Below are 72,089 nucleotides of genomic sequence, written 5' to 3'. Positions count from 1 at the left end.
TTTAACTTTGGTAGTCTCATTTCTCTTGGTATGTGAGGCTTGTAATGACTCTGTTAGGAAGAAGACTCCTTCAGAGAGTTAGTAATAAAGGTTATCTGCTAAGTGGGGCAAATAGGTGCTGAGCTCCTTGAATTCGGTGAAGGTGGTCTACTTCTAAAAACATCTGTCTTAGGCACATATGTTAAAATGTGCAGAGGGAAATAAAATAATCCAAAAAGCTATAGAGCATTGGAAGCAGCTGCATTCTCATTTTGGTGCACAGGGTCATGGATGCAGAAACAAGTGAAGGCTAGGGATCCATATGGTTGACGGCAGAATTTTGTGTATGTCCCAGGTCAGACGCACAGAAAATTTTCCACAGTGAGTACAGAGCTGGTTCCCATCTGTGCTGCTGCCAGCTGCCTGGCACTGTGTACTGTGACCCTTCTGATCGGAATAACAGAGCGCCTGATCCAGTTCCTATTAAAGTGAATTGAAAGGCTCCCCTTAACTTCAATGGGAATTGGGTCAGACCCATAGTGCAGAGGCATAGTTAGTACTGCAAATAAAGCAGCATTAACTGATCCCCGTTTTGACAAGTAGGGAAGGGGGAACATGTTGCACAGAGTGGTTGTTCCCCAGCTCTTCCTATTCCAGGATAATCCCCCCTCTCTCTATGCAACCTGTTGGCCATGTAGATTTACTTCAAGAAGGAAAGCAGTGAGTGACTAAAGAAGTAGGAATTAGGACAGCATATGTAACTGCTTCCCCCTGCCTGCCTTCCCCTTCCCTCTCCCCCGGCACTGGTGTCTACGCTGTGTTTTCTCCTTGTCTTACTCCCCTGTGTACCACACTGTATGGGGAGCATAAGGGTCTTGGATACTGGCTTCTAGTTAGCTGGAACACTTTCTAGTTGTCTAATTTTGAAAAATAAAATCCCTCCAAGTATTCCTTCTGTCATGTTGAAAAAAAGTCACTAGTTTTGATGTGTATATGTGTAGCAGTACACTTAACTTGTTCAAATATATCTGGCTGGCTCATTATCAACTTCCTTTGTTTACTGAGAGTACATCTGCACCTTTAGCTTGCCAAGTAGCTGCAAGTGCTGTGGGAGCTAAAGGTTGTGAATTCAATACCTCATGCTACAACTGTCATATGTTGCTGGCTGACAATTATATATGTGAGGTTATGGGCTATTACAAAGGCCATATATTATGGATGTGTCCAGGAACCAGATTTTTCTAAAATGGCATTTACTCGGTATTCTAGATTTAAACAATGGGAGCTTAAACAATAGATCTTAATAGTTTCAACTCTGTCATCGAGCAACTTTGTTTTTTTTAAACTTTTGGCTATTTTTAAAGTGCTTCCTGAGCTATGAAGGAGTCTCTGTAATATGTTCACAATTTCACCTGAAAACTACTTCAAATAACAAGTGGAGTTGATACTTACTGTACTAAATTTGAATACTGCATTCCTTCAGTATGGTCTATATTTGTGATTCTTTAGTTCTAAACCTATATGTTGCGTGCAGGGTCTATCTGTTAGTTTCTTTCAGGCAGAAAGTATGATAATTTGAAGTGTCTGGAAGCTTTCTTGTTGAGGCTGATTAAGGTGTTACTATCTGATGGCTGTTATGATGACCTATTGCCCTATTGTATGTGAAAGGAGTCATTATCTCTGTCCATTGCATGGTGGAGAGCACGCATTATGAAAGTCACCATCAGAAATAGTATTGTTTTGGACAGTCTGAGGGCAGAGGCCAAGAACTTGGATGACCATGAAGACTCAGCTATTTCAGCCTTCGTGGTGACCCTTCTAGGAAAAGGTTAAGGCACTTTTATTGTGGGGTAATTCATACTGTTGTTGCCTGTGTTCAGTGAGCTTTGGTCCAAGGCCCAAAGTAAACAGAAGTCAGTGGAAAGACTGTCATTGACTTTAGTATGCCTTGGATGAGACCTTGCATAAATCAACTGAGCGCTGCATGGTGTCTAGTACCTTTCATAAGCACTAAACTCACTTTTTTACAAATATTGCTAGGTGTAAAAATTGCCATAGGCTATGTTTGCTCTATAATGGCTGTAATGTTATGTTTTTATCCATTCCTGTTCTTATATTCTTTAATAATGAATTGATCATTTTCCTTTTTTAATTTTTAATATATGGATGTACCTTTTCAGTCTCTTCAAAGCAAAGACAAAAAAATGGTAAGGCACTGAGCATTACATCTAAGCCTGGTGTGCACCTGTGCCATCATTTCCCTTTCTTTTTGAGGGATTTCTCTTCATTCCTTTTCGCTTTATTATCTTCTCTCTCAGTCCTCACTTCCTAGCAACCTCTCTACTTGTCATTGAGGGTGGGACCAACTCACTTTGGTGCCTGTCATTTAATATTACCTAGATGAGTAAACCAGGGTCAGTCTTCTCAGCAGGTTGAGCTTATTGCCTCTGCAGAGCTGCTATGTCCTGCTGGACTAGGAATAAAAGATCAAGTTCATGATCCAAACTCAGTTCTCCTGCATGCAGCAAAGATTAGATGCTGAGCTCACTGAACTGAAACAAATATTAATGCCTTAGACAGAATTTTGACAGAAGACGGAGATTATCAAGTTTGACCCAGGATCAGAAAGGAAGATATTTCTTAAAATGGCTTCTCAAGTCAAGGCTACTCATGATCTGTAGTGACTTCAAAATACCTGCTATGAGAAGGTCCGATTATGGCTGAAAGGGACCATCCTGCCTTGAAGGGCTTTTCAGAATTCCCCAGCACACAGAGTGTACCTACTGATCCATCCTCCAAAGGGGTACAGCATATTACAGAGGGGTATGCCTAGCCAGCTCTGATTGTTATTGCATGGAGGATAGGAGGGTTTCCATAGCCCCGTTGCCTCCTCAATTCTTCCTAGCTGCTGACCACACTGCTTGTCAATGCCAATGTCACTTTAAAATACTATTAATTAAACTTTAGAATTTGAGAGGTATATACTTGGGTGTGCGAGTTTATCGTTGTGTGATGGCTCTCTTAATACTGTACAAATTTAAATTTTAGCTCAACAAGAGTAAGATTTTTTTTTTCTAAAAGCGGGTAATGTATTTGTGCATTATACCTATCTGTCTTTGGGGTAGACAAGCAGACACAAGAATTGTCTTGTAAAATTGTAGTTTCTCTTTAACAAGCCACATTGACAGGCAATTATTCATGGAGGCTGTTCTGTGCTAAATGTTTTTTCATGCTGTGCATCCCTGTCTCTTGATTACAGGAATGTGCTCCTGTGAATTATAATTATAAGTAAATATGAACTGATATGTTTGAAATAACTTACTAGAACTTCTGCTTCTCTGTAATATTGATTATATTCTCCTGCATCATAGAGATATATGAGCTCTGAAAAAGAGTATTTAAAAGGAAATTAATTCTTAGGAAACAGTTTGTTTATTGTAAAACCGTTTCATTATATTCTTTCACTGGCATAAATTTTGGCATAAACTTTCAGGGCAAACTCAAGTGGCCAAATTCTGCCCTGAAAAGTCAGTGGCATTACATGGATATAACAGAAGGTGAAAATAATCTAATTCTCCTCTCTCACGTATAAATCAGGAGGTTCCACAGAGGTTCTCACACAAAGAGTGAAATCCTGACCCTCTTGAGGTTAATGAGAGTTTTGGATTGAAGTCCTGGCCCCACTGAAGTCAAAGTGTTTTATCATTTACATTTAAATACTGTATTCTGAAGAGTTATGGTATGTCTGCTATAAGTCAGGCTTCCATATGAGAAGAGATTAGTAAGAGTGGGACTTTTCAGCTTTGAAAAGAGACAACTAAGGGGGGATATGATTGAGGTCTATAAAATCATGACCGGTGTGGAGAAAGTAAATAAGGGAGTGTTATTTACTCCTTCTCATAACACAAGAACTAGGTGTCATCAAATGAAATTAATAGGCAGCAGGTTTAAAATAAGACAGAAAATATCATATTGCCTCTCTATAAATCCATGGTACGGTCACATCTTGAACACTGCATGCAGACGTGGTTGACTTGCCCCATCTCAAAAAAGATATATTGGACTTGGAAAAGGTTCAGAAAAGGGCAACAAAAATGATTAGGGGTATGGAATGGCTCCCATATGCGGAGAGATTAATAAGACTGGGACTTTTCAGCTTGGAAAAGAGATGACTACGAGGGGATATGATAGAAGTCTATAAAATCATGCCTGGTGTGGAGAAAGTAAATAAGGAAGTGTTATTTACTCCTTCTCATAACACAAGAACTAAAGGTCAACAAATGAAAATTAATAGGCAGCAGGTTTAAAACAAACAAAAGAAAGTATTTCTTCACACAACGCACAGTCAAGCTGTGGAACTCTTTGCCAGAGGATGTTGTGAAGGCCAAGATTATAAGACGGTTCAAATAAGAACTAGATAAGTTCATGGAGGATAGGTCCATCAATGGCTGTTAGCCAAGATGGGCAGGGATGGTGTCACTAACCTCTGTTTGCCAGAGGCTGGGAGTGGACTGCAGGGGATGGATCACTTGGTAGTTGCCTGTTCTGTTCATTCCCTCTGGGGCATCTGGCATTGGCTGCTGCCGGAAGACAGGATACTGGGCTAGATGGATCTTTGGTCTGACCCAGTATGGCCTTTATGTTTCTTATATATTAAAAATTGGTACTCGATACAGAGTGAGAAGCTCAAACTGCAAAAGTTAGATCTGGTTCTGGAAAATCTGAAGTGTTTGGCTTTAAAGGTTTGATTTGGCCCATTGTGCCAGTATTTAACCTTTGAATCTGGGTCTGGATTTATAACGTCCCCAAAGCTGAGGGACATTTGGATCTGGAATTTTGTTTCAGATCCAAACTGATGTGCACTACAGTGGTAGATGAAGTTATCTGTGTATATTCAGTAGGTTCTATCACAACTTAAAGCAGCACCTTGGGATTCTTTGCCATTGAAGGCACTATATAATGTAAACTAATGGGCCAGATTCACACCAATGGGCTCAGGCGATGAAAACTGCTCCCACACTTTCCCCTGAAGACAGCTGTACCTGGCAGGAATTTACCCTTGAAAGTTAATCCCTGCTGTCCCTTCTTTGGTAGGTTCAGCCAAGGAAAGCCGCTCTAATGACATCTGGAACCCTGTCAGTGGAGGCTGCCCTGGAGAAGAGCACATCTTTTGAATAGCCTACCCCCACCCTTTCCTGGGTCAACCCCGCTCAGTTTATGGGCTGCATCTGCAAGTTCAGCAAAGCTAATTTATAAATTAAATTAACAAGGCAATGTGTACATAGTGACAGGAATGTACCATTTAAGAGAAAACCTTCCAAATCAATGATGCACGTCCGCTAGGAAGAGTGTGTGTGTGACAAATAATTTTGAAATGTAACTAACATGTGTAGTATTAATTATGTTTAATTTAGGAAAATGTTTACTCACGGAGAAACAACTGTTTTAGATCAGATTCTATGTTTAATTCTACGCCTTATTATGGAAATAAACATTTGCACTTTACAGCCATACTAAATTAGGTTAAAACATTTTAAAAAATGTAATTATGCTGTTTTGTTGTTAGTGTCAGCTTATCCTCTCAAGTACAAAAACAAACTGCATGATAAAGAAGCACAAGGAAAGCATGTCAGTAAAAATATTATAAAATGCTTCTTTCTTGCAGGAGAAAAGCTAAGTGCTGAAATGTCATTCTTCCTCAGTAAATATAGCTCTATACGGTCATATAGCAGACAGAAGTGGCCAATAGGGGTACATCTCAACATTTTATTTAATTTAAAAACTAATCTTGCATTGATTTATAAAGAAGAAATCCTACCAGACAAAATTTTTTTTTTAAATGAATTATACAATTAGTGGACGAAGGGAATGGACTGCATGTAAAGTATCTCCACTTCAGTAAAGCATTTGACATGGTGTTTCACAAAATCTTGCTTGACAAATTACTTCAAAATGGATTGGATACAAACACTGTTACAAGGATTAATAAATGATTTAAATAATGTAATAAGCAACCAGGGTGAAATCCTGGCCCCATTGAAGGATTTTGCACCAAGAAAGGAGGTGGGGTAGGTTTCTAGTAGGATGCGACAACAGTCAAACCTTGCTTTGTTTATATCATATGGAAAAAGGGATTAAGAGCACATTGTGGGTGAAATATAACTTTATGACCCAGGCCAGGACAAGGGTTATTCACTCTGCATTTGATATAGTGACCACATAAATTAATCTCTATGGGATGTGCCAGGGAAGCATCTACTAGTTTTCCACTAATTTTCTTTTTCTAATATGACTGAGTCACTGCACTGTGTCTCAGCATAGAATCAACACTTGATGGGGAATCGGACCACATGTGTTGAATGTCAGCTTTCCTTCTTCAAAAATTGCATAGTTTCAAAAGCTTCTGAGGCCATATAGAATTTGCATCTTGTGTTCCTCTTACTATGTATGTCTGGTAATGTGTCGCACTGCAGAAATAACACAAAACTTCTGACGATGTTGCATCATGAGATGGGAAGATACTGCACATCTTAGACAGATCTACTTTTGATCTCATTGTTGCTGGTGTACGTCAGGAGTAATTCCTTCGAATCAGCCTCATTTGTATGTTAACTAGATCTTGTGAATAGTGATGAAGGTCATTCATCTATACAGCAAATTAAGCAGAATTACCATATGACACCAAGTGAGATATATTGTTCTTCTTCAGGTGCTTGCTCATGTCCATTCCATTGGAGGTGTGTGCGCTCACCACATTCACTGGTGCTGGAAGTTTTTCCCTCAGTTGTATCTGTAGGGGACCAGCTCTGGCACTCTCTGGAGTGGCGCACATATGCGCCGGGATAAGGGACGCTGACACCTCCCCTTTCAGTTCCTTCTTATCGCCAGTGATGGTGCTGGAATGTTCCCTTGCCTCAGCAAGCTTTACCTTTTTCCAGTGGTGTTCTTGTATTTTCTACTGTATATATTTGTTAGAGTAATTTTTGTATAGTTCTTCCTAGTTCCCTTAGTGTTAAGTGTAGAAATAGTTTTAGTCCCCTATTGAATTTAGCACAGGGATGGGGCCTGGCATGATCCCCATGCTTCAAGACTTGTGACCACTGCAAAAAACCTATGCCCATCAGTGATCCCCACCAAAACTGTCTGAAGTGCTTGGGGGAAACCCACATAAGCGACAAGTGTCGCATTTTTAAAAGTTTAAAGCCGCAGTACAAAAAGGAGCAATACATTTGGCTTTGAGCGCGCCTTATGGAGTCCACCAGCCTCCAAGCCAGCCAGATTGGACTCTGCTCTGTGCACCTCTGTGTCGGAGCAGAGTGCGCCGCTGGCACTGACCTCCGACCGGGGTTCATCCCCGTCCCCGGTGCCTGCAAAGAAGCAGAGGAAATCTGGGAATGGGTGGTCTCCTACATCCCGTAAGGGGAAGGAGAAAGCTGGAAGTAAGCAAAGACTCGCGTGTGGCAGCTCATCTTCTCTGGATCATAGCCAGCATCCACAGATCTGTTGAGCCCCCTCCAAGACCTGCCTGACACCCCACGAAGCGGCAAGAGCATCTGGCACCTGGCAGTGCCGTCCACACCGGAGGCCTTCCAGGCTGTTAGGGACATATTGTTCCTTCCGTGCTGCTGACACCTACCAGAGAGGTTGCCAGTTTTAGAGGCAAACCCCCCTGTGGCCCTTTCAGCGCTCCCCATCTCTGCAGCACTGCTCCCCGGCACCGCGGCAGATGGCATCCTGACAGTGGTCTCCAGAGCAGCCCCACCGGCCCTCCGATACAAGCCATCTTACCTGCCAGAGTTCCCGGCTCCACTCCCCAGACTCTAGGCATCACTCTCCGGGATGCCAGCATTGATCGCCAGCTATCTAGCGCAGACCTACCGAGGCACGTCACCAGTCCCCAGAGATCAGGCACTAGTCCCCTGAGCATCCGCGTCGCTCTCCAGACTCACGGCATTGATCCCTTAAGTCGTGACGCCAGTCCCCGGAGTCACATCACCGGTCTCCAGATCATCTAGACTGGTCTCCAGAGTCGAGATGAAGGTCTCCACGCTCCCCGTCAACAGAGCGGCACCGTTCTCAGAGCGCGAGGCATCAATCGCTGAGTTACCATCGCCAATCTGCTGAGCACTGTCACCGGAGATGTGGCACCAAGCTCCACCATCCCGGCACTGGTCCCCAAGAGAAGAATACGGGGACAATCAGCATGGAAACGGCAAGGAGGAGGCCATAGTACCACCCTGGTCCCCGAGACAAGTTTTTTCCTCCTCAGGCTTGGAAAGTGAGGAGGGCGCATTGCCTGTGGGCCAAGGTCATCTGCCTGTGGCATCAGGATTTCCCCTGGTACCGACAGCAAGTGCGTGGCCACAGAGCCAGTATCTGGCTCCGTGGCAGTTCTGGAACCCCTGAGAGTTCCATCAGATGTTGGAGCATGTGCACTGGTTGGTCTTGGGACATCTGAGAAATGGTCAGCGACAGTCTCCTGCCCATCTCCTGACTGAGAGGAGGAGTTGGAGCAGGGTGCCCAAGGTCAGTCAGCCTCAGCCTCAGGGTGCTCAAGGCTCCCCTAGCAGGGGAAATGGAGTTGACTGACCACCTGTACCCACCTCATCATCCTCTTCACCTGATGAGGCAGTAGTGGGGCCTTCCCATGTGGTTTTCCAGGATGATGTGAAAGCTCACCAGGATCTACTGAAAAGGGTGGCAACAAACCTGGGGCTAGAGGCGAGAAGTTATCAGAACCCTCTAACATCCTATTTGACATTTTGAGCATGGCCCTCCCGTCTAAGGTGGCCTTACCTATCCCCAAGGGAGTGCTAAAGCTAATCAAGGCCTTGTGGCAAACTCCCTCCTCCCTGCCCCCTGTCTCCTAGCGGTCGGAGAGGAAATATTATGTCCCGGCCAAGGGCTTTGAATATCTTTATACCCATCCCGCCCTGAGCTCACTGGTTGTATCTGTGGCCAATGAGCACGACAGACAGGTGCAATCAAGTTCGACCCCTAAGAACAAAGAGGCTCGATCTCTTTGGCAGAAAAATTTGTTCAACTGCCAGCCTCCAATTGAGAGTGGCCAATCACCATGCCCTGCTTGGTCGCTATGACTATAACATTTGGCACTCTATGGTCAAGTTTGTGGATTTGCTGCCAGAGGACTCCAAGCGGGAGTTCCTGGCTGTTCTTGATGAGGGCAAGACAGTGGCGAGGGCTGCCCTCCAAGCAGCCTCGGACACAGTGGACTACGCAGCCAGGACCATGGCTTCAGCCATTTCCATGAGGAGCGTGTCTTGGCTGCAATCGTCCATGCTGTCAGTGGAAGTTCAGCAGTTGATCCAGGACCTCCCCTTCAATGGCCTGGAACTGTTCTTGTACCAGATAGACAGCAGATTACATGGCCTGAAAGATTCTAGGGCTACTTTGCGCTCCCTGGGCCTTTACACACCAGCACCAGCAAGAAAGTGGTTCAAACTGCAGCAGACCCAGATATTCAGGAGTCAGACCCAGTTGGAGCCCTTCCGCAAAAAGGGAAAGGGCTATAAGCACTGACCAGGCCAACCACCGGCCTTCGCAGCTCACTCGAGCTCTACCCACCACCAGCTGGGTAACAAACAGGCATTTTGAGAGTGTGCTCGAGGGTGACCTCCCAGCCTGCATCCTGGATCCAACACTCCTTTTGTTTTCCAACCGTTTATTGCCCAAGCCGGGCTTGGACTTCAGAAACATCAGACCAGTGAGTGCTCAGCAATGTGGCAGGGGGGTATACCCTCCAACTCCTTTCTATCCCTCTCTCCCACCCCATTCCTCTCAGTGATCCTTCTCATGAGCATCTGCTCGCTCATGAGTTGCAAGGCCTCCTGCAGGTGGAAGCCATAGAGGAAGTTCCACAGCATTTGAGAGGGAAAGGGTTTTATTCCTGCTATTTTTTTTTTATTCCAAAGGCCAAGGGGGGGTCTACACCCCATCCTCGACCTGCAGAACCTCTACAAATATCTCAAGAAGTTGAAGTTCCTCATGGTCTCCCTGGCCTCTATCATCCCCTCCCTGAATGCAGGAGACTGGTATGCCGTTCTTGATCTAATATTTTGATATATCTCATATTTTGATATTTCATGGCCACAGAAGGTTTCTGTGATTCATAGGAACACCCACTACCAGTTCACAGTGCTCCCGTTCAGCCTACCGACCGTGCCCAAAATGTTTACAAAGTGCATGGCAGTAGTCACAGCCTGCCTCAGATGTCAGGGTATCCAGATCTATCCGTATCTCGACGACTGACTCATCAAGGGCTGCTCCAGAGAGTGCCATATCACAATGCTGAGAGCCACCTGTCAAGCGCAGGGCCTGTTGATAAATGAACAAAAATCAACATTGGTCCCGGTGCAGAGGATAGAGTTTATTAGAGCGGTCCTCTACCCGAGCCAGAGCGTTCCTGCCAGAAGCCAGGTTCAGGGGCTATGCTCTTGAGAGGAGCTGTCATTGCACATAAACGTCAGAGAGCTCAGAGCCATCTGCCTGGCTTGCAAAGTGTTTCTTTATCATCTGTCTGGTCGTGTGTTGACAGACAACATGGCCTTCATGTTTTATGTCAACAGACAGGGAGTAGCTCGATCATCGGCCCTTTGTCAGAAAGCCCTTCGCCTGTGGGACTTCTGCATCCAGCACGCTATCAACCTGGAAGTCTCGCACCTCCCTGGCATCCGTAACACGCTGGCGGATCGCTTCAGCAGGTCCTTCTTCTCTCACCATGAGTGGTCCTGATAGTGACGGCTCATTCCACAGGAGCTCAGGCATCATCGGCTGCTTTCCTGACTCAGCTCCCAATCCAGGACATCTGCAGAGCCACAATGTGATCATTGGTACATACCTTCACGACGCGCTATTCCATCACCCAGTAGGCCAGAGATGATGCTGGCTTTGGTAGAGCTGTGTTGCAATCGACACGTCCATTAACTCCTACCCGCCTCCAGAGGTGGTACTTGGGAGTCACCTACAATAGAATGGACGTGAGCAAGTGTTTGAAGAAGAAAAAATGGTTACTCACCTTTTTTAACTGTTCTTCGAGATGTGTTACTAGTGTCCATTCCATGACCCACTCTCCTTCCCCTCTGTTGGAGTTCTGGCAAGAAGGAACTGAAGGGGGCAGGGCGATGGCAGCCCTTATATCAGCACATATGCATGTAGAGGGCACCAGAGCCAGTCCACAATGGATGCCACTGCTGGAAAAACTTCCAGCACCGGTGCATGTGGTGAGCACACACACCTCCAATGGAATAGACATGAGAAACACATCTCAAAGAACAACAGTTACGAATGGTGAGTAATCTTTTTCTTTTTTCACAGTGACAATAAGAAACAAATATAAACACCCCCAAAACAAACAGTTAATGAAATGGTCAATTTGTTGAAAAATGTATTGTGACATGTTGAGCCCCAAATCTGTAAAATGGAAAACTTGGTAAATATTAGCTTTTTAAAACAAAGGGAAAAAACATGTTGAAAAAATGTTCTGCTTAACCCCAGGAATCTACAATATTGCCCTGATATTACCAAACATGAAAACTTGCTTCCTTTAGTTTTTGTAGAAACCCACTCACTTTAACTCTTTGCAGGATTGAGTTCAAAGAGTGATAGCACATCCTCAGCTTTCCTAAGAAGCTTAGCACTTTGCAAAATTTGTTTATCTAAGGGCACATGTACACCCTCAGCATTGAGCCTCCGAGCCTGACTCAACTGATTTGGGCTTTTACTGTGGACCTAAAAGAGCAATTTAGCTCTTCAAGCTCAGGCTGGAGTCCGGGCTCTGAAACCTGGTGATGGGGAAGGGTCTCCGAGCCTGGGGTCCAGCCTGAGACCCAACATCTACACTGCTATTTTTAGCCCACAGTTCAAGTCCTGCAATCCCGAGTCTGACTCTGAGACTTGCTGCTTTTGTAATTTTGTTCGTTTGTTTTTGCTGTGTAGACATACCCTAAGATCCCATTTAAAAAAATCCTTTCTATATCTTCTATATTCATGGAGATATTTAAAACCCAAATATAGGAAGAATTTCTCTTCTGACTATTAAGTCTTATTTCTTATTTCATAGCAATGAAAGGTCTGATATCCTACTTCCCACAGTATACAATTGGAATTATCAGAGTTCATAAGACTTAGAGAATGTTGATAATTAGTTTTGGTTTATTAGATAAACCTTTTGCAAAGTTAAAATACAATTGTGAAATATTAGAAGATAAATGTATTTAGGTGTCATGGTAAAAATAAGTTTAGTGCATATCTCCCCAGTCATCTATCTGTAAAGAAACACTCCTTAAAATTCATTATCTGTCTTTCACAAATTCTAGATCTTAAAGATGCAACATTTCAGAAGCAACTGGGAGATTTGCCCACCGTAATTCTGTATAAACAATATACTTTTGGGACTCAGTAAAATCCAACTAAAATCAATTATGCATTGTTTTCTTTATCAGCACTGTAAATTATGATGTTGCTAAAGACCTACTTTCCATGAATTATCTAGGTGTGATTTTCCCAACTGAATGAGTATATGAAAACAGAACATAGTTTTAGTTCATTGATACTTACGTTTTATGGTCGCACTTAGTTTTTGCAGATAGGTGTGTCAGCACCGATCCTGAAGACTTACATATTCTGCCCTTTGTATTGCATACTACTTTGTGGGCGAGGGGTGGAGATTTTGGTGCACTCACAGAGGACTAGGATTTTCAAATATAAAATGGGAAATTAATGTTTTCATCATACACATGAATTTTTTAATGTAAGACGATCTCTTGTAAGCCACATGTGGGAATGGACTTAGCATTATGCTATGTTTTGTACCTACAGTTTTGGAGAACTATAAAATTCCACCCATCCTGCAAGGGACTTCCATTAAATAACATTGAGTTACTGTACAAAAGTCAAACCTTGCTTGGAATTTTAAGGTGTACCCTATCTTTAGGCTTAGAATCATAGAATATCAGGGTTGGAAGGGACCTCAGGAGGTCATCTAGTCCAACCCCCTGCTCAAAGCAGGACCAATTCCCAACTAAATCATCCCAGCCAGGGCTTTGTCAAGCCGGGCCTTAAAAACCTCCAAAGAAGGAGACTCCACCACTTCCCTAGGTAACGCATTCCAGTGCTTCACCACCCTCCTAGTCAAAAAGTTTTTCCTAAGATCCAACCTAGACCTCCCCCACTGCAACTTGAGACCATTGCTCCTTGTTCTGTCATCTGCCACCACTGAGAACAGCCGAGCTCCATCCTCTTTGGAACCCCCCCTCAGGTAGTTGAAAGCAGCTATCAAATCCCCCCCTCATTCTTCTCTTCTGCAGACTAAACAATCCCAGTTCCCTCAGCCTCTCCTTATAAGTCATGTGCTCCAGACCCCTAATCATTTTTGTTGCCCTCCGCTGGACTCTTTCCAATTTTTCCACATCCTTCTTGTAGTGTGGGGCCCAAAACTGGACACAGTATTCCAGATGAGGCCTCACCAATGTCGAATAAAGGGGAACGATCACGTTCCTCGATCTGCTGGCAATGCCCCTACTTATACAGCCCAAAATGCCGTTAGCCTTCTTGGCAACAAGAGCACACTGTTGACTCATATCCAGCTTCTCGTCCACTATGACCCCAGGTCCTTTTCTGCAGAACTGCTACCCAGCCATTCGGTCCCTAGTCTGTAGCAGTGCATGGGATTCTTCCGTCCTAAGTGCAGGACTCTGCACTTGTCCTTGTTGAACCTCATCAGGTTTTTTTTGGCCCAATCCTCTAATTTGTCTAGGTCCCTCTGTATCCGATCCCTACCCTCTAGTGTATCTACCACGCCTCCCACTTTAGTGTCATCTGCAAACTTGCTGAGAGTGCAGTCCACACCATCCTTGTTATGAAAAGTAAATTTTAATGGGCCATCTTCCCCACTGGAATTAGTGGGTGCAGCTCCATGACATCGCACTAGTTGTCCATTTGGACAGTGGATGTAATCATTTTGTGTTAAGGACAACAACCTCATATTCAACATGTACCTATAACCATCAATTATAACAGAACTTCGTAAATAAAATGAAAACCAATTAGTTCAATTTGGATTCACACATTGGAAGAAAATCAAATACAGCCAAATCCTTTACATACAACTCTCTTCCCCACCTTACATGCTCTGGGCCAAATTCAGCATACAGAAACAGCCCTGTCAGCTCCATGTCAAGTATACTAAAAGCTGGTGCAAAACTGTGTGAATGTGGTAAAACGGTATAATTTGCACAGACCTCGCACTCAGAAAGAAGAAAGTTGAGTCCCCATATTTTATTTACATCCATCTGCTATTTGCCTTTCCTCCCACACCCTTCCATCTACTGCCAAATTGCATCGTTTTTATAGTTCCTTTTCACATTTTCTGACCAACTTGCACATAACATGTAACTTGCATCATCATTTATATCACCACTGAACTTGGCCAAGAGACTTCCATGGGAATTCCACCCAGTTACTCAAGGCTTATCCCAGTCTGACTTTAACCTTCTTTTTCTTCCTTCCCAAGATAGGGAACATTATATAAAAAAATAATTGCTTTGGGGACATAGTTGGAAGCTATTTAAATTAATCTATTGATTGTGATCTTGGCAGGGATTAGGACTCGAAGTGAGTAGATAGTCTTGGAAATTCTTTTAAATATTACTATCCTTGTTCATAAATATGCTGTCTATATTTCTATAATTATTTCTACAATTTCTAACTAATTCAGTTCAGTGGTAGGCACCATAGATCATGACCCTGATTCTGATCCTACATGCACTTGTATTACATTGGTGTAACTTAATTCCAATGATATTACTCTTGATTTACACTGGTGTAAAAAAGATTGGACTCAGACTTCCACATCTCCACCCTAAATAAGATTTTCTGCCTGCTCTTTCATCTTTTGAATGTCTTTGACTTTTTCTGAAGTAAAAGCATGTCTCACTGTTTCCTCACAACTCACTCCAAGAAAACACTAATTAAATAATCATAGAGATGAAGGGCTGGCATCTAGTTCAGCCCATTGTGCTGAGGCAGGACCCATGCCTGACAGGTGTTTGTCTAACCTGTTCTTAAAAACTTCCACTGATGGGGATTCCACAGCTGCCCTGTGAAGCCTATTCCAGTGCTTAGGTGACCTTATTGTGGAAAACTTTCTAATTATATCTAACCTAAATTTCCCCTGCTGCAGATTAAGTGGCACTTCAGTAATCAAGGAAATCAATTAATCACAATCCTCTCTATAACAAACCTTAACACATTTGAAGACTGTTATCAGGTCTCCACTCAATCTTTTCTCAGGACTAAACTTGCCCAATGTTTTTAACCTTTTATCTAACTCTTTTATCATTTTTGTAGCTCTATGCAGGGATCTCTCCAATTTGTCTACATCTTTTCTCAAGCTTGGTGCCCACAACTGGACACACTACTCAGGTGGGGCCTCACCAGTGCCAAGTAGAGTGGGACAATAACCTCCTGGTGTCTTACACAGGATACTCTGGTTAATGCACTCCAGAATGATAGTAGCCTTTTTTCAACTGCATCACATTGTTGACTCATTCACTTGATGATCCACTGTAAACCACAGATCCTTTTCAGAAATATGACTGCCTAGCCAATTATTTCCCAAGTCAGCTGCTTGATAACTGAAACATGTTAATGGGCGGGAATGAAAGTTGGTCAGTTCTAATTGCTCAGAGTACAGCACCACAGAGGGGAGCAATCAGGTGATACAGAGCTCTAAATATTTCCCACTAAATCCTCTCAATATGGCAGAAATGATGGATCAAAAAAAAAAATGCAGTAACCAGTACAAGATGGAACCTGGGCTGTAGGCCCCTACACAGATGTGTATTCTTCTAAAAGGTCTGAATGCCTGCCTCACTAGGACTTTATCAAAGTTTGGGGGATGTTATAATCCAGCAGTAACCTATACTTGGCAGGAAAGATTAGGACTGGGGGACTCCACTTTGTCTGTTTTTGACACTGTTAAAGCAGAGGTTGGGGTAATTTGAACCTGCATGAAGTGAAGTGTCGATCAGCCATAGCCATGTGCCCTTAGCTACATACACCTCTACCCCGATATAACGCGACCCGATATAACATGAATTTGGATATAATGTGGTAAAGCAGTGCTCTGGGGAGGGGGCGGGGCTGTGCACTCTGGTGGATCAAAGCAAGTTCGATATAACGCGGTTTCACCTATAACATGGTAAGATTTTTTGGCTCCTGAGGACAGCGTTATATCGAGGTAGAGGTGTATTTATTTAAATTTACCATACCTTATTTTCCATCTGCAAACTCCAGACTTCGTCCCTTGCCCTACACTTAGGTGTCTAGGTAGATTTCAGACTCTCAGGCTTCTGAATGCTTGTACTGTGCAACTTACATCCTCTCAGCATTTACACCCCCAGGGCCAGACCCTGGACATTACTGTGTGCCATTTGCACCATGCTGGTGGAACAAAGGTGTGACGTTATGAGTGTGATATAATATCTCATTGAAAGATGACAGGGCCAGAAAGAGTTAATTAACTCACAGACTGACCTGACCCATGGGTGAACCTTAAGGACTGGTTAGGAAGATATGTAAATGACTAGAGCTTTGAAATGCAAGTCTGCATTGTTAGAGATCTCAAGGGTAGATGTTTGCTCAGGTCTTGTAATATAAGCAAACAATTCTTGTCTATTGCTATAGCTTTCATTTAAAGATCAAAGAAGGAATATTAACATTTATGATGATACTTGAGTGAAATAGTATTATTGTCTATATGTCTCTTTGAAGGTTGTGGTAACCTGTATCTGAACTGTTTAATGGATAAATTACCCTGTGCTAATTGCCAGGATGTTTGGAAGGAGAATTAAGCCTATTGTTTTCTCAGGCTGAAAGGCTGCTGGAAATGTATAAGAACCTTGGGACGCGATCCTTCTTCATCTCAGATCTGCTTTGGGTTTCAAGAGGGGAAAACCTTAAGCCACAAGGATTGAGATCCCCAGTCATTGACTGGAGCCACCCTGAATATGGACATTGGACTATAACCTATGAACTATATCTAAAAGGACTTTTGGCAACTACAAGCTCACCTCTGCTATGCATCTGAACCTCAAGAATTGAATTCATGTCTGTATGTATATTGATCTTTTAACCAACACTCTCTCTTTTCTTTTTAATAAATTTTAGTTTAGTTAATAAGAATTGACTGTAGCATGTATTTTGGGTAAGATCTAACTTATAATTGAACCTGGATATGTGGCTGATCCTTTGGGATTGGAAGAACCTTTTCTTTCATATGATGAGATAAGATTTTCATTAATCATCATCATATCTGAGAGGTGTGTCTGGACAGAGGCCTGAGGCTGGGCACTTTAAAGGAACTGCGTTGTTTGGACTACTGAGTAACCAGTGAGGTATTATAGAAGCTGTTTTGTGCTGGCTTGGTAAATCTAAGTATTGGAATAACCACCGGCTTTTGGGGTTTGTCTGCCCCGTTTTGTTTGCAGTTCACCCTGATTGAGTGACCTCAGCTGGCTCCCACGGGCAGCACAGTCACAAAATGGGATAACCCTTATATAGGTGAATCCCTTGAGTGGCATGAAACAGGCTCTACATCATCTGTTCCTGAGGAGAGGAGAGCAGAGCAGCAAAGAGAGAGGAGGAGAGAGCTTGGCCAGAGCAGACTGCATATCAGCAATTGTAGGATGGGGGATCAACTTAAGGGAGACATTACTGCTTCCTCAAATTAGAGCAGCTTTACACCTTTTGTAATTACTCTGGAGTCCAAACCAGTCTTGTCTGTCCTTAGGATGGGAGGTACCCACTCAGCCAGATCCAAAAATTAGGTCCTCAAACTGATTAGTTTACATGATATCTTTTTCAGTACCTAATGTAATTGCCTCAGTGTTTGATACTGAAGTGGTAGAAGTGTTGTTAGAGATGCGTATCTTGGGTTCTTAGTTCCTGAGTGAATGAACACCAATACTGAGCAATGCATTGTTACAGTGATGGGTAATTAGGTCTGGGGAGTTTCAGTATTTGCTAAAAAATGGAGATTGTGCACCTCTTCTAAAGAAGTCCATGTTTCCCTTGAATCATTAAATACCATAATGAGATGTTGTGTACGATTAAGGTACATCTGACGAAAGTTAGAATTTAACTAGTACTGAAACTTTTTAATGTTCGGTGCTTAATCCTCATTTAGGTATGGTATACTCATAGCACACCAGAGAGAATGTCAGACATGAATCGCAGAGTTGCAGTGACAGAATAGGGAAAGTAAAAGACCTTAAATTGGGACTTGGAGAGTAGTTTTCAGTTAGTCCTTCAAGAGAAGGTCAGTTCTCAATCTGGGAAAAACAGAATATATTTCTGAGAGATTCTATTCAAATAGACAGAAAGTGTTTGGAATATAAAGAGCCTGAATTTGTCCAGGGTATTGCTGTTGACTTTTGATGAGAAATTTCCTCATTGATAGAACATGTTTTATAATTGTTTTTTGCACGTTTGGAGTAGTACGCATCTCTTCCTGCTCATTAGAGCCTTTTCCTCTCTAGTTATTTATCTTTAGCCTTTTTGATAAATTGGACTCTGCAGAGGAGCACTCATGGAGTTCTTATGTATTACTTACATGCATTTTAAAAACAATATGGCATATTAAAAATTAATGGAAAAGTTAAATATGCACCAATCACTTGTACTAACAGGAATCTGCAAAATATATATTGGAGTCTGGTACATGTTTCATATTTTTAATTCATTGTGTATGCCAATTTGTTTTAAAATGCACAGTTATGCACTTAATTTTTGTATTAATTCAGTTTAATATATTTCAGACTTATTTCCCCATATAAGTTCAAGAGCAGTCAGTCTGTCTTTTCTATTTAGTTGTCCATCCATTCCTGCTCTCATTAACACTGATTTTATTATGGTGTATCTATTGCATTTTCTAGAGATTCTACTCATTTACATTGGTGCAGAATGAGAAGAGTCATCCAGAAAGATAACAAAGATGCAGACCCATATTTTTCACTGTAAAGAAAGCATTCATTGTAGAAAACTTGGTTTAGGAGTCTTCCTGTCATTCAGAGCAGTCCAACAAGATGTTACATCGTTCTGCTCTCTTTAATGAAATGAATCTCCTTTGTCCAATTAGGTTTTTCTTTTTTTAGCATCCACAGGGTTAATATTTACAATTAATAATATACACTTTAGTTAATAGATACCATTAACAGACTTTGTAAGAATGAATCTTGCATTTAAATCTCTCTGGTCATACTAATAAATAATTTAGGACTAAATGAGTCTGAAGCCTTAAGCATTTGATTGCATTGTAGTCTTCTTTATACAACTCCGTAGGTGTTTATGGTACTATACGAGGGATTCAGAGTCTAAATTACTTAACACAGCAAGATCTTTATGGAGATCATAGGAAACAGGAGGAGGTGTAGAAGTGTGAGGGTTATACTGTAATGACACTTCATGAATTATGCTCATTGTTAGATTCTTGTCTTGTTAGTACCTTTTTCATTTATTAAATATTGGGGACAGTGTCTAGAATGAAGGCCAGGGGCGGGGGAGATCAGTGATGGAAAGTTAACCATAAGATGTTTTGAACAGGATCTAAAAGAGGGGGCATATGTGGTACACAGGTTTGTAGTGTGGACTTGTATCCAAAGCAGTTTTGTTTCCATTCTGGATATTTCCTCAAAAGGTGATCCAGGTTTTCTTCCTACATTTATTAGTTAGCCTTCCATGAGGGTTTTCCATGTAATGTCTAATAGATCAAAAGACCTTAAACTTCACCCTGAAATAATTTTTTAGCCAGTGAAGTTCATGGAGACCAGATGAAGTGTGCTCCCTACAGAAAATACCAAGGTCCCCTGTCTTCATCCTTTACCAAGAGGAGGTAGGTCTGTGCCAAAAACATAACAGGTCAAGGAGACCTGAAGACTCTGGATAGCATGGAGCTGTCCCAAACCAATTTCCATCCCCGCTCCCAATCTTGACCAAACAAGAGACAACTCAATACAATGTTACAATCTGATGTTTTTTTGGAAGGATCTAATAATTGTTTCTTTTTAAGCAGCTGGGATCTTTCCCACCTGAAGAAAGCATTAGCAATCAACCCCAGCAATGGTCCCAGTATCTCCCTGTTTACCGTCACTAGCCAAGAGGGTCATGAATCATTAGGCCTACTTTCACACCAAAGCCCACAGTTCCAGTAGCACTTAAAGAATCGCACTGGACAATCTTGGAACGCTCTTTGCCTCTTTTGGGTATAAGACAGTGCAAACATGGAGGGCATGCAGAGATTTGGATTGATCCTTGTTGCAGCAGGGAGGATTATGGCTACATAATGATTTTGAAATAGTCTGTTTTTGGACCTCAAGTTCGTCAAACATCATGTACTTGTAAGAAGTCCATGATCATTTCTTAAAGCAGAATTTTACCTGAATTTATTAACACCAGCAGCAGTATCTACAGAATACTGCTGCTTCTTGCATAGTAACACATACTGGTATTTTTATGTGATAGATTATATTATGCTTTTGCACCACAAATCATTTCCCCTGCCCCCTTTCCCCCCCCCCCCCTTAATGCAGAATCATAGGACTGGAGGGGCCTCGAGAGGTTATCTAATCCAGTGCCCTGCATTCATGGCAGGACTAAGTGTTATCTAGAATAAGACTTCTCCTGAGATTTTTCATCATATAGACTTGATGCCTTAAATAAGCTTCTTAGAAAAAACAAAGGATTCAAAGTTTGATTGGAGGTAACTTCTTTCTTTTTGAAAAACTGATCAATCCCCATCTATTTACCAAGGCTGCTTAGTCCCCATCCTTGCTGCTGTCTCCTGGGCTGCTTCCTACTCCACATCCCACAGGTTCTCTTCTCCACCCTGCTCTCTTCAGGGTATACCCTGCCCTCAGGGGCAGGCTCCTAGGGATTCTACTCTTTCCAGAGGTTCCCTCCTTCCAGTGCTTAATTTGTGCCAGGGCTGAGCTCTGGCACTCTGGGCTTGGCAATCCATAGCCACAGCACCTCTAGGCTTGCCACATCAATTATGAAAGTAAAAAAATTGCTTGAGCTCTGCACCACTTTCATTACAAATTAAGCACTGCCTCCATCCTTTTATAATACACAGAGGGTAGGTGCAAACTTTCTCACTGTCCCCGTTTCTGTTGCCAGCTTCCTGGCTTTATATTAGCCCAGCCCACACCTGCTTAGCTGAGCTTCATCCTCCAGTCAGGGGTTGCTTCTCCAACCTAAACCCTTCAAGTGTGGCCTATCACACTAATTGGCTCTTACTCGCCTTCCGTAATCCTTTCCAGGCTGGTGTGGGGTGAATATCCCATCACCCATGATGTCCTTTTTGTTTTTTTCAAAAAGTCAAATAGTTACATGTAATAAAAAAATGATCCAAAGCCAATCACAGTCAGGAATTAGCATCCTAAATAAAATAATGTGCTTTTACATGTTTGCATTTATTTGATACCTTGTTCACTCTATGTCCTTTTCCTTTTGTGATTCCCTTTTCTTTATAGTGTGTTTTCAGTGTCTCCTGCCTTTATTTCTTTACTTCATTATTTTTTCTTTTCACTTTTCACTTTGATATTTCTTTCTTCATGTTACTTCCCATGTCTCTTCAAATACCAGTTCCGCTTTCTATTGTACATTTCACATATATTTTTCTGCATTTGTTTTTCTTTAAATTTTCTATAATTTTTGTGTTTTATTTCCTTCTGTTGTAATTATATGACTCAGTTGACTTGAATTCTGTCAAACTGTGAGATGATGTGAATTAATAGGTCATCATTGCAAAATTTCTAACTCAGGATAAAAAAAGTGTTTTTTTAATTAAATCATGTACAGTGATGTATTCAGCACATCTTCATGAGTGTGCATAACATACATGTAAATGTTTCAGAGCCATTGTTAACCTAAAAAAACTCATAAGATGTCTCCTAGCAAAACATGGCATTTTTTCTCTACATGTAAAAATTCGAGTAACATTTTAGCCTTTATCTTCAAAAGGGTACAGTGGATTGCGTGTTTGGGAAACCTCCTTGATAACTTCCAGAGACTGCACAGCCTTATTCTATTTTTACTCAATCTATTTCATGTTTGATGGATTCTCTAATTTTTTTCAGACTTTATTAGGAGACTCCCTTCTATTAAGTACATCCAAAAATGCTTAATAAAAAGACTTTAGAATTCATTTGGAAATGCAAGAGTTATAATGTCAGAGTTTAAAGGGAACCTTTTGGGAGTGGAAGCTGAGATTCTTGTACAGTATTTCTTTTGTACACAGAAAGCTTTGAAAGAATCACCAGACTTGGTTCTTAAATACTTGTGACACCAGCAAACAGTGAGGTTTCCCATTTCAAAGTGGTTAAAAACTGCTGCATAGCTGTTTTTATTTAAAATGAAAAAATTCTATTATTGAGAACTTATTCTCAAGTGCTATCTTTACTGAAACTGCTCAGAAATGACTCTTCTGATGAGATTTTACTGAGAACAAGATGGCAGTACTTTTTAACTACATAATCCTCACAAGGGAATAATGAGGCCTATCTTTCTGCTCATGGCAGGAGTTCCTAAATACAAAAGATCACCTGCATAAATCATTATTGAAAAATAATCTTTCATCTTCAAGACATACTCACAGCCAGACTTCTACACTTGGTCTCCATGACTGTTTTGAAGTGCATAATTCACCAGCTTTGTTTAAAAAAAAATATATATATATATATCTATATAAAGAGTGATGATGGGAACAGAGTGGTTCTCTGCTGCTCTTTGCTAGACACTAAAATTCCTGGACTGAATAGAGACATTGGATTTATGGCTTATTACAACAATCTGTAACCCACTATCCCTCCCTCCCTCAGCTTTTTCCTCTCCTTTCCCCGCTGTGACTGGAGAGATGGCCATTTCACCTTGAATGGTCCCCTGAAATATGTGTTAACTACTTATGTTAAACAATCGGTTCCACCTGCTATTCTGCAACTAAACACTGGCATCTGGCCTGTGCTAGCTGACTCAGGCTAAGGGGATACTTAATTGCAATCAAGGTCGTCCTTACCCATATGCAAAGTATGCAGCTGTGTAGGGCACCAGGAAATTTGGGGTGCCAAATTGCCCCAAATTTCCTGGTGTGATACGCAGCTGCGTGCTGCTCCAGTGGCCAACCCGATCCCCCAGCCGGATGAGCCGCCCAGGAAATCTGCATGCTCCCCCTCCCCCCGCTCCGCCTCTTCCCCATAGCCCCAAGCCTGCTCCTGCCCCCCTGCGGAGGCCTGGGGCCACACACACACGCACCACGGAGGGGGGGGGGTATGTGCTGCATAGGGCACCAAAATGGCTAGGGACAGCCCTGATTGCAATGTAGACATTTGGGCTTGGGCTGGAACCTGAGCTCAGGAACCCTCCCCTCCCAGAGTACATTTCCTAGATCTGAAGAAGAGCTCTCTGTCACCTCAAAAGCTTGTTTCTCACCACGAAAAGTTGGTCCACTATAAGATATTACCTCACCCACCTTGTCTCTCTGCTTCTCTAGTACTCAAAGAAATGTTCTAAGCAGAATATTTGTGCATGTTTTATAAAAGACCAAAATACACTATTTCATGAAATATTTTAAGGGGTACTGTTTCTTGGGAATATTTTTGTTTAAAATGGGATCATGAGAGTATATAATAAAGTACCTAGCTCAGTATTTGTGTTTGCACTCACCTAATCCAAATACATCGTCACAGTATTTATGCATATAAACCTAAGAGTGCATGGGTGGCATGTGAACCGCCGGTTGTGGGAGGCTAGCCCCGAGTCCCTCCCCTTCTGCCCTCCCACCACCAGTGCCCAGAATCCCCCATGGCAACTGCCTGCTTCCAGCCCCAGATCACTGGGCGGCGTGGCCCTGGCCCCCACAGCCTCAGCCCCAGAGTGGCAGGTGGGTGGTGTGGCCCCCGTCCTGGAGCACCTGTGGCCCCAGCTCCACCCCAGGCCATGGCATTGGGAAGAGCTGCAGAGAGCGGGAAGCAGGATGGGGCCTGGGCCCTGGGGGTGGAATGTGGGTGGGGCCATGTCTGACTGTTTGGGGAGGCTCCCCCTCCCCCAGCCTATGATAGCCACTGCCCATGTGAGAGTGCAATTACACGCAGACTTCAGGCTTCCTTTTAAAAAATGTGGCCCCGGCTGTTTGAATGTTGTGTCTGTATCTAACAACCTCAAGGTCTTTAAACTCTTCCCAATGCTCAAACTGAGTGCAGCCAGTCTCAGGACAGCACATTTTTAGAATAGGCCCAATGATTCTTGCACCTCTGACGGACTATATAGGCCAAAACCTCACTCCTGACTCAGTCTCCTCTAAGAGCTGAGGCCACAATCCGCTGTCTGGATCATCAGTCAGAGTTTATCCTGAATACAACAGTATAAATAAATCCCCAATTTCAGCATGTTTGGAGATTTCCTTCATCTGTTACCTAGGGGCTTGTCTACAGTTACGGCGTTGCAGCACCAATGCAGCTATGGCGCTGTAGCGCTTAGTGAAGATTCTACGTATGCAGTTGGGAGAGTATCTCCCATTGCCATAGGTACTCCACCCCCCACCCTCAAGAGGCGGTAACTATGTCGATGGGAGAAGCTCTCCCGTCGTCATAGCACTGTCTACACCGGGGATTAGGTCACTATAACTGCATTGCTCAGGGGTGTGAATATTTCAAACCCCTGAGTGATGTAGTTTACTGACATAAGTTTGTAGTGTAGTCCAGGGCTAAGATGTCAACATACATTCGAAAGGATCTCTACACTATATTTAATCATATTCCTGATACACAATTTCCTGTGGCAAGCCCAGACCAGTGAGTAACCTGCACTCTAACTGTCTAAAGTGCCTTGAGGAAACTCACGTATAGAGAGAAGTGCCAGATCTGCAGGGGCTATAGACCGCCCACTCAAAAAGACATTTTTCTGAAGGCCTTGCTCATGGAGGCAGCCCTCCGACTGGCCTCAGAGCTGAGTTGCTCCGAATCAGCGCTGAGCACTTTGGCTTACATGCGAAGCGCTCCACCGGCACCAGGCTCTTCCCAGCACTGTTCTCCCTCCCTGGTGCCAAGGAAGAAGCATAAGAAACAACAAGCCAAGAGAGGGCACTCTCCGGTGCTGAAGAGGGACAAGTGGGGAATGACTAGTGCAGTGAAATCCATGCTGAGCCACTCCTCCTCCCCAGAGCCACTGTTGGCTCCGGTGACTCCGCCAAGAGCACCGAGAAGAGGACCTACCTCCGACTCTCAGGAGTGGTCATGGGACCTCATGCCTGCAGCCCCCTTCAACTCCAGAGGGTTTTCTGGTGACAAAGGATCTGATGTCCCTCCCAATCCCACCAGTCCCCAAGGCTCCCTTCCTGCTAGAGCTACCAGGGATAGAAGGGATCAAGGGGCGGTGAGCTCCATCACAGCACCGACCATCACGGCACTGTCCAGAGGGAAACCCTCCTTGGTCCCATTGCAATGGTCTCTGACCCATCATAGGTCACCAGTTCCCTGGCACCGCCTGGAGGTGGAAGCAGGTACTACACCACCAGGTCTCTGCAGGAAGAATCCTCTTCGAAGTCCAAAGGGGAATCCTTCACCCTGCTGAAGAAGTACTGGTACACGACCTGTGCACCGGACTTTGATACCAGCCCCACAGCCGGCGCTTGGCTGCCGGGCCGCTGGCAAATGCAGTGGCGGTATTGGAACCTCCGGGGACTTCCCCGGTACTGGGGGGCCCTTCCCACCATTCATACTTGGTGGTGTCCGAGAGGTTGTTATGCTTCAACAAACATGTGGACAAGGGGGATCTAGTGGACATGGTGTACTTAGATTTCCAGTAAGCCTTTGACAAAGTCCCTCACCAAAGGCTCTTACGTAAATTAAGTTGTCATGGGATAAAAGGGAAGGTCCTTTCATGGATTGAGAACTGGTTAAAAGACAGGGAACAAAGGGTAGGAATTAATGATAAATTCTCAGAATGGAGAGGGGTAACTAGTGGTGTTCCCCCAGGGTCAGTCCTAGGACCAATCCTATTCAACTTATTCATAAATGATCTGGAGAATGGGGTAAAAAGTGAGGTGGCAAAGTTTGCAGATGATCCTAAACTGCTCAAGATAGTTAAGACCAAAGCAGACTGTGAAGAACTTCAAAAAGATCTCACAAAACTAAGTGATTGGGCAACAAAATGACAAATGAAATTTAATGTGGATAAATGTAAAATAATGCACATTGGAAAAAATAACCCCAACTATACATACAATATGATGGGGGCTAATTTAGCTACAACAAATCAGGAAAAAGATCTTGGAGTCATCGTGGATAGTTCTCTGAAGATGTCCACGCAGTGTGCAGATGTGGTCAAGAAAGCAAACAGGATGTTAGGAATCATTAAAAAGGGGATAGAGAATAAGACGGAGAATATATTATTGCCCTTATATAAATCGATGGTACACCCACATCTTGAATACTGCGTACAGATGTGGTCTCCTCATCTCAAAAAAGATATACTGGCACTAGAAAAGGTTCAGAGAAGGGTAACTAAAATGATTAGGGGTTTGGAACGGGTCCCATATGAGGAGAGATTAAAGAGGCTAGGACTTTTCAGCTTGGAAAAGAGGAGACTAAGGGGGGATATGATAGAGGTATATAAAATCATGAGTGATGTGGAGAAAGTAGATAAGGAAAAGTTATTTACTTATTCCCATAATACAAGAACTAGGGGTCACCAAATGAAATTAATAGGCAGCAGGTTTAAAACAAACAAAAGGAAGTTCTTCTTCACACAGTGCACAGTCAACTTGTGGAACTCCTTACCTGAGGAGGTTGTGAAGGCTAGGAGCATAACAGAGTTTAAAAGAGAACTGGATAAATTCATGGAGGTTAAGTCCATTAATGGCTATTAGCCAGGATGGGTAAGGAATGGTGTCCCTAGACTCTGTTTGTCAGGGGATGGAGATGGATGGCAGGAGAGAGATCACTTGATCATTACCTGTTAGGTTCACTCCCTCTGGGGCACCTGGCATTGGCCACTGTCGGTAGACAGGATACTGGACTAGATGGACCTTTGGTCTGACCCAGTATGACCGTTCTTATGTTCTTATAAGAAGCACACTGGATCTTTTTCAGGGGAAAAGGCAATACGCCGCGTTTATTGAAAATACAACAAATAGCATATGAATTCAATCTCACACACACACACACACCAGTCGATGTTATAGTTACCAGTCCAGAGTCCGGATCAATCTAGTGGCCAGCTAGGTTGATCACGGGTCAGGGAGTAGCTGGAGTCTGTCAGTCGCGACATGATGCTCCAGGGAAGTCTTGGCAGGACAAACCCAAAGATTCATGGCAAGGCACCCTGTTTATATAGTGATTTTCCTTCATTGAGACCAATGAGTTTTGCATTGTTATGCTGTAATTTGTTTGATGAGTGCTTGTTTTCTTAATTTTTTTTTAATTTAATTTTGTTTTTTTATTACATTTTTTAGGGAGTTATCCCATGGTGGGTTTGATCACAGCTATTTTGTCCCCATTGATAGGTGCCTGTCTTATTTTTAGAGTCGTTAATCTGCCCTCCTTTGACATTTCAATAGGGGTGTGTTGCAGCCTTCTGGTGCTCTTGCATTTGATTTTGGTTCCTCCCTAGAATATCTGGTTCCGTGATGGCCTTCACACTTATCTCGTAACACACACATTCCTCATTCACACACAAAACAGAACTGGTTTACATAGAACATTTTGAACAGGAACATCAAGTTGCAATGCAAAAGAAAAGCAATCATTGCATTCTTTTACTTATTTTAAAATGCTAAACCTACAACAAAGTGGTGACTCTAAAAGGTCTGTTACTGCCTTGAAATCAGCCCAGATACAGATTTTGGGTGATGCATCTTTACCAATGGCACATTAGGCCATTTCTTTCTGTTATTTAAAAAGGGTGACTGGCAGGATATGATCAAAACACACATTAATACATTTAATACATGCTACATTATTATTTTATTATTTTTATTCTTAATTCTAAATTATACAAAATATAAACATAAAATTCTACTACTACACATCCCCCTTTTGACCCCTCAAGAACAATTCTTGAGTGGGTCATATTTTATACAACTGTTTTATAGCAATATACTGAGAGGCAATTTGAGCTTGTGATTGTAATTTAACAAACTTTTTTTTTTGTTTAATAGCACATACAACCAGGGCCGGCTCCAGCTTTTCTGCTGCCGTAAGCAGCAAAAAAAAAAAAAAAAAGCCGATCGGCAGCACTTCGGCAGCAGCTCAATAATCGTGCCGCTTCATTCTTCGGCGGCAATTCGGTGGTGGGTCCTTCACTCCCTCTCTTCCTCTTTGGCAGCACTTCGGCGGCAGCTCAAAAAGGAAGAGAGGGACTGAGGGACCTGTCACCGAATTCCCGCCAAAGACCCAGAGGTGCCGCCCCGATCCCGGACTGAGTGCCGCCCCTTTGTATTGGCCGCCCCAAGCACCTGCTTCCTTCGCTGGTGCCTGGAGCTGGCCCTGCATACAACACATTTTTAGCAAGCAAACACAGGACAATATTAACACAACTAGTAATGGGTGAAACATAATAGACAATATGCCCTTAGAGGATGGGGACTAGCCTGTAAAAATGTTGTACCAGTGATAGGCTATAATTTTTTATTTATTTTTTTAGATTTAGCAATTTTTAACATGGTTTTTATTTGCATGTAATAATTGAATGACACACTTTTTTATATTTTTTTGTTGTAAAAACTGAGTCACCTTTGTTTTTGACAACAGGTGATTAGTTAGATTGTGCCACTTAAGGCCAAGGGTAACAGAGAAATTAACCGGGGTGGCAGTTATAGTGCTTTGTGTTTTTTTTATTTTTGGTAAATAGTATTTGTGATTACTAATATATAATATATGGACATTATATTTACATTTATTTACTGGGGGTTGGCTAATACCTGCATTTTTAAAAAAATATTGTTTTTTAGGATGTAACACATACATATTGTTTGTTGTACAAAACGTGTTAATTTTTTTAGTTTTTTTTATATATATGTTTTTAATGATGTGTTTTTGCTGCATGGTTTTGTGGTGATAGGTAGGGACAAGCACACCCATTTTTTAGGGCTTTACTTTGTACACCCTTGGGTGTTTAATAATTTTTTTTTTAAGTCCACTGACTCATTCCCTGGGGTAGCCAAAAGGATTTTATGGTTAATTTTGGGAGCGGGCTTATTTTTTATATTTTTGTTTTTATAGATTGTTGGTGAGCAATTTTAATAATAATTTTATTTAATCACAAATTAGGCTTAACATGCTGGAACATATTGCATTTATTTATGTTTGTTGGTGTTAAGCAAGGACCTTTTTTGTTGTTTTAAAAGATGTGTTAATACCTGAATATTTTTACCCAAAACATTTTGTGTTTAAGTGATGCTAAACCAAGAATTTGCATTTTAGTACATTTTATAGTTAAGGCAGTTTTATTTTTTAATTTTATTTGTATTAAGTTTATAGTAGTATTTCCTTGCTTGTGAATGAGACTATTTTGCAGTTGTGATAAGGAACTTAATTTATTTTTAAATATTTTTAGTTTTATAGTATTTATAATTTTTACTTTAAAACCAATTTTTGTATATGGTGTTTATTATATTTTGTTTTGTTTGGCTATTGGAGTGTTGATGTGTTTTTATTTGGCCGTTATAATAGGAGGGGAGTAGGGTGAACATTTGGGTTTTAATTTGGACATGCTTAATTGAGTTTAATTTATACTAATTTTTATTTTTATTAATAATGGATTTAATAAAAATTTTATTGGATTATTTTGAGTTATAAACAATTTTTTTTATTTTAATTGTTTTTTTTTTAATGCATAGTTTTTGGTTTAGGTTTTGGTGCATGTGTTTGGGAACCATAGGTTTAATTTATTACGGGGTATTGGATAGTACCCTACAATAATTGTTAGTATTGTTTTTGTTTTTATAGGTTCATTTTATTGCTATGGTAATTGTGGGTAACTGGAACTTTAGGTGTTTTATAGGGACTTTTTATTTTTATTTTTTAGTGGTTTGGTATTTTTGTGTTTATAAGGTGAATTTTAAGGTTGGGTTTTTTGTTTTTGTTTTTGTTTGTTTGTTTGTTTGTTTGTTTTTAGGCATATACATTGGTATTTTTTAAGGGTTTTAAGATTTGGCTAGTATTTTTATTATACCATTTTATGAGGATTACCGGATTATGGGTCGGAATTTATGATTGGTTGGCGGGGAGTGAATTATTTTTTAAATATTGGCTTATAAGGAGGGCTGCATTTTTTTTATGATTGCTTTAATTATTTGGCACTAAAAGTTTTTAGAAGCAGATAAAGCTAGATTTTACACCAATGTTTTATTTTTTGTGCATTAAAATTGTGGTGGTTAAGCAGTGCTTTGTGCATAGGTTTTGGGATTTTTTTAACATTATTATTTATGTAAACAGTTTAATTTGTGAAATATGTATTTATTTTGGTTTTTTTAATATGGTATATTAATGGGCAAAGCTGGTTTATTATGGAGTAAGGACCTATTTATTTTGATTTTAGTGAGTTATTTTTATTTTTTTATTTTACGGTATATGATTTTTTAAAAAAAATTTTTATAGGGCTGCCTTTGTGGGCCTTTGTTTTTGAATTTTGTTGTTCATGTGTTTGATGGCCTGATTAACCCTATACTGGAGGGTGGTTTTATTTTTTTTGTAATTGAGCCATTGAAAAGAATTATGCTGGGTTATATTAGAGCCTTTTTTAAAAATTTTGTATTAGGTAATTAGGATTAATTATTAGGTACATTGGATGTTCAAACGGAATTTGAAAGGGTTGAATTTTTGTTTTTAGTTTAGTATTGCTGCGGATGGCAGCCAAAATTAGAGGCAGTTTATTTGGCCAGGTTTTTTGTATGATTTATTATTTTTTGGAGCGCTTTTTTATTAGTGCGGTTTATACGCTCTGCTTAGCCTGAGGACTGAGGCCGGTATGGTATATGGCGCTTTTGTTTAATTTTTAAGGCTTGTATTATTGTGGTAAAGATTTTTTTTATAAAGCCTTTTTTATTGTTAGAATTTATTATTTTGGCGGTGCCATATTTACATACTACCTTATTAAAGAACTTTTTGGTTACTACCCCGGTGCTATTATATTTAGTAGGAAATGCTTCCACCCATTTTGAAAAGGGATTAATTATTACCAATACATATTGGATTTTTTTTATTTTTTGGCAATTTATTAATAAAATTAATTTGAACCCTGTGCTACGTCCCAAGCCTTTGTTGGTGCATTATGGGTCGCCAGTGTGGAGGACGAGCCTTTCGCACCCATGTTTTAACATTATTTTTTATATGTTTTTATTTTGCTACTTGCTTTAGCTTTTGTAAAGTTATTTTATTTTTTTATGCATAAATTGATGGGCTACATTAAGTAACTTCTGTTTTTTTATTTTTTTGGAATTTGGTTTCTTGTATATATAGTTGTTTGTAGGGTTCCATTGCTGAAGCTGATCATCATGTTCAGGAAATTCATGCTAATGTGGGAGTGTTCCAGAGAGAGTTTAATGGATGAATGGTAGTTGTTGAAGTTGTGGTGGAAATCTGAGGGAGTTTAAGTCGTCTGTCCAGAGGATGAAAATATCGTCAATGGATCTCAGGTATATCATTTAATTACTACTTATGCTAAATGATCTTGTGTTTAGCTATTCCTTTCTTCTGTTTTTTTGTTCAATAATCCGGCATCAGAACTGGTGCAAATTTTGGAACCCTGGTTGTTCATAGATAGGAAGTAGTAGAATGGGCTAGATTAGTATATTCATCAAGATTCATCTCCACAAGCAGCATCGAGTATTTGCATTGGGTTTGTTATTGGTATATCACCCAGCAGAGAAGCTGCAGTTTAAACACAGCTGCAGCGCTCTCATTTTAGTAGAGAGCTGTGATAAAAGGTTTTCAGGATCAGGAAGGTTTTTTTTATATTGTTAGGGTAGTTCATATGTTGGGACTGCAAACCTTGTTATCATTAATAATGTCTTTTATATTATAGTATACATCTTATTTCATGTTCAAAATTAAATTAGCAGCCATCAGCACATCATAACTCCACAAGCATAAAGGATGGGCAAAAAAAAAAAAAAAAAAAAACGATTTGTGTGGGAAATGGTAGTTTTCAAATAAAAAACATGTGCTTAACTATCAGTTTCTATCACACCAGTTGGTCTTTGCTTTGACAGATCTATTTAATTATCTTCTTTGTTTAAACCCTGCAGGGTGTAAATTCAAGCATATTTTAGGGAAGAATGCTCACAGAAAATCAAAACCTTTCTGGCAAGAACCCCGTTCTGCTTTTATTTTTAATATACAGTGGTGCTGTTTTCAGCACTATAGCTAAGGATCTGTGTCACTGTTCCTACTAAAACATCCATCTTCAGGGTTTATAGAGTGACTGTGAAAAATTTGCCCTACAGCAATGTCATGCAAGTGTTGTTTGGATTGAAAACTCCTTGGTGCATGTTCTATATGGTGCACAGCACACTGTTGGCAGTCCACTAATAATAAAACTAACAGAATACAACATTTTAATGAGTTAATATTAATTTTTCAGTACATTGAAAACACTCAAAGGTAAAGAGACGTTAAAGGTAATTACAGCATAAGAAATTGAGACACAATACAATCACACTAATTGTACTGAATATATATTGTACAAAAGGGATGTTAATACAATGCATCCACAAACACACATAAAGGATCCAATCAGGCAAAGACCCTAGTTGACTTCAGTTTCACTCTTGTGCCTGAGTAAGGCAAGATCAGGCTCAAAAGTACATTCAAATACTGCACTTCTTGTCTGTCATCATATGTCCCGCTAATCGTTACAAATACATGCAAACAGTACTTTGTCTTTGAGTAGGGATTTTTTAATGTCTTTGGATTCAGTCTGCAAAACAATTATAGAACTCTGTATTACAGTTAAAAAGGATATGTGATGGGAATACATCCAGGTCCCAAGAAACCCCCAGACAGTTTTACCAGAGTTGTCTAGCTAGGGCCAAAACCTACAAAACAATTGTCCTGGCAGTCTTTGGGAGAGCAAACAAGGCCAACAAGAGTTAAATGGCTGGAGGCCGATTCAGTAGAGGCTCATTAAACTAGAAGACCTTGTTCTGAGGACTGTTCTGAGGACAGTTGGTGGTGATCCTGGTTTTAATCTAAGGGGAAGAGTGCAAGTGTGCTGACCTGACTGTTTGCAACCTGCACAGAAGGAACAAAGTAAAACCCAGCAAAGGGCAGAACTTTGTGGCTTGTGTATTCTGTGAGCCACTAGGAAGCCCACCCAGGGTCATATTGTATTAATTTATCATTCTCTCAACTTGGTCATAAATCCCGGTATTTCCTAAAACAGTGGTCCTTGCCTGCTGAAAAATCATTTACTACTCAAGTACTATCTGTGTCCATATTTTTTTCTTGTTAATAGGGATGTTTTTCTCCTGTATATTTGAAATGATTTTGAACAGGTATAAATTCCACTACTACTCTTATATGGGATAAATATCAGAGGGGTAGCCGTGTTAGTCTGTATCCACAAAAACGAGGAGTCCAGTGGCACCTTAAAGACTAACAGATTTATTTGGGCATAAGCTTTCATGGGTAAAAAACCCCACTTCTTTATAACCAAATAAATCTGTTAGTCTTTAACGTGCCACTGGACTCCTCATTATTTTTCTATGGGATACAGTTAAATATATTTTTTACCAGGACTAAAACTGATTGGATATGTGTTTTGATGTTTTTTGCCATAACTTATTCCATTAGTTCCCTCTCCCCCCCCATATTCACCCAGATCATGTAACTAGGGCAAGAGGTATGTAGTTGGGAGTGGAAGTGAATAATTCATCAATATAGTCCTAATATAACTTCTCTGGTGAATTTCATGAATACTTTCAAATTAAATATTCAGTTTTTTGGGTCAATATTCAGTTCTAGATAGACTTTTCAAATGTATAAACACAATTATATTTTCAGCCACTGGCAGGCATCAGGAAAGGATTATTTTTCCCTCAATGTATTATGGGGTTATTTTTAATCTCCTTCCTCTGAAGAATCAGGATGGCCAGGACTGGAGATGGGACACTAGGCAAGTTGGGCTAGGGCTCTGAGGTGGCACTGAGCATATTATCTCTCTCTCTCTCAGGTGTTTGACTGGCTGGGTCTTGCTCACATGCTCAGGGTTTAACTGATTTGCCATATGTGGGGTAAGGAAGGAATTTTCCTCTAGGTCAGATTGGCAGTGACTGTTGGGACTTTCGCCTTTCTCTTCAGCGTGTGAGTGCAGGTCATGTGCCAGGATTATCTGATTATATCTCACTTAATCATTTCCTTGCCATTGCAGGGGCTTCAAACATTAGTGAACCTCGGAACTCCCTATTCTCTCCCTCTGGCATGTAATAGTCTAGTCTCCTGTGGGTGTCATTTACTTTTGTCTCATTTCCATTGCTGCATTTAGTGTGCAAGTGCTCGGGGGTGTTGGTGGTCTGTGATTTACAGGATATGATCTAATGGTCCTTTCTGGCCTTAAACTCCTGACTCTAAGTAGGACTGAGCATGTACTCACAATTACTTGATGTGACTGTGACAAAAGGAAATGGAACGTATAGTCTGCTGGACAGTCAATAAATCAGGCTAATACATTTCTTTCTCCCTTAATCAGACAAATCTGGAGTCTACTTACATAGACAAGTCTAATATGAAAGGACAGGAAAAGACTTAAATCCCCCAATATTTTTTAGGCCTGATTGTCTCCTATTAGGGCTCCTCCATAAAACTCCCCTTTCTGGAGGGAAGTCACATGTTCAGCATAGTAGGAGAGAATTTCTTTGAAGCACAGAGGGTTGTCCTGATCCATTGAGGGGAGAAGTGGCCAGACTCTGGGAGAAGTGGCCAGACTCTAGCAGAAATGGAATTACAATGATTCTATATGAGAAAGTTGACCCAAAAGGAGAAAAGATAGGAAGAAAACCATATTCTGGCATTTTCTTTCTTAAATGTCTTGGAATAAGAGACAAGACAAAAATGTAGAATAGTGCTGGGAGAAGGAATTGTTCAAATATGAGCTCGTTCTAAGATTAAGTTCTGATGAAATGTGAATGATTTTCCCACTAAATTCAAGTCCTCTAAAGGAACAGAACTGCTGGCTACTGCTAAAGGTACTGAATGCAACAGACCCCTAGAAAGGGCCACCAGATTGGAACAGACTGTTGGGGCATTGAGAGTTAATGGGGATGTTAGTGACCAGCTTCTAGTCAAAGGATCTATAGAACTTTAATCTTTCTTTTTTTCCTCTGTGAACTCATTCTAGTATTTGGTTGGTTTGTTTTTTTTTACTTGTAAGAAAGCAAAATCTTAACCTAGGCTAATGTCACCTATGCTAATCTCAGTGGAAAGGAATGAGTAATTGGCACATTAATGTAAATTCTTTGGAAGAGGGGAAAAACACTTACTTTGCGTTTTAACATTTCAAAAGTCATCCTTGTTGTTTCTCAATCTGATACTCAGTTGTTTTTTCCTAATTCTATATTTGCTGTTCTTTTTGGAGATCAAGTTAAAAAGGGAAGAGGTTATCATATAATTTTAGAAATGCAGAGATGGAAGGGACCTCAAGAGGTCATCTAGTCCAGCCCCCTACACCTGAGGCAGAACCAATTATTATTATTTTTTTTATAATGGAGGTATCCTATCTCCTAGAACTGAAAGGGCCCTTGAAAGGTCATTGAGTCCAGCCCCCTGCCTTCACTAGCAGGACCAAGTACTGATTTTGCCCTAGATCCTTAAGTGGCCCCCTCAAGGATTGAACTCACAACCCTGGGTTTAGCAGGCCAATGCTCAAACCACTGAGTTATCCCTCCCCCCTTATAGCTAGACCATCCCAGAGCAATGTACAAAACATTAAATTTGCGAACACCTGAAGGATGAAGGGATAATCCTTAGCAGCCCGCATGGATTTACTAAGAACAAATCATGCTAATCCATCTTGATTTCCTTCTTTGACTGGGTAACTGGCTTGGTGGATAGGGGGAATGCAGTTGACATAATATATCTGAACTTCAGCAAGGCTTTTTACACAGCCCCTATGACATTCTAACTTAATACAGACCAGAATACAAGCCTTGTTTTGCAACTGCATCACATTGTTGACTTATATTCATGGTATGATCCACTGTTTTTCCCAGATCCTTTTCAGCAGTATTACTGCCTAACCAGTTATTCCCCATTTTGTATTTGTGCATTTGACTTTTCCATAAGAGTGGTTCTTTCCACTTGTCTTTTTCAATTTCACCTGTTGATTACAATTTCTCCAATCTATCAAGGTAATTTTGAACTCTAATCCTGTCCTCCAAAGCACTTGTAATCCCTCCCATTTTGGTGTCATCTGCAAATTTTATAATTGTACCCTCCTCCATTATCCAAGTCATTCATGAAAATATTGCGGAGTACTGGATGCAGGACAGGTCCCTGTGGGACCCCACTTGATACGCTCCTCTCTCCCTCCCCCTCCCCCCGTTAGACAGTGAACCATTGATAACTGCTCTTTGAATCAGTCTTTCAACCAGATATGCAACCACTTTATAATAATTTCATTCAGATCACATTCTCTAGTTTGCTGATTAGAATACCATTGTGGGATGTTATCAGAAGCCTTACCAAAATCAAGATAAATCAGGTCTATAGCTACTCCATATCCACTAGGCCAGTAACCCTGAGAAAGAAGGAAATGAGGCTGGTTTGGTATAAATTGTTATTGATAAATCCATGTTGGCTATTACTTGGTGTTTATAAATTGATTAATAATTTGTCCCAGTATCTTTCCAGCTATCTAAATTAGTCTGACTGGTCTATAATTTCCTGAACCCTTTTTGTTCCTCTTTTTAAAGATAGGAATTGTTTGTCCTTCTCCAGTCTTCTGGGGTGTCATCCAGCCACCAGGAGTTCTTGAAGATAATCGCTAACAGTTCTGAGATATCCTCTAGTGAATTTCATCAGGCCCTGCTGACTTGAATACATTTAACTAAATATTTTTTAACCTGTTATTTCCCTATTTTGGCTTGTTACTTTCCCTTTGTTGTTAGTATTGATTGTATTAAGCATCCAGTCACAACTGACTATTTTAGAGAAGACTGAACCAAATTAATCATTAAAAAACGCAGCCTTTTTGGTGTCATCTGTTCTCTCTTCTTCCCTGCTAAGTAGTGGACCTACACTTTCCTTTGACTTTTTCCTAATGTATTTATAGAGTTATAAATTGCCTTTTATATCCTTTGCTAGCTATAACTGATTTTGTGCCTTAGTCTTCCTGATCCTTTTGTTTCCACATGCTTGTGCTGTTCTCTTGTACTCATCCTTAACATTTGTCCATGTTTCCACTTTTTATAGGATTCCTTTTTGATTTTCAGGTCATTATAGAGTTCCTGATGCATCCATATTGGCCTCTTATTGTTATTCTAATTCCTTCTTATTGGGATAGTTTGCAGTTTTACCTTTAATATTGTTTCTTTGAGAAATTGCCAGCTCTCCTGAACTCCTTTTTCCCTTAGATATTTCTTCCCAGGGGATCTTACCTGCCAGTTCTCTAAGTTTGTTGAAAGCTTCTTGTGAAATCCATCATCCTTATTCTGCTGCTCTCAATCCTAGCTTTCCTTGGAATCATGAAGTCATCATTTCATGATCACTTGGACCCAAGTTGCCTTGGGTTCACAACTAATTCATCCCTGATTGTCAGAATCAAGTCTAAAATATCTGCCACTCTGGTTACTTCCTTCACCATCTGAAACAAGAACTTGTTCCCAGCACATTCCAAGAACTTATTGGACATCTTGTGTGTTTGCCATATTTTTCCCAACTGATGTTTGGGTAGTTAAATTCTGCCATCACTACCAAGTCTTATGTTTTGGATATGTATTTGTTCTAGCTTGTGAACTAGAATCCAAATTTACAGCTCCAGAGATTTAATTTTAATTAATCTTTAAGTATCTGGAATTATATCTAGCTAGCTATCTAGGTCTGGTATTCCTTCCTCTCATGGGGTCCAATACAATGCCCATCGAAGTCAGATGTCTCAATTAATGAAAGCATCTATATTCAGAACAGCAGAAACTAATTATGCCCCCCAATTTGGGAAAACAATTAAGCACTTGCTTGTTTAGAAAGCACTTCAGCGCATGTTTAACTGTATATGCATAAGTCCTGTTGAATTTAAAGCAAGGTTTAAGTAAGGGATATGGTTATTCATGTATTTAAGTGCTTTTCAGAATCAGGCCCATAATTAGTTTCTAGATAATTACTATTAAGATTTGTTTGGTGTCTGAACTGACCTGTGACTGTTGCTTCAGATTTATAGAATTTAGAAATGGAAAATCTCTACTAGATTATCCATTCAATTTCCTTAAATACATGTTTAACTTAACTGTCTATGTCCATACAACACAGCACCCAGCATTTCCCTGTGAGACATCCTAATGAATCCCATTGTCAGGAAGTTTGTCCTGATATGCAGCCTAAATGTTCCTTTTCTTCATTAAATCCAGTTATTCTACCAGGAGGAATAGCTCAGTGGTTTGAGCATTTGGCCTGCTAAACCCAGAGTTGTGAGTTCAATCCTTGAGGGGGCCACTTAGGGGTCTGGGTCAAAAATCAGTACTTGGTCCTGCTAGTGAAGGCAGGGGGCTGTACTCAATGACTTTTCAAGGTCCCTTCCAGTTCTAGGAGATAGGATATCTCCATTAATTTATTTATTTTATTTTATTTACTCCTCATCACATCCCTTGCTATCCTAAATAACTCAGCTTCTATAACTGAACCTAATTACTGATGAATAGATTAGCTTTCAACGATGGTATGTGAAGATTCATAAATATGTACCAAAGTTCTGAGGAATACAAATGAGGACACTTGTGCAGTTACACGGGGTTTTTCAAGGCGTATAAGGGGCCAGTAGGTAAGTTTGCAAAGAGTCACAGGTTCTGGTCTTTTCAGTATGCTGTTGAGTTCCATCTCTAGTGCATTCTTATCCAACTCACTAAACACTGTCAAACCCAATAACCACCCACACACCTAACTGAGAAATATAATTTGAACACTGGATGTAGGAAGTACCTTGACTACTGGTATAGGCTGTGCTGTGGGGGGGAACATAAGCAAAAAAGCTACGAGGTGAAGCTAAGCCACACAGAGCTACCGCTAAAAAGGCAGAGATTCCTTGATGAGAACAACATTGGAAGTTGTTCAAACTGCTCCTAGCAAAGGCTTAATACCATAATTGATGAGCATTCTCAGCACAGAAAAATAATCCTCAGAAATGTGAAAAATAAAGCTCCCAGTCAGAAAGCAGGGACACTTCATTGGCACTGGCACAAAGCAGCTGAGCTGGTGCTCACTTCCAGTCTCCAATACTGATGCCAACATTCTTCAACCCTGCTGCCTTTAATGGCATGGATAGGGCAGGCTCAGCAGTACCTTGGGAGCTGGAGGTATATGGCATATACATTTGCACTGCCTAGAAATGTTTTACATTGACAACTTGAAACTTCCGTGGCCATCTTTTAATTAGAGCCTATTATTAGTTATGGATTATAAGGCTAGACAGTACCACTGTGATCTAGCCTGGCCTCATGCATAACACAGACCATAGTACTTAATTCCTTTTTGAACTGGAGCATCCAATCTTGATTTAAAAATCTCAATCATGGAGAATATACCACAACCATTGGTAAATTGTTCCAATGGTTAACTACCACTTTGTTAAAAAATGTGCACCTCATTTCTAGTCTGAATCTGTCTAGCTTCAGCTTCCAGCCATTGGATCCTGTTATACATTACTGTGCTAGACTGAAGAGACAATTATCAAATTTTTGTTGGGTGCTTATCAAGCTGTCATCAAATCATCCCATAAACCTCTTTGTAAAAATAAACAGATTGATCTCCTGCCGTGTCTTACTATAAGGCAGTGGTTTTCAACCTGTGGTCCGCAGACTGTCTAAGATTTCCAACAGGCTTTGCACCTCCAATTGAAACTTTTTAGGGGTCCACAAATGCAAAAAGATTGAGTACCACTGCTATAAAGCCTGTCTTGCAATCCTTAGTCATTCATCTCTTCTCTGAACCCTTTCACTTGTAAATCAATACTTAGGTGCACTCACATATAAAATTGGAACTACCTAAGGGCCCAATCCTGAAATATGAGTAACATTACTCACACAAGTAATTCCATTGAAATAATTGGGACTATTTACATTTGTAAAGTTACTCCTGTGTGTAAGTGTGCTACATTAGGAACTAAAACAGCATCTTAGACTTTTTTTTTTAAATGCATCCATTAGCTGAAATATTGTTCACAAAATTTTGTCTAGTCCCTTGATTTTCTACCACCATACATTGCATTACTGAAATTTTATGTGACTTGAGATGAAACATCCTATAAATTTAAGGCATGACATTTTCTTCATAAACAGTTTTTGAAATGACTGACAACAGACCATCTCATTTACTTTAATACCATAAGGATTTGAATAGTTGTAGACGACACTGAAAACATACACTAGACTATTTCTATCAGGAATGGACTTGATGCAGAGATGTACTAAGAATCTGTGCTGAGCACTTGCCTGGTTTTTTTTTTTTTTTGAGAGAGAGAAATTCCACCTATTATGTTTACTTGCAACTCTTCTACTGTCCTGTTCTACACGAGAATAATGGAAAGGGCCCAATTGGTAATTACTTAATTAGTATTCCTTTATAGGGAGCCCTGGGTGTGCTCAGCTGGCCCACCAGTGTGCGGCTGGTGGAACTAAGGAGAATTCAGCTATGCCTCCAGAAAGACTCTCCAACCATCCCTGTTCCCTATAGAAAGTGTGGTGGTTTGACCACTCCACAGGCAGAGTATCTCTGATTACTGCTGCTTGGACCCAACAGCCCTCAGAGCATGGCTCTGGCTTTAAGTCACAATAAAGACCCTGACATCCAGGCACTTCGTAAAGGCATGAAAATGTTTGTTAAATCTATTTGCAAAGCTCATATCAACTTCAATAGGAATTTCGCATGAGAAATAATAGCAAATTATGGCCCACAAACGGAGGCACCCAAAGTTACAATTTACATTTGAAAATCTTGAGTGTGATGTGTGGTTTGTGGGGAACCATCAGCAGATGTTCAAGGCCTGGCCTTGCTCCGTAGGTATTTCCAAAATACTACATCTGTTCCCTCTGGTAGTCTGTGTTAAGTTTCAAGTTCAGCAATAGAATAAATTCTCTAATACTATTATTCCATATAAATTGGTTGCTTATGTTTCAAGAAGTTTAAAGATTTGTGTTTGCTGAAATCTAAACAAAAACCAAAGTGATCCATATGACTTTTTTGCTTGGATTTTAAGTCTAATCAAAAGAGGATTTCCCAAAATAGAAAGAGTGAATGGATGTGAGAACTGACAAGTTTTATTTTAGAAAAAGAAAGCTACTTCAACTAGAAAGGAAGCAACCTCAGGGCAATCTCAACAGAGAAATTTCAATGTATCTTGTTCTGTGTACTCTCTCTCTAACATGACAGAAATGACCTAAGAAGGGGCATGGAGAGGTGCTTCAACTTAATGTATTTTTACATAATTAATAATGCCTTTATATAGGGCTGTGTTCAAGAAACAGCAAACTGCCTTTTATCTTTTATCAGTGAAAGGGTAACTTAAGTTTTGAGATCAGATAAATCTGGGTCAATGGTTGGATTTTCCTCTGTTTTTTCTGACACTTGTATAAATCAGAAATATGTTTGGAATGATGTACAAAACAATCACAAATTATCCAAAAATGAAGATGCTTTTGAGAATAAAGTTTGGGTTTTTTTGATTGGTGAAACCAAAAGACCTACCAGTCCATTCCATTGCTCTCCAACATTTGCAGTCTGCTTCTCTGGATGTGATTCGAGTTATGATATCTTCCTAAAATGTCTTTAAATCCCTCCATGCTACTTGCCATGGTCATTTGACTCTATCAAGCTGCACTGAAGCTTTATGCCACATATCGATAACCTTGGTGAAAGATTTCTCAGGGATGTCCTAGCTATTTATTACTTTCTTCTTATATTCAAACTGTGACAACATATTGTTCTTCTTCCTTGCAGTGGGATTAAGTCTTGCTTTGATATTTGTATGAGCTCCTTAGGTACTTGTGACCTAATTGTAGTCTACTTGTCCATCAGATTTCAGTAATAATGAACATGTTTTAGCTCCTAAAGTTTATCCTCATAAGTGTTAACCTTGTTAACCCTCTTCCCTCATCATCTGACGGTCTCTTTATAAACAAGGCTACTAATAGTTATGAACAGCTTAACTACTTTTCAGTCTTCCTCATGTTCAGCAATCTTATCTTAAAAAGATGTTTCCCAGGGAAAAGGATGATAAAGATTTTTAATATTTACACAGTGAATTGTTAAGATCCATCTGGCCCCATCAAGTCACAAAGTCTAATAGAAGGGCCTTCAGGCATAGAGAGGGGGAGGGCAATGAAGAATAATTTCCCTAAGGAATGAGGGAGAGTTGGAAAAGTCTGCGCGTGAGGTGGGGGAGGCAGTGGAATTATTTTAACGATCTGTTAGCCATCCGTCTTTGTGATTGCACTGTGATGCTCTTCTTCTGCTGAGCACTAAAACCAAATTCCATCCTGCATCACTGTTGCAAAAATATATATATATATATTTTTTCCTCTTTTTAAAGTTGTGTAAAAATGATGTGCAATGGCTTTAGGGCTAGCACCTCTTTTGTAAGAGTATGATGTTAACAGTAATGTCAAAACTAGAGTTGGTTAGAAAACAAAACTGCAAAAATGTTTCTCCCTGCTTTTTAAAAATGGACAACTTCTTAAGTTGTAGTCTTCTACTTTCAGACCACAGACTCCTTTTACCTACCGTAACTCTTAATATGAGCGCCTGAGACTCCCTGCAGAAGTGTGGGTTTCAACAGTCAAATATATCTGGATGTTTTTCAAAGTTTAAGGAATGGCAAGTTAATTAGCAAATAGCTATGCAGTTTCATTTTGAGCTCGCGTTCCTTACAATCTGCCACACCAGTCCATCACACAAAGACGTACCAAGCAGACATTGAAGATAGAGGCAGAATATGAGTTAGCCTAAAACAGCACCCTCTGTGCCACACTTTGCCCTCTGTAATACCCATGGAACCCCATTGAAATCGCAGATGGTTGAATCGGGCCCCGTAAGATTTTCAGTGGGATGTGGTAACTAATGGCTTCCGACATCAAAAGAGAGCGGAAAGCCACTGACTTGGCCATTCAGAAAGGTTGCTCAACTTAAGATTCTTTAAAAACAAAAACCAACCCACAACCAGTGACCACTTTCCTTTAACTCGTGGCTTCCAGATATTTCAGTGATTTCATGGGTGATATTGCTGCTACAAAATACAGAAAGAAGGAACTAATATCACTAATATCACTTACCACTATGTATATGTCTACATTGCATGCTTCTTTTGGTGGCGTGGAGTCCTCCATAGCATAGGTATAAATAGAGTCTAGTGTGAAGACACATCTGGAGAGTGTGGATTTATATGCTAATACATATCCTACATGGCTTTCTACTTGCACAAGCTGTGCCTCCCCATTTACACTGCAGGCTGCTGGATCCCCTCCCCCCCAACTCTCTGTAGGGAAAGACTCTGGCAGGGGGGAAAATCTCTGCCAGCTCCCCACTGCTGGAGCCCTTTCCCCCCCTCAGGGAAAGGCTTGGGTAGAAGGCAGCTGCCGAAGCCTTTTCCTGCTGCCTCCCCCACTGCCAGAGGCTGTCACTGACATGCGTAGCTACACACCGCAATGTGGACGCAGCCTGGGTTTCACTGCTTGTGTAGCTACATGTACCCTACCCACCACTGGCAGTCGCATGTAGTGTAGATATAGCCTGTGATTAGCTTTAGAGTTTTACTCATTATGTGCACTTTTAGCTATCTGCTTGTGCTAATGCACAAGTTGTTGAAACTTTCTTCCCAATCACCTACTATGAGATATTCAGACAGAAATAGGATTTAAGTAAAGGATTTATTCACTGACCATTGAAAAAGAATTTGAAAGCGACTTTGTCACAGATTTAACTTTGGTATAACAACATCCAAAGGTTTGCATGCTGGTCCCATGTTTGTGTGAAATATGTTGTGAGGATTGGTTTGTCTGAAAATATAAAATAATTTTGTTTTAAACTGCAGTGTACCAGGACACTTTTTCTAAGGAATCATTTCTTAGTCTTCACTGAAGTATAAGAGAGCTTACATCCAGAATCAGCTAGGATTTGCATGAGTCACTTGCCCTTTTGCTTCAGGGCAGGAGGTGCCAATTTATTGAGAGGATTCTGTTGATTAGTCTGGATCCAGGAAACCAAAGAAAAGATAGCTAAAAACTGATGGTGGTGGGGAGGGAATACTACATAATTAGTACAGCAATGAGTAAATTATATTTATTTGTCTGATAATTTATGGTTATTACATGATAGTTTCTCTTCATTCAGCCATTGCTTTTGGAAAGAATCTATTAGTTTAACATGCTGTTTCAATTATTCTATAACTGAGTCTGCAGAAATAGCAGACATTTTAAAACATGAAAATCACATCTCCCATCAGTCAACTAGGTACTTAAGCCAAATGAAAGGACCTAGAAGAGTGTTTTTTTAATTTTACTGCAGAGTTTTCACGCTAAATCACAGAAAAAATAATTTGGACTCTCCTCATGGGATTTTTTTTTAAGAAGCTGGTGGATTTCATGCTTTCCCAGTCTTTCCCAGGGAAATAGAACACTTGTCAATTATTGATGAGATGTGGAATAAGGGAATTTGTATTCTCCAAGTAAACCAATAGTGCATTGGCATATGGGGATAATTTTCCAAAATGAATTTTTGCTAATTTTGATGTGAGTAAGCTCTTTATTGCTGTTCATTCTAAAATAAATAGTTAATAGTTTATAGAGGGAAAAAATGATAGAGGGAAACTTTGATGTTAGATTCAGGAGCCAAAACTCCTTTAGGAGGGGATTCTCCCATGGGTCACAGGCCAGTGCGAGGGTCTCCTCATCACTTAAGTCTTACAGTGGTGATGCACAGGAGAGCCACCGGCAAAAGTGTCTCTGCACTAGCCCTCTCTACACTACACAACAGTGTAGAGAGCAGTGATTGAGTGTGCCAGGGCATGACATCCAAATTAATACACCTCACAGAGAGGGAAACTGGTTTTACTACTTGGGGCATTCCATGATTGGGAAGTAGTGGTAGGATTTGCCCCTAATTGAATGAAACTAAGTGTGTTCTGCAGTTTATTTGAATGACACATGTTTAAGTCATAAATTATAAAGGCAGAAGGGACCATTGTGATCATTTAGTCTGCCCTCCTATATAACACAGGACATAAGGCTTCCCGGAATTAATTCCTGTTTGAACTAGACTATGAGGGCCAAACACATATAGCAGGGTCTCAGCTGGAGTACAGATGCCAAGCACTGTCTGACAGCCAAGTGCTTCTTGAGTCTGGCCCTGGAGAATGGGAAGCAGGAGGGGTTTTCCTATACCAACTTCTCTCTCTTGCCCCAGTCATTCCATCATTGCGGTGCTGATGAAGTTTTGATCTGGGATTCGGTTCATCTAGTTTAGGAAGCTGAGGCTCTTCTGGATCACAAGGAGTGTGAGAAGAATACTCCTATCCCCATTTTGCAGATGAGGAACTGAGCCAGAAAGAGGAAAAGACTTGCAAAAATGCCCAGTCATTTTTGGATGCTTTGTATTTTGGGGGGGGGGGGGTTGTTTGAGTGCCCACCTTACAACACCTTTAAGGGTCCTGATCATCATAAGGCAGATGGTAAGCACCCTCTGCAAATCAAGTTATTTTATGGTATTTCAATTTGAGCACCCACATATCTTTAGCTATTTCTGAAAATCTTGGTCTACAATGACTTGCACAAAGTCACACAGGAAGTTTGAGTGCTAAGAATTTAACATTGATCGCCTGTGCCCCACTCTAGTGCCTCAATCACAAAAACTTAATCTGTGATCTGAAAACTGGTTGATGGGAATATCTCCTTCCCAGAATGCTTTTCCCTTTTGGAGAAGAGGGGCTTGCATAGAAGGAAATATTGGGCCGGATCCTAAGGTGCCATGCAACCACTCTGCACCACCCACTGATGAAAACTGGCTGTGGAGCTGGCATAACAGCGGCAGGAGTGTTACCCCAGTACAGGGGAAGCTATTGATGCCATTCAGTCAGCATAGCAGCACCTACACCACCACCTTCCTTGCTACCAGCGTAGGTGGCTTGACCAGAGCAAAGTGGGTATGTGTGGATTCCTAACCCACTGATCAGCAATTAGAGCATGTAGCAGGCTGTCATCTATGAACACATCCCCGCATGGTATGGCATGCTACCAGAGCCACCCTACCTCAATTTCTTTACTGAGTCTTCACTACCAACTCTCACAGCTTTCAACACATTCAATTACCAGCTTTCAGTTGCTGAAGTGACTTAGTCCTCCAGTAGAGTTATGTACAAGTCCTAACCTTCCAGGGCATTAGAGTCTGAAAAAACACACACATTTCAAGGGCTCTACTCAGTTTCTCCCACTCTTTAATAAAGCACTGACTCTTACAGCTGTTCTTGAGCCCACCCCCAATCTTCTCCCCTAACCCAGGGGTTTCTGTGAAAAGCTGGCTGAGTTCTTCCACTCATTTAAACTCTTCATGACTTTTTATGAGCACAGGTGTCCTCAGCCTATTACCTGATTTAGTCACCAGACCATTCAGCATCTCCTCCACCTGGGGGAAGGCTTGCTAGGTCTGTCACAGATACAGCTGGGTCCAGGGCCCTCTTAAAGTGGCCAGCTCACCCTGTGACAGAGATTTTGACAGCCACCATAAGGCTGTTCTGATTTCTGTCTGGGGTCTAGACCAGCAGCAACACAGGCTCAGGTTTGGGGGAGTGTAAAAGTGAGCGGTATCCCACCTTTTGCATCTTCTCTATCCTGAGTTTCACCAAGTACAGATGGACCTAAAATCTGTTCCTAAATTTAGTCATCATTTGAACAAATAAATAGGGACAGCCTGTTAATTTTTATCACTCATTTTCACTTATGGCTCAAAGGCCAAATTCTACCTCCTTTGCATTTATACAACTTTAACTTGGGTTGCACAGGCATCTCCTGGGGCAGAATTTGGCCTAGGAAAAGCAGAATCCTGAATGTTCTGTCTAGGACAGACAGCTCCATTTATGTGGATTCTTTTGAGAAAAAAGATCAAACAAGAAGAAAATGTATTAGCTTTTTCATTTCTCCTGAGCTTTCTTGAGTCTCCTTTGAGAGAGATAGGAGCTCTCCCAAAGATGCCACACAATATGAGAAAATGAGCCTCCAGCTTGAGAAACAATGACAGTGCACTCCCACTGGAAAGCTTCAGATGTGAAAGTTGCTAGGGGACACATATAGTCTAGGCATTTGAAAACAACAAGGGTCTTCCTCTCTTTGCTCTCTTTAGTATTTTGCATTGTGATATTTACATAGTGATGTTTATATAGCTGTCACAGACTGTCACGTGCTATACAAACTCCATGCAATAAACTCAATATTTTTTCAGAGGTTCCCAGGCTACTGACTTACTCTTGTAAAAGACAAGCAATTGTGCTACTCCATGTTTTCTTGGCTTCTCTTTGCTTTCTGAATACAAAGAAGAGGAGCAAGCAGCAGTGTATCTGTGAAGCAACACAGTGGACTCTACTGCAAAACAAGCTGTATTCATTAATATGTATTCCATGGTGATTTTGTATTTCATAAGCTTCTTTTTTATTTCTTCTCAAGCCCTCAGGAGATGGCAGATGTTTCCAAGTATCACATCGTGAGCAATGTCTCCCTTTACTGTGAAGATTTCTTCTCACTTCAAAGGATTAGGAGAGGAAGACCTTAGTAGTTGTTTGTCAGATGCTTAGGTCAGATCTGTCCACTAGCCAAATGCAGCCAACACACCTGAAATTTCTGCAGTGGCAGAATAATCTAGAGCTTTTGCCCTTTCAAAAGTCTAAACTATTCATTAAAGCAGGCTACATATAAGTTTAGACGCCTTACATTTTAGAGGACACAGCTGATATACAGTAAAGAATTAGAAGCAGGACAGTTGCAGAACATCTCTGGTTATACATTATATAAATTTATATGTTTATTTTTAAAGCAAATCGTACAAAATATTTTGGTAAATCAGATCCACGCATTTGTTTTCTAAAAAAATAATTTCTATCATGTAATGTCTCTAACTAGAGAAACATAACATATCAATACAAATTTTTTCCTGGCTGAATCTCGCCTACATTTGCAGTAAAACACCATAATATTTTCCCATATCTGAGAGGAAGAAAAGGAAATAGGGACACTAAAAACCTGTTGTTTTTTTCCTACTATTAAGTTGTTATATGTTGGTATTCAGACTCTCAGATCTGATCTGTGACTTTTTTTCCCCCCTGTTGGTTGCATTATTTTCATTTGTAATAGAAATTGCTCTCTTCTATATACTGCATAAGTGCATGGCAAAAACTTTGTGTAGACAGCTTTTTTGATAAATTACAAGAATTAGTAGCAATAAACCCTACTTGGGGTAAAACAGCTGATCTTAAAATTATCTAAATGCAGAAAAATATCTACCACCAGAGGGCACTAACATCTTAATGAACAAAAGCTGATGGGCAATTGACACCATATACTGTAATATGTTTTTAATACTCTTCCTGGGCAGTGACTTGTGTCAAGACACTTACATTCTCTGTCATGAAGGCAAAAGCCTGCTGAGTAAAATTCAGAACCGTTAGTCACTTAATTTTACAGGATTCTTACATGCTTTGCTGGAGTATTGTACCTCAAAGGAAAAAGAGGTAGGCCTAAGGCTTATTCATTCATCCATGATGGATGAGCATACAGAAGAGTGCATATTTTTCCATGGTATACTCAATTGCTGTCTTAAGAATGCCTTGTGAAATGGGGATAAATACTAGAATAATGTAGGCAATGCTTTACCTATTGGGTATTATTAGCGCTAAGTTACTGACTACCTAATAATAATCAAGACTGGAGGCTAGTTAACTTATAGAGATGCTTTGTTTACCTGCACTAGCAATCAGTGAAGGTAAAGCAGTGGTATAAGTAGTTCAGGAGATTTAAATAATATAGAAGAAGACCAGTGAACAAGTGTTAATTGTACAGTTCAGGTAAAAACCAGATCTTGTTCACCTGGGCTTAAATGGCAACAAATGATTTTTTTTTTAAAGGACAGCAAACATGAGCAGTTTCATAAAGTGCTATTTGTTGTATTCTATTGTGGCGTTTAAGAATAGCCTCTGATTAGGGGTCTCTTGTACATGGAACGTCAAGTCTCTGCCAAACATTCTACCCTTTTGACATTTAAAATACTTCACTGCAAGACTATCAGAGGTTTAAAAGGACATGATCAAGTTGTAGGGCCCTAGTATTCATTTACTTTACTTTAAAAATTATTATTCTTTTCAAGAATTTTCAGGAGAGGGGGATTCTGTCTTTTTAACTGAGCTTTCTTTCTTTGAAAAGAAAAGAGTCAGAATATAATATAACAATACAATTTATTTTTATATAATGTTCTTCACATAAAGTATTTAGAAATGTTTTACAGAATCAGGCTGCTTATCTTTCAGACCTGGATAAAGTAACTTGTACAAGCAGAAAGAGATGGGAAACAGTTGTATAAAGAAGGAAGAGAGAGAGAGTTTACTTTTAAGAGATGGATTGTGCCTCATAGGCACTTCTGCATGTTGGCTATGGTGCAGAAAAGGATTGCCCCAGCAGGTGTTCCAGGGGGCATGTATCAGGCATGCAGGTGGAGGAACATAGCAGCAGTGCCAACCATAAGGAAGTGGAATATGTGCTCCTGACCAAGGTGTGTCATAGCCCTACCTCCTCCTTTGCCCTGCTGTATCCCATGAGGTGAATAGTGGCACTAGCTTCATGCAGTTCTTGCACGCAGGGGAACCCAACGACTGTAATTTGGCCTTGCTCACAGTCAAAAATGGGGTAAACTCCTTGTTTACAGCTACATTAGATTAAGATGCAACCTAGCCTTAAAACTATAGAGATGCAATTATTTCTGGAGGAAAGCTACGGAGACAGGAGAATAGAAGTAGGTATTGCTGGAGGAAGGGAAATATGAGGGAAATTTAGTATTGGATGTAGGCTAAACTGAACAGGGTAGTTTTAAGGTGAGACATAGAATCATAGAAGATTAGGGCTGGAAGAGACCTCAGGAGGTCATCTAGTCCAACTTCCTGCTCAAAGCAGGACCAACCCCAGCTAAATCATCCCAGCCAGGGTTTGTCAAGCCAGGTCTTAAAAATCTCTAAGGATGGACATTCCACCAACTCCCTAGGTACCCATTCCAGTGCTTCGCCTAGTGAAATAGTTTTTCCTAATATCCAACCTAGACCTCCCCCACTGCAACTTGAAACCATTACTCCTTGTTGTGTCATCTGCCACCACTGAGAACAGCCGAGCTCCATCCTCTTTGGAACCCTCCTTCAGCTAGTTGAAGGCTGCTATCAAATCCCTCCTCACTCTTCTCTTCTGCAGACTAAACAAGCCCAGTTCCCTCAGCTGCTTCTCGTAAGTCATGTGCCCCAGCCCCCTAATCATTTTTGTTGCCCTCCGCTGGACTCTCTCCAATTTGTCCACATCCTTTCTGTCATAGGGAGCCCAAAACTGAACACAATACTCCAGATGTGGCCTTAGCAGTGCCAAGGAGAGGGGAATAATCACTTCCCTCAATCTGCTGGCAATGCTCCTACTAATGTAGCCCAATATGCCATTAGCCTTCTTGGCAACAAGGGCACATGAAGAGAGGAAGTGACTCAGTGGATCGGCATATATGCCTGTATGATCCAACTGAATTATTGAACACCACTAGCCCCAAATCTATTTCTAGGTCTAGTTTATTTAGCTAAAGCCTTTTTTTTCTGAGATGAATATTCCAATGTTTCTGAAACTCACATTATAGTACTTTAAAAATCACAGTTCAAATAGCTGCCATTCCCATCATTTATTGTATAGTCCATAGCTTTTCACACATTGTGGATATGAGGAATAGTTGAAAATATAAACTATGTACTGTAAATGAAATTAAAACAGGACAGCTGCAATGGATTTCGCAGCTGGCATGAGAAGCTGCCATGGCACCCTGGAGAGAAGGTGAGGCACCTGAGTAATGCTATAGATCATTTGGCACTGGTTTTGTTTGCAGTTTCACAGAGGTTTTTACATTTGTATGTATGTAAGTTGGGTACATTGTTGCTGTGGATCTCCCACATGTGAGTAAGAAATTGAATTCTTACGCAGATGTGTGCCAACAGTACATAAGTATGAGGTTCAGTGAGCATGCAATTATGTGTGAGATTCAATTATGAGCTTTTGAAGGCATCTTTTTCATTATGAAAAATACTTATATAATTTTTGCAGGATACACATTGCACCTTTCTCTCCTTGTTTAAACTAAAAGAAAAAGTACCGCCAGGACAAAAATTCCACTTGCCTTTGCCTCCCTCCACATGGATTCTTTTGTAAATGCAGAGTGGTATGCAAGAAAATTCCTGAAGCAGCAGGTTCATCATTTTCCTCTCTGTCCCCATGGCATACTCTCTTGAAAGAACACACACTCATTCTATCATTTCATATCACCCCTGACGCTTTCAAATCACACTTCACTCTGTGCATTTCAGAAAAACACATTCCACACTTGTTTTGACAGCAATTTATTTCCTTCCCTCTTTCAACAAACAGTCAATATCAAAAATTACAGCCCACAACAGATGCAAAAGTCACAGTCACACAGAGATCACACATTGTCATGGATTGGCAGACTTTGTCCTATCACCCCAGAAGTCCTGGAATGACTTAATAGCACAGTGTTTCAGCCTGGTTTTCAGCCTCCATCCAAGTTTTGGGAAGACTTTCAGAAAGTAGCTTTATGAGGTGATAGTTTAACTTTGCCAGATCCAGTGAGGCTAAGATTGAGTCAAATGGTCTCCAGCGCTAGAGACTAGTTAATCAATTGATGGAGTCCCCCTTGACTGGAGCCAAGATTCAAACTGGGATACTTGTCATTGACTGAAAACAGCATTATCAGGTGAGCTGAAAATCCTGAACTTTGAAGTGATCAAAATCCAGATTCAGTTCATAATTTTGCAAATGGTCATTGTCTCTACAAGTATTGACATTCTTCTGCCTCCTCTTATTGATCTGCAAGAAAATGTTTCCTCAAATAGATATGTAGGTGAGCTGAAAATTCTGACCAGATTTAGATTCAAATTCCTCCAAAGTATGATCGAGTTTGGGCAAGGTTCCAGTTTGGGCCATCTCTATCAAATCTTACAAATCACTTCCTCTTTAGAGTAATAAAATAATCTTTCTTCTCCCAAGCTTTATTTCTTTTCCCTTTGTAAAGTATTGGTCATACAAACTTTCCTATATAGAAATATAATGTTACTTTGTTAAATCAAGTCTACTATCTTGATTAAACACAGTTGCTGAGATTCATAAAAATTTTAGATGGTTCCATAATGGAAAAATGACAAAAGTTTTAAAAAGAGGCTTGGAAGGATTAGATTTTTATTGTTGGTAAACATCGATTTCACCATACCCACACACAAACCAATGAAAAAATATTTCCACTGATGATGATAGAAATTTACAGATAGCTAAAGTACAAAAAATGCTGCTTGAGAACTTTAAAGTTTGATTTAAGGATACTTTGTATATTTGGACATGGGATGTTGAGTATTCGTGTTTTAATGGTTAAGGTTTTAACTTCCTGAATGTCAGTCTCTGCTATCATTAAATAATTGTCTCAAAGACCCCCTTCTTTCCCAGGACTGTGAAAACTGAAATCAATATTGATGTTTATTTTTAGGAAATTTTTTCATCTGTCAAAACTATAAAAAATAAAAATTGAATTCTGCCAAGCCTGTTTAAAAAGGACCTGACATAAGCTAGGCTGCTATGACTGGAATAATGCAACTCCAACTTCTTATTCTGTACAACAGTGTTGAAATTTGGAGGTATTTCCTTTTAGAAATTAGAACTCCCATAAGGACCTCTATTAGCTATGATACCCTTCTATAATAACTTTCATCCATACATTTCAGAGCACTTTATAAAGTATCATTAGACTCATTTTACAGATGGAAATCTAAGACACAGAGAAGTAAAGTGATTACTCCAAGATCAAGGGCAGCAAATGAAGCGATGGCAGGTCAGTTGGAAAGCCAGGAATAGAAACTAGGGGTGAAATCCTGGCTCCCCTGAAGTCAGTGGAAGCGTTGCCATTGACTTCAATGGGGCCAGTATTTCACTGCAGGTCTCCTGACTCTGTTCAGTGCCCTATCCACAAGACCATGCGGCTTTCCTTACATACAGCTGCCGTCCTAAATATATCAGAGTGGCTGTGAATCCATTCATTTTTTGCAGATGTCAGCATTCTGATGTCCCACATCAATAGCACTTCTAAGGATAAGACTCAGTGCTCAGATACTTTTTGAATAGTGTCTTCATATATGACCATTTGACAATCTCTTTTTTCATCTCTAACAATATTTTTACAGTAGATGGAAACCTCTGTCAAAGGTTTAATGAGTCACACTGATCATAAGTACAATTCACTCTGAATTAAGGTTTTGAAATCTCATTCAACTGTTAGCAAAACCTTTTTTTTTTTTTTTTTCTTTGCTTCCTTTAAGGTGTTTTATGAATGAATTATTCCACCAAGACCATTCTTAATTTAAAAAAATAAGACCTTCTTCTAGCTGTTCAGTTTTTAAAATGTTCATAGTCACCCCCAACATGGTTCTTATTTTCATTTGTGTGGTTCTTAATTCAAAGTGTATTTTTGTTTTCATATATTAAAAATATAATTGGGAAGATGGATAAAGCTCTGGGTAAAGATTTGGGCCAACTTTGCTACTGGCATGAGTGGGTGAAACTCCATTATAATGAATCTGCTTACTGTTAGCATGAGGCCAATGCCATCAGAGCATGGAATGTTATTTTTCTCATCATTTATTTTTAATATTTTAAATAGCACCACAGGTGTGCATGCTGCTAAACTGGCAAATGCTTGTTCATTTGTCTCAGCTTCTGAAAATGTCCTCATCCAATGCTCAGAAAACATGTAAAATCTTTATAAAAATGCAGATAACAAAAAGGATCCAGTTTCCCAGAAACCAACACCCTGTTTGGTCTCCATAATTTAAAACGTAAGGGTGGATTTTCAGAAACACCCAGTCTTGGCTTGAACTCTTCTCCTACTGAAAACCTCACTCTCTTTCTCACCACCCTGGTTATCTACTTGTTGCTCAGCCTGCAAAAGTCTGGGACAACATACGGGTCTTGGAGTATGACCTAAAAGTGAGTTAGTTCAGGGTCTGGTAGCTAATGAGAGAAATTAATTCTACATTCCAAGACTTTTCACTGAAAACCACCTGCCTCCAGTCCCTCATAATTAAATCAGGGGGCTATTAATTCAGGTCCTCAGCTGTTCTCAGTTACTGAAGTATCCCACAGAGAGAGATACAGGCTATGGAATAATCAAGACCCACATCCCTGACCCAACAGCTAAAGTTAAACTGAAAACACAACAAAAGGCAAACAGACACAGAAAGGTGAGAGAAAAAAATTGGCTGTTTAAGAGGCACATTTTCCCACGGACAAATAAAGTTGCATTACAGATTTTTTTCTCTAGTTACTCTATTAATTTTTATACATATTTGCATAAATATATAAATGAGTGAATCATCTTGAAGTGAAGGATTAGCATTGGTAGTCTTTGTGGAAGAATAAAATTTTAAGAAGAGATTTGAAGGAGAGGGTGATCTAGCCAGGGACTTCAGCTCATAGAGGACATGAGGCAACTAAACCACAACTCCCATGAGGCACCATGGCAGCATTTCCAAATCAAAATATTTAGTTTTTCAGCCAAAATATTTTGGCTGAAGGCATCAGAGTGTTTGTTTGTTTGTTTGACAAAAAAGCAGATACTTCTTCATGAAAAATTCATTTAGTTGGAAACTCAATTTTCCATGCAAAAATAGTTTAGAAAGAATTTTTTTGACCAGCTTTAGTTGCAAGTCTTCATAAATCCTACTTAAACTCTTACATCCCACTTAAGCCTTACTTTAAATGGTACACAGTCCTCTTGCTGGCCTTCTGCATATGGGTGAATTTCACTGTCAGAACACTGGAATCCAGTCAGGAGGTTGGGTTGAGTACTGCATTTCTCTTGAAGCGCTAGCCGTTCACAGAAGGCTAAAAAGATTTCAAGGAAATAAATCCTAGTTAAAATGGGGAATTGAAAGGAAATTAGATATTCTATCATCAGAATTTCAGATTAACCAGTAACACTGAAACTTTTAAACAGGTACATAGTCCAAATGCTGCTTGCCTTAATGTCAATGGTAATCTCAGTAGAGTACATGTGGGAGTTGACCCTTGAGCTAAAGAAGCTCATTTCAGTTATAGTAAACTACCACATTGTCCCTGTGTGTGTGTGTGTGTGTGTGAGTGTGTGTGAGAGAGAGTAATATTTGAGGCTTGTTTGTTTTTTTGTGCGGGGAGGAGGGTTGTGGTGATGGAGTAAGGAGGTAGGTGGGGTGAAGTATTAGTATTGTTCTGGATAATCAGTAAGATGTCCATATGGTTTGAAAACTTAACCCATTGATCCTGCTTCTTCTCTTGTGCCATCATTGTTTACACCAGTGCAATGTGAGTGCAACATAAGACGTCACCAAACCAGAATGATTTTACAGCCATTTTACCCTCCCTTTGTCCAGGTGGAAATGACTACACAAAGTACCAGGCAATGGAGAATTAGGCACAGAGTCTTTATTTCTGTATTTAATTGTGAAGGATTATAGGACCATGAAGTATTTGAATACTTAGTTTTGAGAGAAGAATAAAAAGATGAAATAGTGAAAGATTGTATCCTAGTTTGCTTTCCATCTGGTAAAACACTTCTAAATAAACTAACTGACTAAACTGTACTCCTCATAATAAGCACAAGCTCTTGATCTAAAAACATCAGCCAGCTTTTAAAAATCCAGTTAATTATTAAACAACTCATGAACATTTTGGCTGCATGACTGGCTTTTGTGCATTAATCTGATTAACCGTATTTCCTTTTTGAGTTTATTTAGATAACCTGAGCTTTTCTTCTTCTGAAGGAAAATAAATTACTTTCATTTTTTTCCAGGACAAGGGAGACAGTAGGTCCATTTTCTGTAAGATATACTTTTAAGAGACACTATGCAGAAATGAGACTGCTCTAAAAATCTTAAGAAAAGTGGAATAAGTGGATTGTGGCTAAAGGCCATTTTTGGCACTTGAAGGACGCATGCAGAGATCGTTCTCAGAGGGTATGATGGAAGTGATGTAGGCAGAGGTAATTACTTTGCTCATTCTATAGAAGAAAATTAGATGTATAATCATAGTCTTTCCAATTAAAACATAAGCATGTTATAGTTAAGTAGAAATACTGATTGCAGTTATATGTACATCCCACCTTTCTAATGCAGCTTCAAGTAAATAGGACAAAACTGTCAATACTAAACACATGCGTATTTAAGGGCTTCTGTTTTATAAGTCAGATCACTTCTTGATTTTGTTTTTTGTTTTTAGTTTGTTGCATTTCACTTCTTAAAAAGAGATAGCAAATATTTATCCCATTGCTGCTTGATCATTTTGATTGTGGATTCTTTACAACAATACTGAAAAGCTGTAATGTTAGTATGTGTGGTGTTGTATATTTTCCCTGACAGTGTGTAGCTTAATTTGGAAATGCATGTAATTAAGTGTGTGAGCTTTTATGATTCCTTCCAGAGCATGGAAAATACATTTCGAAAGTGAAAATGATTTATATCACAGATCTTCTTGTGAACACTATTCTCCCAGGGCTGTTTACACATGTGCAGCATTTCTCTGGGAGTGAAGTGCTCACTGCTGCTATCATAGGCCTCTCTTCTGCCCCGTATATATGAGCTCTGATAGATGGTTCCCCTCAGCTAGTACTATTATGGTGGTGGGGTCATATAGCTGTGCTGTAGATAAAGAATGAATTTTGTATCAAAATGAAATCTGTGCACAATAATATCTATAATAACAAGCCACTTGGGATCCAGGACAGTAGAAAACAGTTTGGCATTTGAAACATACCAATGATAATGACCAGCACATGCTTAACCTTCCCTTTTATTTTTCCTAGTACAAATATAAGCTCCAATTCTGCCTGCATTGAAGTCAATGGGGCTCCCTGCACGTGCACAGATCTGTCTGTGTGGATCCAGTTGCAGGACTGGAGCCTTACTACTGTACAGTATTTCAAATATTTGATTTTTGAAATGGGGGAGATTTTCAAAGGCTCTAAGGAGAGTGATGTCAATGGAAGTTAGGTGCCTAACAGTATGCCAGTGGGAGTCAGGTGCTGTTGTGTAGCGTATAGGGTAGTAAAGCACTTCTCAGGTTTAATTTGTAGCATGTTGTATGGTTAGTGAGAGTAATTTTGAGAGTAATGCATTGGTAACTTTTTTGTCCTTTACATTAATTCAGGGTATGTTGACACTGCGGCTGTGATGATGATTCCCAGCATGGGTAGACAGACACGTGCTAACTAAGTTCGAGCACTAAAAATAGCAAAATAGCAGTGTGGCCACTGCAGCGCAGGCTAGCCACCTAAGTATGTACCCAGTCAGGCAAGGTTGTACTCCATCATCTAGCACAAACCGCTATCCATACCACCACAGCAGCACTCCTGTTTTTAGCACACTAACTCAGGCAGCTGTAGTGTAGACATACCCTAAAGGGAGAGTTGAATATACTGTATAGGAACAGGGTAGTATCCCTTTAAATAGTTGAATCTGCTAGCAGTGCTCACTGTGTTCTGTGTTTAGCTCACTGCTAGAATCCAACCAGAGCAGCAGTGTTGTTTATATTCAATCAACATAGTTATTTGAACCCCAGCATGCCAATGTGGTTCCTTAATATTATGTTTGTGTAAAGAATAAAAGACATAATAGGCAATTATCTCCCCCTTGTGCCTTTTTAAATATCCCCCTATATTCTTAATAATTTGATATAGAGCTAATCAAGGTATCAGCTATAATCTAGATTTTAGAAAACAATGTACAATTTTTCACAAATTGCCGATATTCCTCTACAAACTCTTGTTCTGTATGTTGCTCTGCCGTGTTCTTATTGTTTTGTCTGTTTGACCACTCAATCCAGCACTTAATATTTAACAACTCTAATTATCTTCAAGATGCACCTTTTCCTTTTAGCATGATAAAAGGGATCTGTAGTGAAGGATTTTAAGTTGATAGGTGTGCACTAGCTGTAAGTTTTGTGTGCTATATCGAGTAGTAGTTGTTTGTAGTACAACAGCATCATTCAGAAATAAGAATCTGATAGATCATTAAAAATGCAAAGCCATTAGACAGCATCTGTGCCTGGCTTACAATACTGAGAATCTCAAGCCACACAATGAACTCCAGGTGATATTATTTAGGGTGTGGAGATACAAATGTCTAAGGGACTGAAATGAAATTCAATGGGACTTCAGCGCCTAATTCACTTTAGTGGTTCTGACAGTTTTAATTTGAGTCTATAGAAAATGGGAGTCTTACCTCTGTCAGGACTGCAGAATTGTGCCTATTGTAGCATCACAACTTGCTTAATCATCTTATTATATATCAGATGATTATCAGTACATACTGAACGCTATTGAAAAGATGTCATTCTTGGGCCCGATGCTGACCAATAGCAGGATTTGGTCCTATGTGTAGCATCTGTTCATTTTGGAACTCAGTACATTAGTCATACGGGTCCAGTACATTGTAATTTAAAAATAACACTTGCTATTACGCTTGCTTATATTGAGAAAAAAGACCTATTTTCTGAGCCTTTAGTTTAATGGTCCAAACTAATGGCTTAATATCCAGGCTTCCCGGCATCCTCATTTTCCTTAAGCAGGATGTTAAACCTGAATATCTAATGGGAACATATGCAGTGGTGTTGTAGCTATGGACATTAGAGACAAGAGAGAGACAAGCTTTCTCTCTCACCAACAGAAGTTGGTCCAGTAAGAGATATTACCTCATCCACCTTGTCTCTCTAATGAGAACATAGTCCCACAGTTTCCCGTGGTTCCATTTATCAAAATTTCTGTCTTGTCAGTGATAATATGATATGGTCATTTTAAATGCTTCTAAACACTGCTCTTCCTTTTAATTGCTCATTGATCCTAATACCTAACTCTCTACCTGCTTCAGTGAAGTATATGTTACTGTGAATCTATATTACATATTTTTGACTGTTATCCCAAAGGAATTTTATAGCCCTTATGCTATTTAATCGATTAATAGTTTTATTCTATCTCTTTATTCCTTTACGCTACAAATGGTTACCCAACATATTTTACCTAATCTGTCTCTGCTATTATAAAGTACTTAATGATGTTCAGACAGTATCCTTAGTCTTATAATTTTGCATGTAGGGGCCTAGTGCATGAATGAGAATGAAGACAGTGAGTATGACATTATAATTCCTAAGTAGATGCTGAAATGCTGTATTCTGCTGCTTTAGGTCTTCTTTCTTGATCCCTGCGTGGATTCAAAATTTTTATCTGCATCTGATTCACGATCCGCAAACACGATCTGCAGATATCTGCTTCCATATTTGCGGATATCCGCAGATTTGCAGAGCTCTACATGTTTCTGCATGTGCTAAACTTTAAGCATGCAAGCAGGGCCGGCTCTAGGCACCAGCGTTCCAAGCATGTGCTTGGGGCAGCACTTCTCAAGGGGCGGCATTCCGGCCCTTTGGGGGTGGCTCTTTTGGGGGGGGGGCCCTCTTTTTTTTTTTTTTTTTTTTTTGCTTGGGGGGGCAAAAAACCCGGAGCTGGCCCTGCATGCAAGTAATACCAACTGATTTAAATGGGACTTCTCTCATGCTTAAAGTTAAGCATGTGCTTAAATACCTTGCTGAACTGAGGACTAAGTAAGTAGGGAGGGAATTATATTAATTTGAATATCCTTTAATTTATTCCTCCCATTATTTTATTTCTCATTCAAGTGAGATTTACTTTAAATGTTACAGTGATCCAAGGGAATACATTTCCCCAGTTAGTATAGATACATAGGAATTGTCATTCCATACCAGTGGAGCACCTAGGCCAGCACCCTTTCTGATAGTGTGTGTACCAGATGCTTCTAGAATCCCTGGAGTACACAACTATGGAGTATCTTGCCCACAAGGAAAGTTTTTCCTGATTTTCCTCCCTCAATTAGTAGCCTGAGGATTTATATCTTTTCCAAAATCTTTTTTCCTATCTAATGCTCTTGTTATCCTTATAAACATCTAATCATTTAAAAAAAAACACCACAAAGCTCTTAGCTCCAAGATGATATCCTGTGGCAATGAGTGCCACTGTTTTTAAAAATGTGTTTATAATTCGATCTTAATCATCATTTCAACCCATTCCCAACACTTTAGAGTTTTGGCTAACTCAGAGGTAGGAGAAGAAAAAAAAGCAGAAACAGGTGCAAGAGCTGAACATTAAAACCAAAAATATTAACCTAATTTTCAAACTGTTAAACATATGAATTGGGTTCTGTCTTAGAGAAGAGTTGGGTGAAGTCTAATCTGTTCTTATTTCCTCAACCGGTTACCCATCTACCCACAAAATCCAACTTCAAATGTTTTTAGAGGTTTAAAAAAACCTACATGCAGTATATGAATTACATTGTAAAATATATTATGACATAAGCACATCTTTGGCTGTGAGCTAATAATAGTATAATGCAACCCAGCAGTGAATGAAATTAAATTTTTAAAAAGAGGTTGTTTGCAAGACTGCGACTCCACAGACAATTGGAGATGGGCCTGAACTACAATAATGGTTCTAAATGCCCCCCAAATTTTGGGCATTTGGGATCTAGAAGCCAAATGTGTGACTTGGATCCATCTCTACAGAGGCTACTTTTATTACTGTGTTCAAATAGAAAAATCCTTTTCTGATCCTTGTTTAAGTTAGTCATGGTACAGGACTTAGCCCAGCTGCTAAATGTGTTTCCTAGAGCATGGCATACTAATGTCCCAATCCTGTAACTGATAGTGTGTTGAGCAGACTGCAGGTCCTGCGGGGAGCCGCCCTGAACTCAGTGGGCTCCTGTGCACGCTCAGCAGTAATCTCATCATCAATCAACTAAAGGGTTGAGATCTAACCTGTTGCATCACACAAAATGGTAATGTAAGCACGGATAGCACACTTTGAATCTGCGTGTCTCCAAAGTGGGGTGTGATGCCCATGGCATCACAAACCTGAACAGAAAGTGGGATTATTCTCTGCCTATCAGTTGGGAAATGTGGCTTGAATTTTGAACAAGTACCATATGTCCTGAAGGGGTGATGCATGTTTACCCCTAGGGTCATTGCTCTCTTGTATCTCTAAAGCTACCACTGCCAGTGCCTTATGTAATCAGCATTGATTTCTACAATATGTTCTTTAATCATTGATTCCCCCCCCCCACCATAACTACCCACTGTTGTAGTCCAATTTCCAGCTACATTTGTGATGTTTTATTCTTTCAGCCTACAGGGTCTTTGGTGCTCCTCATGTTATTTAATCTGATTAATGGGTTCAAGCATCACATTTATATTATCTTGTCTAACTCCTGCTTTTCTTCTATCAATTGAGTAACTTAAAGTAAGGTAGCCTAACATAAAATAACTTATCCCTCTCCACATTATTTCCTTCTGTCATTTGTTATTCCTGCTCCTCTTTGCATCTTATTTTCTTTTAAGGATTAAGTGGATATCCAAATGTTTTAAAAACTACTTAAACAAGATGTCAGCAGCATATTTCATATATACATTCCTAATAGCAGTGAACGAATTCTTCCTTTATTTGTGTCTGAGTAACCCCATGTGTACAAATGCAGTTGCTCCATAATGCACACTTAGGCCAACTACGTGTCTTATAGTAAACATGACAGAGAATTTGAGTCTTGTCAATGAAGAGTATAAAAGCTTTTTGTAGAAGCATTTGTATCAAACCTTCTTAGTGTAAACTGGACACACAAAAGCATAAACTGGGTCTTGGATGACAATGGTTAAATCATAACTTTAAATGGTGTCTTATGATGGTAAAATATATATTGGAGATGTCAAATCAGGGTGCATGCTGTAACGGCTGTATGTTTCATTTTCTCTTTATTTAAATATGCCATGTATAATTTTATATTAATGCACAATCATAAATACAAAAAAGTTTTAAATGTTGGTGCTTTATTTCATTGTTAAATTACAATGAAACTAAAATGGATTTAATATTCACATCTAGCTTTATACTAAATAAAGTTGTCATGATTAATGTTACTACAAGAAATACAAAATTAATTTTTAATTAAATTGCTCTTGCAAGATCTAGTAAGCTAAATGTCTCTAACCAGACCTGGCAGCCCTTTCTAGTTCAATACGCCAACTAAAAGTTCACCCGATTTATAGTCAAACGGCTCCTTTATATTTAATATAGATTACACCAGTCATTCATTTTTCAGTAATACAGAACAGAGCATTCTCCCTGTTCAGATGCAGGGGTAGATTTTTTTTTTTAAGCCCTTCTTGGTATCGCATCCCCTTTTCTTCATCACCACTTACAACACTCTGGGACCAATTCTTAGATTCCATCGATCTGTGCTTGGTGCAGGACCTGAGGAAGAGGAGGAGTAAAGGTAGTTTTATGTCCTCTTACCTTTCCATTCACTCAATTCTGGGATTGGCTGAGGGCCAGCTGGGCTCCCTCCACATTTTAGAGCAGTTTACAGTGGTTCTAAATTGCATTTGCCTGGCAACAACCCTAACAGGTCATTCTGGCAGCTGGGGGATAGTTGGATTATAGCTGCATTCCAGCCATAGACTGTAACTTCTTTGAGGCAGGGACCATCTTTTCATTATGTGTGTACAGCACCTAGCACAATGATGTCCTGCCTTCTAGGGGCAAACACAATATAAATAATAATTAAGGCAATAATATGCTGGGATTAGGAGGTAGAGTTGGTACAGAGCCAGTACATCTGGCTCAATGGACACCTGTGGTTCCCCCACATCAGGACAATCCTCATTTGGCTATTTAAACCAGCTTTACAGCCCCTGGAACATACAGAATGGCACAAGGGGGTCATTGCAGACTTGAGACTAAGGTAATCTCTTTTTTATTTAATCTCTTTTGTTTTTACTACATTGTGTTTATAATTTACATAAGATATAATGTATTATCCACCTTTTATGTTTGTGTAGCCTGTGCTTAATGCATTTGTTTTCTGTTTTTTTTTTAACTGTTGTAACTCTTCCTTTGGATCCTAAAAAAATGAACCCTTTTTTTCCTGGCCACTTTTGCCTTTTAAAGTTTAGTGAATGTCATTGGACCAATAGAGAGTTTTACTTAAAAAGTGACACCCATTGACTTTTCTGGGCCTGTTCTGAATGGAGCTGAACATGATAGGGCTTACTTTGTTGTGATAACTTCATCTTATAAAGATTCTTTCTGAGCCAAAACATCTTTGTGTTGCAGTGTTAGAGACACATGAGACTACAAATCACATAGGGTACAAGCTAAATGCAGATCTATACTATAGCTGTGCATAGCATTTGTAACAGCACTTGAAATCAGACAAAACTGTCATGAGCTGTTTTTTTGGTTTATGAACCTGAAACTCAGCCCAGTTTGCAATGTCCTATTTTATTACCACAGAATATTCTGAGGCATTTGTTTATCATTTAAGGAATCTTTTTTTCACCACCAAAAGTCAAGTCATCCCACACATGAACCTACTAAAAATATTTCTAAAAGAAGAAAAGTGCAGTCTTTAGGCAGGTCCTGATTTACACCAAATATAGATTAGGATTAATGTACAGTCCCTCATCCTCCTCCACAATATTGCTGATTACTTCCTATCCTGTTTTATCATGCAGTTATTCACTGGCCCTCAGATTAACATGGTCAAACCATTCTGAAAGTGGCAGCTAAGTATGCAGACGTATGCCCTATGCACCTGCCCCACAATGGCAACTCTGTCTTTACATCTCTGATTTTGTTCTGCGTTCCTCTTCTGTCATGAGAGCTATTAATTTTCTAAGTTTTAATTATAGAACTATCACCAGTTGTTAACTTTAATAACTATTCCTTGCTCTTGAGGTAGGCAAAATACATGACCCTCTTCCCCCACTCAGACTGACTGGAGAAGGCAGTGCACATTTACTGCAAAGACTGAACAACATATATAAAGTGGAGGGGGAGGGGAAGGGGAAGAATCCAGCTTTTTTGACCCTTGCTTGCTGGAATTTCTTAGTGCTGAGGAGTGTTGTTAAGGCTGCTAAGTTGATAATGCTGCTAGTGCTGCTTTTCTTGGATCTCTGGTGTTAGCTGCGTGAGCAGAGAGTTACGCATGCTGATTCAACAGACCTCAATATTATTTATAAAGACAGACCACAGGCTTGGTTTGGCAGTAAACGTGTTTGTCCAGGTTTATTGTTGACAAAGCATGGTACTAGTGCCTTATAGCAGGGGTTCTCAACCTTTTTCTTTCTGAGGCCCCCACCAACATGCTATAAAAATTCCACAGCCCACCTGTGCCACAATAACGGGTTTTCTGCTTATAAAAGCCAGGGTCAGTGTTAGGGGGTAGGAAGCAGGTCAATTGCCTGGGGCCCATGCCATGGGGTCCCAGGGAAGCTATGTGGCTCAGGCTTCGGCTTCAGCCCCAGGTGGTGGGACTCAGAGCCCCAGGCTTCAGTCCCATGTGATGGGCCTTCGGCTTTCTGCCCTGGGCCCCAGCAAGTCCAACACTGGCCCTGCTTCATGGTCCCCTTGAAATCTGCTCGTGGCCTGCCAGGGGGCCCCAGACCCCTGGTTGAGAACCACTGCCCTAGACCAGGACAAAGATGCCCCTCCTATGACTTCTCCTTTGTATTTTAGGACATTGATACCAACAAGTTAGGTATTTTGCTCCAGATGTTGTTAGTTACCACCCTAATCCTCATACCTGCTAGTTCAAACAAAACATCCATATCCATTATCCTGTCATGCCCTCCTTATCTTTGTGAGGGGTTGGTGTGTTCTTGTACCATCTCTTAGGAATGCATTTATGTAGTTACTTGAGAGATCTGTGTGTTTTTGCACCATCCTCTCTGGTCAGGAATGTGCTTACCTGGTTAGCTGACACCCAGTGTGTTACTGTTCTGCCAAGGCCAGGGCTACTCTGGTTCACAGCCGTTGGTTCACACTGCTAGTTAAGCCTAGGCCTCCAGCAAGGCCTATATTACTTACTTTTCATCTACAATAATATACATTGCAGTTTACTGCAGCAAGTCTTTGACTCAGTGACCGTTTCTATTTCATAATAAAGTCAGAAATCCAGCAACATTTAAAGCAATTTACAAAATAAAATTCATGAATAATGAAAAACTTGGGATCTGGTTTGCTGCTGATAGAATCGCCGTTACTTTCAACATGCTAAGGGCTAATTTATACCATTATGCACAGTCCATACATAGAGATGAAGCGGAAACTGGGCCATCCCTAGAGTAGCCCCAGAAGGGGCTGAGGCATCATTCCCACTCTTCTTCCCCTTTGCTTTGGGGGTGGCTAGCCCACACAAGCAGCAAATTACAACCCACCCCGTGATGGTGGGTATGCATGGTCTGGTGCACTGATACCTGGAGCCAAGACTCCTCCCAATCCAAACCCCCCTCATCCAGTCCTAAAATACATATGACCAGTGCACCTGATCTAAGATGCTTACTCCTCCTTATTCCTCTACACAGACATGTCGTCTAAGTTAATGACCTGCAGCGGGACTGGGATCCCACAGGTCCTGCAGGACCTGCTGCCATAATAGCGGGAGTGGATAAAATATACTTTGTTGCAGGTGGGATTGGATGGGCAAAAAAAACCCTAACAGATTGTGGTAATTTGCGGGAAAACACTATTTTTTTTTTAAAATAAAGGTTTTAATATTTAAATTTAAGCGAGGGACAGAAAAAGATCTGGTGTCTATTATAACAGGAGTTAAAGTATTTTTTACATGATTTAAGCGAGATTTGTTTTATTCTTTTAGTAGTAAAAATTGTGTCTGAATTCCAGTTTTTATGTGTGTATATACAGTAACTCCTCACTTAACATAGTTATGTTCCAGAAAAATGTGACTTTAAGTGAAATGATGTTAAACGAATCCAATTTCCCCATAAGAATGAATGTAAATGGGGGGTTAGGTTCCACGGAAATTTTTTTTTGCCATGCAGTACAGTACTATAGTTGGGAGGTGCCCCTGCCTTACTCCACACAGGCACAGCCCACTGGCACTGGAGACAATGAGGCAGGCAAGGAGGCTGAAGGTGCTGTAGGCTTGGAGAAGCACGTTGCGCAGCAGCAGCAGCAGCTTCCCCTACTCTGCAATCACCAGGGGTGGGGGGCTCGACTCTCGGCCTGCCCACGCCACCCCTTCACCCAAGCCTCCACCCTTAACCCACCTCTTCTTCCCCCCTCCTCCCCCTTTACTCCAGACGCTGCATCCTCGCTCCTCCCCCCTCCCTCCTGCCGGCGGCAATCAGCTGGCTTGTGGCGTTCAGGAGGGAGGGGGGAGGAGCGAGGACTCGGCGCACAGGCTCCCCCCTCCCTCCCCTGCTTCCTGCCCACGGTAGTCAGCTGGTTTGCAGCGTTCGGGAGGCAAGGGGAGGGAGGGGGAGCCTGCGCACCGAGTCCTCGCTCCTCCCCCCTCCCTCCTGAACGCCACAAGCCAGATGATTGCCGCGGGGAGAGGAGGGGGAAGGCGCTGATCCGCGGGGTCTGCCGGTGGGTGGGAGGTGCTGGGGGGGGCGCAGGGGAGATGATAGGAGGGCTGCCAGTTGTGGACAAAGCAGGCAGCCAAACGACATTATAGTGAAGCATTGCACAACTTTAAATGGAGCATGTTCTCTAATTGAGCTGGGACGTAAGATCGAAACAATGTTAAGCGAGAGGACGTTAAGTGGGGAGTTACTGAATATAAATATTTATTATATTTTGTATATATAACATTTTATCTATAACAGCCTTTTTTTTTTTTTAGTAATCTGGGGGAATCTGTCTCTCTTGCAGGATTTGTGGGATCTAAGGTTTTTGCAGGTGGGTGTGGGATAACAATGAGGGAGTGGGTATTGGGGGACAGGATGGGAGCAGGATTAAAAAGATGGTGTCATGCAGGGCTCTAGTTTAAGTCAAAATATGGTGTCATGAGTGTATATTTACAACAGAATAAACCACTTTCCCCACATTTAAACTTATTAGTTTAGTATAAAAATGTGGTATTTATTCTATACTAGTGTTTTATTAAACAAATTGTTGCAGGTTTGACTTTTTTAAACATGGAATTTGAAATAAATCCTCTTACACGTAAGAAATTTGCGTAGGTGCAGTCTGTCATATACGGGGCTAGCAGAAGTCATAGGCACCACTTAAGTGCCATTTTGAGGGTTTATGTAAGACTAAAATGGAGTCTAGGACATGTACTGGCCTACTGCATAGGGGTGAATTTCATTCCATCTGTTGAAAACATGCATATTCTTATGTTATAACTTCTTGGTTTAGATGTTGGATTTTTTTAATTGAGATGCACACTTTCAGTTACTGTACAATACGATACATAACTTTAATGATTAAATTTGGGGATGTAATTATTTGAACAGTGCTCTTTTCATGATCTGTATTTAACGTGATGTGACTCAGTGAGCTGGTATCACAAGTTATGGGATTTGGAGACTTTCACCTCTACAGGTCAGAGGTTTATCTGTTTCTATACACCACCACTTATTATCCTTTGATAATTACTTGGTTTATGCACAAGCAATACAGTTTCTACTGGGTAGGTGTTCACACCACTAAAATTATCAGAGTAATTTGCACCCTTATTAGCAAAAAGGCTAAAGACTGAATGGGGTGATGACAGCTGAACTCTGACATCCTTCATAAAGTTAAGTGAATTAGGTTAAAACATTTTGGCAGGGCAATTTGCATCATTAAATCCAATTGTTACTTGTTCTGTGAATTGACTTGACTTTAATCTCTAAGGCTGCGCAATTTGGTACATTTCACGAGCACTAAATTCAATTTTAAAATCAAGAAGAAATCACATTAATTCAGAGCAAGCTAACGTAAGTGGGAGAAGTTGTATTTGAATATCTGTATCCAGTGTTTTCCCCAAGGATCAAAAATAGAACAAGATACTAATGATATCAGTGCTTTTTGGGGGGAGGGCGGGGGGCAAAGAAGCAATAGTCCTCTGCTAATACCATCTGTACAGCTCTCTCTCATACTGCAACAGAGCTGTCCTTTGTTCACTGAAGGCAGAACACAGTCACTGTTCATATTAGGCTTAATAATCTACTGTAAATTCTTTTAGAAAAGCGTAAACATTGTGATGGGATCTAAATCAGGCAAATAGTTTTACAAAGCTTTTCAGGCAAAACACCTATCAGGATTACAAAAAAAGTTTTCAATTACAAGAAGACAAAAAAGCTGTTAATATAATAATTATTTTCACTGAATTCACTTAAGAGTTAGTGATAGATAAGCAAGAGTGATGTTCCTTTTAGAAAAAAAGAATTGATAAGTAGCTTGAATGTTTACAACTGATCTTCTCTGGAGAATAAAATCCCCACATGTTTTATTCAAAATGCCAAGGGCATCAAAGGTATAGAAAGATTTGTTTCCTTAAGAGGAAAGTGCACACTAGTAAACATGGAACTGGTTCTCATTTTACAGTCATCATACACTATGATGTTCATACTTCTGCTATCTGACAAGGACCCATTATTTACATGCTGCATGGGGATTTCATTCATGCATAAGTCTCATCAGGTAAGGAAGAATTTTGTCATGTCCTCTGCCTAGATATATTTTATCTCTCTGTCTATATAGTCTAGGGATGTGGCATGTTGGCGCAAGGCATTCGTATTGTGACTATTTTAAATAAACTGAATAATTGTTCTCAACCTGATTTATTTTTACCTGATGCAACACCAAACTAGCTATGATGGATGGAGACCATGGTATATTGGCTCAATGTAAAAAGGGCATTTGTTTGAATTATTTTAATAAGGGCTCTTGTTTCATGAAGAAGGCAGGAACATGAATTCACTCAGCTGAGTGGTCAATGAAATGCTCAGAAGTAAAAAAATAACATATCATCCCCTCAAAAAAACTAAATTACCCAGTCATGAATTCATGGTAATCTGTTTTTATTGCTATTTAATGGCTTGTTGGATCTGTGCAGCCCTCTGCAGATAAGCTCAGAAATGCTACCTATGTTGGAACATCTTTCATAGCTGTAAATGGTGATCTTATTGTAAAACATATTAAGAATTCGCAGACACGAATTTCTGGCATTCTATACCTGTGGTTCCTTGTCTTTTTGAAGAATTCATTTTTAAAATATTTAAATTCGTATCAGATACTGCATATCCCATTTCATTACAAGCAAGGAAGAACAGATTAATTCCATATGTGTTAAAACAGTCAGTGGAGCTCATTAATCATAGAATCATAGGACTGGAAGGGACCTCAAGAGGTCATCTAGTCCAGTCCCCTGCACTCCTGGCAGGACTAAGTATTATCTAGACCATCCCTGACAGGTGTTTGTCAAAGCTGCTCTTAAAAAGTTCCAATGATGGAGATTCCACAACCTACTTAGGCAATTTATTCCAGTGCTTAACCACCCTGACAGTTAGGAAGTTTTTCCTAATGTCCAACTTAAACCTCCCTTGCTGCAATTTAAGCCCATTGCTTCTAATCCTGTCCTCAGTGGTTAAGAACAATTTTTCTCTCTCCTCCTTGTAACAACCTTTTATGTACTTGAAAACTGTTATTATGTCCCCACTCAGTCTTCTCTTTTCGAGACTAAACAAACCCCATTTTTTCAATCTTCCTTCATAGGTCATGTTCTCTAGACCTTTAATCATTTTTGTTGCTCTTCTCTGGACTTTCTCCAATTTGTCCCAATCTTTCCTGAAATGTGTCGCCCAGAACTGGACACAATACTCCAGTATCAGAGGGGTAGCCGTGTTAGTTTGTGTCCACAAAATCAACGAGGAGTCCGGTGGCACCTTAAAGACTAACAGGTTTATTTGGGCTTAAGCTTTCATGGGTAAAAAGCCCACTTCTTCAGATGCATGGAGTGAAAATTACAGATACAGGCATAAATATATATTGGCACATGAAGAGAAGGGAGTTACCTTACAAGTGGAGAACCAATGTTGAAGGCCAATTTAGGGTGGGTGTAGTCCACTCCCAATAATTGATGAGGAGGTGTCAATACCAAGAAAGGGAAAATTGCTTTTGTAGTGAGCCAGCCACTCCAAAGCCACTAGAAAAGCAATTTTCCCTTTCTTGGTATTGGCACCTCCTCATCTATTATTGGGAGTGGATTACATCCACCATGACTAAATTGCCCTTCAAAATGTGCCAATATATATTTATGCCTGTATCTGTAATTTTTACTTCATGCATCTGAAAAAGTGAGTTTTTTACCTACAAAAGCTTATGCCAAATAAATCTGTTAGTCTTTACGGTGCCACTGGACTCCTCACAATACTCTAGCTGAGGATAATCAGTGCGGACTAGAGTGGAAGAATTAATTCTCACATCTTGCTTACCACACTCCCGCTAATACATCCCAGAATGATGTTCGCTTTTTTTGCACCAGTGTTACACTCTTGACTCCTATTTAGCTTGTTGTCCACTATGACCCCCGTATCTCTTTCCGCAGTACTCCTTCCTAGGCAGTCATTTCTCATTTTGTATGAGTGCAACTGATTGTTCCTTCCTAAGTGGAGTACTTTTCATTTGTCCTACCAATGGAATACAACTGGTAACCCTGCTGTTCTTTTACAGTTAGCATTAAGGATTCAGTTTAGAAGAAATTTAGGAGTAGAGTGACTTTGGTCTTCTGCAGATGCAGGAGTAGGAGTTAGTACAATGAGTCTACCCTATCACCTATATCTCTGTACACTGTGCAGCCACTAGGTAGCTAAGGAGCGTAGTCATTGCACTAGCATCATTGGTAACAGCAGCCTCCCAAAGAGAAAAGGTCAGAGGAAAGGCTGATCCATGTTCCTATCCCCTTCTATACCTTACTTGGAGCTTGGTGAGCACAGAGATGAATGCATGCTATACCCAGCAAAGGACAGCTATCTCCTGCTGACAGCACGGGCCTGCTGGGCTCCAAGAGGAATGCTGGTGGAGTCCTTCTCCTGGGGCTGCCACTACAGTGTCACCTCCTTGATAGCCTTCTGGCCCAGGGCTGTGTCTTAAAGGCACAGTCTGTCCCCTAGTGTAGGAATTTGAAGAAATTCATAGATTGATTTATATACCTGGCTGTTATTTGGTATTAAGACTTGGCTGGTTTCTTCAGAGAATAGAGAGAAAAGGACTCGCCCTGGAAACCCAAGCCATGAGCTGCTACCTAATTAGAGATGGATAAAATATTGTATTTTTAGTTGTTGCAATGTTGTGAAATATTTTGTGGGTTTTGTGGGTTTTTTCCCCCTCGGAAATCCTAAACAAACCAAATGTAGAGGTCAGAGGCTGCCTAGCTGTGCACAAAACAGCTGGGGAAGGAGGATCTCCCTTATAATCTTTAGTCCAATGGTTAGAGCACTAACCAGGATGTGGGAGACCACTGGTTCAAGTCCCCGCTCTGCCGGAGGAGAAGGAATTTGAACAGGGATCTGCCATTTCTCAGGTGAGTGTTCTACACATTAGGCTACAGAGTCAATGGAGGGGTGGAAGTTCCCTGCAAACGGGAGGACAGAGGGGGAGTGAGGGGAGGCTCAGTGGAAGGGGAAGTAGAGCTAGCTGCAAAAGAGAGTCTGGGGGATTTCTATCTGCTCCTGGTCCCATGCCAGCCCCTCTGGT

This window comes from Terrapene carolina, unplaced genomic scaffold (genome assembly GCF_002925995.2).
Source record: "Terrapene carolina triunguis isolate 2854851 unplaced genomic scaffold, T_m_triunguis-2.0 Scaffold95, whole genome shotgun sequence".
Classification (NCBI taxonomy): domain Eukaryota; kingdom Metazoa; phylum Chordata; order Testudines; family Emydidae; genus Terrapene; species Terrapene triunguis.
This window is presented reverse-complemented; position numbering follows the sequence as displayed.